The following is a 61,207-nucleotide window of genomic DNA, read 5'->3' as shown; positions in this document are numbered from 1 at the left end:
AACAAAAAAACTTCTCTCCTTTATATCTTCCATTAGCAAAATAGAATCAAGGGCAAATCCATGGCTGCCTTGTCTTCTGGTTACGAAGGGTGAAGCTGCCCTCCTGAGAACGTGAGGACAGGCTCCCGCTGCGCAGGCATAAAGCATCCAAGAGTCTGCACATACATGCCACACACTATAATGAAGCACAGATTCAAGTAACATTTACATACTAGAGTCCACGTGTCACCTACCCAAAAACAGGACCATTTCACAAAACATATACAGGCAGTCAAATCCAAACAAGTGAGGTACTGGGAACACAAATATTTATGCCAAAAGAGTTCTGTATCATACAGCAATAGAAAAGCCGTAATAAAAAACATTTTGCCACTCAAAATCAAATAAAGCTATCTAGAAAAGCCAAGTAAAAGGTTATTTCAGAGACAGAAATACTCAAACAAGGAAAAAAAAATTATAAATGTTAACTACAGCATGTAATATGTCATCCCAAGTCAACCCGTAATTGAAGTACTGGCTTAATACATCACAATGTGACATTTTCCTTAATAAATAGAAGAGTTCTTGAAAATACAAAGGTGCGTATTGGGATAGAGAGCTGTTTTTATTTATATCATCATAGCTTTCAGCTAATTATCCTTCCCGCTTGTCTCTACTGAGGGTTTTTGTCCAAACCAGAGGGCCTTACAAGCCAAAAGGATCATTCTTCGTAAAGAAAACTAAATAGCTGCCCTGTATTTTATACATGTAGGACAACCTGCTTTGTTTCACTAGTTTCTAATAAAACAAAGACAAATGTTTAATTGTGATCAGAATGCTGCAAAAGCGTCAGACTCCAGGAGCTTGCTAAAATCTCAGGCCGTTGCTGTCATCTCAGCAAAGAGGAATGCCTGTCACACAAACCCTCATCGTTCAAAAGCAAAACATGAAAAAGGAGTCGGATTTCTCTTTTCCTTTCTTCTTCCCTTTTCTTTCCCCCTTTAGACTAAGATAGCAGAAATGCATCTGGACGTTCAACTTCCAATAGCTTCCTGCCCATGAACCAACTGACACAAAACAGAATAGCTTGTTAAAGGACAGATTTTTTCCCCTTCAGGGAGCAAAGCATTAACATGTCATTTCCTGACCAGGATATTAAATAGTTTATTTAGAAGAAATGAGTTGAAGAGAGCGATTAAGAGACACAAACTAGACTTTTGTTTTCTTTTAGTGTAGCACCCAGGTTTCATGTCAGTCTGTGTGCACCGAATTTTTTTTTTTTTTTTTGTAAGTGAACCTCATTAATTACCAGCTAGGTGGTTGGCTTGTTTAAAAGAAAAAAAAAAAAAAAATTCTTGGCCAACTGCTCCTTCCCTGAATCCTAACAAGAAGTTAAATGCTAACAGTGCGATGCCAGGGTGTGTGTCTGAGGCAGAGAGTTTTGATTTTGTCAGGATCTGCAACTATTTTGGAACAAAATGAAAAGTGGGGTAGGCGGAAGTGGCCTAAGTGGCAAGGGGTGGTCTCCCAGGCGACATTAGGGAAGACAAGCTCCAGGGGGGGCTCCCATCCATCTGACCCCAACCCCCATCCCACACCTCTTGCCCCCATGCTACATGGTCGGTCAGCTCCTTGAAGGTTTTCCTTCTCTGAACCAAGAAACTGAAAAAAGTATGAATGTCTTTCTTGCTACCCAGCCAGGCGATTTGTGTCCCCTGGAAGAACTCCTTTCCACTGCCCTCGCTCACTCCTGGTACCTGCTAAGTTTCTGGGGGGCATGAGCTCAGTTAAAGAAAGGGTCCAAGTTCTCTTCCATGTTGACATCTGGCACCAGCTGGTCAGACACTTCCTTAGCACCATATCCTGAATTCAAGACGCTAAAATCTGTAGAAAACCAAGGATGGTCCAGAATTTCCTGCGAGGTCAGCCGCTCTGAGGGCTCCCGCCGCAGAATGCTTCGGATGAGGCACTTGGCCTTGGGCGACAGAGTCTCTGGAATGTTGAACTGGCCACGCCGAATCTTGCTGAAGAGGGAGCTGGGTTCAATGTCATGGAAAGGGTACCGCCCCACCAACATGGTGTACAGCATCACCCCCAGGCTCCACACGTCGGCTGCTTTGCCCGAGTAGCTGCCACTGGTGTTCAAGATCTCTGGGCTTACGTAAGCGGGGCAGCCATGCTTGTCAGAGAGGGAATCGTCATCCCCCCGCAGAATGTAGGCATCTTCCAGGCTTTCCAGCTTGACCCGAGTCCTGCAAGAAAGGAGGAGAACATAAGCTCCTGAGGGCGCTCGGAGACCCATTACCACCAGCATCATAACATACCCCACTAGAGTGTTTCCAAAGGCTCCTCATTCACATTCATTCATTCATGCATTCATCTGACCGGCCAAACATCACTAATGAGCACCTCCTAGCTGCCAGCCACTGTTCCAGGGCTGAGGACACCCACATGGGTGAACAAGACTGAAAAGGTCTTTTTGTCCAGCTGAAAATCCACTGGGGAGCTCAAACCTTGGGCAACTTAGCAAACCATAAATCAATTATTATCAGCCCTATGAAAAGGGAACAGGAGACTAAGTAACTTTCTCAAAGTCACATTTGCCTAATGATAGGATACTACAGAATCCAAACTGAGACCTAACCAACCGGGAAACCCACTGCTATTTCTACAGCTTTCGGCAGACTTCTAACATGACAGAACGCAGTCCACAAAGACCTTTCACATTACTCGCAATTGGCCTCACTACAGCCCTTTGTATTAGACATGCAGGATATTAATATCTCATTTTACAGATTAGAATATCGAGACTCAGAGAATTTGAGTAACGTCCCCAAACCTGTTAGCTGGGAAATGGAGAAGGCTTGATCCCACATCTTCCTAAGTTGACACTGCTTCTCCTTCTGCTATACCAGCTGCCTCTCTTTAAGACCAGGCAGGAAGCACGGGAAGTTCAGGCAGGAGTGGACTCTTATCATCTGGTCCTTCTGAGTCTGACACCCTCATATCAAGACCAGCTTCTTTCCCTATCTGGGCACAGTGGCTCTAACTTGTAATCCCGGCACTTTGGGAGGCCAAGGCTGGAGGATCACCTGAGGCCAGGAGTTCAAGATCTGGCCAACATGGTGAAACCTCGTCTCTACTAAAAATACAAAAACCTGCTGGGTGTGGTCGTGCACACCTGTAATCCCAGCTACTTGGGAGGCCGAGGCAGGAGAATCACTTGAATCCAGGAGCCAGAGGTTGCAGTGAGCTGAGATAGCACTATTGCCTTCCAGCCTGGGTGACAGAGTAAGACTCTGTCTTAAAAAAACAAGCAAACAAATAACCATCTTCTTTCCCAGATTTCCTGCTGCCTCTGTCTTCTATCCTGCCCTTCACGCTCTAGGAGCCTGGTCCTTGACCAGGTTCTAACATCTGACTAAGGTCATCCACACCTTCTGCCTGTGCCACACATCTGTGATTCCAATTTCCCATGTGTCTGTGTGTGAGGGGTGTGTGTGAACAGAAGCATGAGCCCAAGACCCTTCTCTAGCTATCCATCCTACCCCCAGACTTCCCCTGCCATTTAAGGTCCATCGTGGATGCTGGCGGGAAAGTAGGATTCTCCAGAGTATGCTCAAGAAAAGAGGTAAAGAAATCCTGCTTTAAACTCCCTGGAACCCGGCATGTATCCCTACACAGTAAGACCTGATGTCATCGTTGTGTATGAAATACAGCGCTCAGGAAATACTTCTGGAAATGAGTGGAATTCTTACCATTAGCTATACCTAATCTACTGTGAGGGCTGGGATGTACAGTGACTTGGTCAAGGCTACAGATGAAAGTCACTGAGAGCTTCCCCAAGCTCCTAGGCCAGCCTCATCTCCTTAGCCCAGGGGTGGGCCTCTTAAGAATTCCTGTTTTCCTGCCCTAATGTTCTTTGAGTGGGAAGTTAGGAATTGCTACCTTCCAGTGCTTGAAACTGAAATCTTCCTCCGACTCTCCTGACTAGGGCACTGCCTCACAGAACTGTAGGTATTTCTTGGGTCTCCTAAACTCAGTTGATCTATCCCATCATCACACCCATGGAGGCTTGCAGAGAGGTGAGCAGGGATAGAGAGGAGTTGGAGTTAGGATTAACACAACGTCTACAAGCGCTGTCTCACTCACGTCTCCTATTTCCCTTCATCTCAAAAGTGTACACACAAAGCTTGTGACTCAAGTCTGTCTCCTGCTCTTTCTCTTCCTCCGTCTGCCTGAAGGTCTTAGCCTTTCAGCATGATCACCACAGCCACCAAGAGTCACAGAAGGGGGGCAAGGTTGAAATTAACCAAAAGATTGCTGCTGGGAGCTCTCTAGCAAAAGGTTCGGTGAAAACCTGGGTTGATTCTAAGACAGCATATTCGGATTACAGGAGTACAAACCTCAAGGAGTGACTACTTCCTGCATTAACTTCCACCAACGAACAAACAGTAGCCATGCTCATGGGAACAGGCACTGGGCTAAGAGCTAGGAAGGCAATTTCCAGGCTAGGCTCCATCTCTCACCTGCTGTGTGGCTATGGCTGAGTCACTCAATCTCTCTGTTTTTCAGCCCTAAACGGAAGCACTGGACAAGGAAATTTTTTTTTTTAATTTATGTGGTAAAATAGACACAACATACAATGTACCATCTTAAATCATTTTTAAGTACACTTCATTGGCATTAAGTACATTTACACTGTTGTGTAAACATCTGGACAAGGCAATCTTAAAGTCTCTGCCAGTTTTACCATTCTGGGATTCTGTAATACCCGTCTCTCCTTTTTTTATGTGCTCACCCACATTCTGTTATTATCTATATGATACATACTTTTCTGCGCCTAATGTTCTACCAAAACAGGAAGAATCTACATGTGCTAATCTGGAATGGAGCTGATTACAAACAAATCTCTTTCGTCCTTTCGCTTTTTCTAATCTAAGGTGGCAGGTGGAGCTGGCCCACAAGACTTGCTAGCTGTCGAGATGGGATGGAGGTGAAAAAGTGAAATCCAAGGGGTAGAGGAAGGGAGGAGGAAGGCGGAGGTCTCAAATCACAGGCAGGGTGAGTCCTCTCCACAGCTTCCTCTACCCTATTCTCACCCAGTGCAGGCCAGATTCCTCACCCCCAGTTTCACTCTTTTAGCAGCAGAACAGCTATGCAAAGAATTACAACTGTGGAAATAATCGAAGAAAAGCAAGCTCTCTGTGTGATGAGGGAAGGTCCAGTGGAACAAGTGTGGATCTTGGAATCAGAGGGTCCAGGTTTTGCCCAGGTTCCTCTGCCCCAAACTTTCAATGTTGACTCAGTTCATCCAGGTAGAGGCCTAGGGCTTGGCCATGACTGCACGGTGACCACCCAGGGACTCTCAACCATCTCTTGGGTCACACTCCCTCTCTCTACATCCCGGTCTGTTTGCCGTTCCTCACCTGCCTGCTTGGCCCCAGTCTTTCTGAAGCCTTTGCCACAATGTGCTCCCTGCCCCATGGATTGTGCTTCACCAACTGTGTGACAGCTCACTTTTGTCTCGTCTCTAATGGAATGAAATTTATTAAACTTCATCCTGTCCATCCTATATTATGAGGCATGTCTCCTCCTTTTTCCACCAAGGGAGAGAGATATTGTACATTGACATTTCATGATTTACTATATGTCATTATGGTGATCATTTCAGGACGATCACCTTCCTTCTTACCTCCAAGAGCGCATGGGCATGTGGCTCATGTCACTTTGCATCAAGAGAACAACACTTGTTTGCTGCTGTACCTTGAGCACCTAGACAAGTACCTGGCACAGAGCAGATATGCAGTCCAACAACGATAGGGACAGTCCTGCTGTTGACCCAGAGGGAGCTTCAGTGCACTCACTAAGAAAGGAACAAGGGCTGATACTCTGCCTACCTCGCCAGGGTTTAGTGGCAGTCAAGTGAGAGCTCGAGAGAGTATGGGCTTCGTAAATGACAGCATCGAGGCGTCTCCCATGGTGATGGGGGTGGGCATATCAGACATCTCTCAGTAAGGGTGGGAGGTAAATATGATTTCAGGGACTTCTCCTGGCTCAGCCTTTGCAGGGTGCAGAGCTCACCACCTCAACTTTTTATGCCAGGCCAAATCTCAGGCCCTTTTCCACTCCTATCCCCTTCCAGGTCACAATTTTAGATTCTGACTTTCTCCTTCACCTCTTCCTGCCTCCAGGGGTTCGCACGTTCAAAGTATCCTAACCCTTCTTTCTGGAAGCCTCAGAAAATGGTTAAGGCCTCACTCTATCCACTGACACTGCCCCTCCCCTGATCCGGAGTTGAGCTTTCTCCTTTCCTACCTCAGATGAGCGCAACAGAATCTATGCCGATACTTGATGAATTTGAGAATAAAATTAAAAGACTATTCCACATGCTGCCAAATACCAGCTGTCCCTACCTGTCCTAACCAACACTTCATGCTCTAATCCTTCAGAGGCTGAAATTTTAGTGGGGAGGGCCTGAGTCTGCTTGTCACATTTGGTTCAGCACATGCTGCAGACAGACAACCACAGAAACCAGCCCAAGTCAGAGAGCAAAGCAGTGTCCTGAGACACAGAGACCTGGGTTCAAGTTCAGGCCTTGAAAATGAAAAAGTACCAAATGTCAGATGTCACCTCTGTACCTAATACATGCAAGGCACTTACACGTATAGACTCTTTAAAGTTTAGACGATCTATTGCCAAGGCAGGTACTATGACTCCTTTGGACAATGAGCCTAATGCTCAGAGTCTGAGCAGGCTCCTATGGTGGGCAAGGTGAGGCAGTGGCTGGGTGCTCACCTTTCTCAGGCCTGACCGCATCTACGCAAGCAGCTAGTAGAGGAAACTGCAACAGGGCTGCTCAGTTCAGTAGGTTCCATCAAGGCAGGTAGCACATGTGTTTCCCCAGTGTCAGGGGAGAGCCAGTCCTTGGGGCAGGAGCTTGCTCTTCCTCTAGGAGAGAATCTACATCCCAGGCGGGAGAGGAGCAAAAGCAAAGAGTAGCCCAGAGAAGGATGGGGAGGAGATGCAGCCTTGCTGGCTTCGGCAGGTCATTCTTCTGACCTTGCTTCCTTCTCAGAACACTGTGAACTTGTTTACATCACTCCTAGGCAAGGGTCGAGGCAACTTAGGGTCGAGGCAACTGGTCTGGATTACGTCTTTAAACAAGGACCTTTCAAAATGCATGCCACGTGGGAGGAATGGAAGGAAGTCCGACGGGTGGGGGTGCATTGCAACTCTGGTCACTGTGGACTTGCTGTGTAACTGCAGGGGAGCTGCTGAAGGTCTTTGGGCCTTGGCTCCCTCGTCTGGGAAACAGGGCTCCCACACCAGAGTCTCAAGACTATGTATGGGGAGTCCCTGGCGGGGCTCTCGCTCACGTCAGAAATGGGAGCAGAAGTGAATGAACAGTCTTGCAATGGCTCACGTCCTCTCACAGTCTGGGGATTATGAATTTTCCAGGCAAAAGAGTCGATTTCCATAAAAACCAACAGACACATCTGTGGACCTAGTAATTCAAATGCCCCACCAGTCATGCAGGCATTGAAAAGACATTTACTGAGCATTTACTCTGCTTGAGTTCCCCAACTAGGCCCTGGGGAAGCAGGCATGACAAGGAACACGCGCCTTCTCAGTATTTGTGAGAATGAACTGTAATAATGCAAGTACAGTATGTACCGAGGAGCCTAGCCTGGCAGAGCTGCAAAGAAATGGTGGCAACAATAATTACTGATCTTATTATGAAGATGAACCTTCGCCTGCACTCTAAACCCAAAAGCCTAGTGGAGAAGACAGGTGAGGAGGCATGAAATGCAAGCCCCGGGCATATGGTGGTGGATGTGAATTCTCGTTCCTTCCTGGATCTTTTGCACTTGTTCCTCCCCCGGGCTGGAATGCTTTTCCCAGCTCTGTGTCCAGCCCAGTCCCCTCACTTTATTCAGCCCTGACTAAGGTCATCAGGATATGATTCCTGGAAGTGGTGGTTCAAGAGATAGTCCGAGAAAAATAAACACTACCCAAAGTGACCAGGGGTGGGGGGTTGGCAATTTTTGTGACTAAAACGCTGTCAGTGACAATGGTTATCTCCAGTAACTTCTCAGGGGAAGAGACATCTCCCAGCCAGCCACCAGCCTAGGGCAGGATTGGTTTGGCCAGAGAAGCTGGATCCCTGCAGACCTTTTGCAGACTGTGCCTGGCATAGGAAGAGAACAGCCTGCTTTGCTCTCAACCTGCTGAATGAACAAGGCTTACACGTGGGCAGCCTGTGTACTCAATGACGGCCCAACCCAGCGCCAGGCCTTGTGTCACCGGATCCCGGTGCCAGGTGAGGAAGCCAAATCCAGCAGGGTGCGGTTCCTCTCCCAGCATCTGTGGAGCAGCAAAGATCGGCACTGAAAACCCTAATTCTCCCCTGCGCCCCCCAGCACAGGCTCCAGAGCTCCCTTGGACCACTAATTTGAAATACCAGTGTGGTCCCTGGTTCTTTCGGCCTCAGTTTCCCTTCTGTAAAATAAGAACAAATAGCTACAGGGCCTGGAAAGGGCTCGTCTAGCTTCAGAATTCCAGATTTTAAAGTTTCCTTTAATTCTTAAGCTATAGTGATTACAACACACCATATAATATCCTAATAAAAAGGATAGTAACAACAATAGAAACTATGTGTGAAGCATCTACAAGATGCTGAGATTATTATAGCCTGGGTCCTTGTTTCTCAGAACAAAGTCAAAGACAAGTATGATATATGCATGCTTCCTAATAAATAAGGAAGTGGAAGCACAGGGAATTAATGCCCCAGGCCATACACAGAGACACAGAAGAAGCTGAGCTCTGAATTGACGTCTGGACTCTAACGCCATTGCCCTTTCCAAAATACATTCTGGCCCTAACACTGATTTACCCAGGATCAAAGAAAGAAAAACTCTTTTGGGGATAGGGATGGAGTTTCACTCTTGTTGCCCAGACTGGAGTACAATGACACAATCTCTACTCAACGCAACCTCTGCCTTCCTGGTTCAAGTGATTCTCCTGCCTCAGCCTCCCGAGTAGCTGGGATTACAGGCATGCACCACCACACCTGGCTAATTTTCTATTTTTAGTAGAGACAGGGTTTCTCCATGTTGGTCAGGCTGGCGAACTCCCTACCTCAGGTAATCCGCCCACCTCAACCTCCCAAAGTGCTGGGATTACTTACAGGTGTGAGATACCACACCTGGCCAGAAAGAAAAACCTTTAAAGGGAGACCCTGAGATGATGGAGACAAATCTGGTGCGGTTTATTCAGCTCTAGATCTGGTGCAAAACCATCCCACACATAGCTAATTGCTATAGCTCATGAGGTAGATACAGGTGGTCAGACCTGCCCATTTAGTAGGTGAAGAAACTGGGGTAACAGAATGCGGATGTGACTTGTCCGAGGCCACCTAGCAAGCAGCAGAGCTGGGATTCAAACCCTGGTTTTTAACTCCCAAGTTTAGTGCTCCATCCACAAGATCAAAAATATTCTCCACAAGCAAATCATGGTGTGCTTTTAAATCTTTAAAAAGCACCCTGGGCTCCTGGCAGGAAGAGGTCAGGACAGGGTGGGTCAGGGTGGGGCTGAGCTGGGAGTTCAGCCAAAGTAGGCCTGGCAGGGACGGGAAGTCCGGTGGCCTAAGGTCAGTGAAATCCAGAGAAGTCACTGAAGGCCGTCCGGTCAGGGGGTCCAGATAGGCTTAAAGATCAAGCGAAAAGGTCAGCTGCTGCCATGTCTGACCTTGCCCTGATTGTTACTGAAAAAGGACTCTTGGAAGTCAGGCCAGTTGCAAAAGCCAGAGTCCCACAAGGGGCGACTGCTACCAAGGGTCTGGGAAGGACTACCTCGTACCATGGGCACCATCATGCCAGCATGGCAGCCACACTGGAACTTCACAGGTCACTAAACGATGCCAAATCAACTGTCATTCATTTAATTCTGGTTCATGTATGCACAGATTTCTCCAGCAGTCACCTCTGAGAGCCACATCTGCACCAGGTCTTGTAGAGTCAGTAAATCACCCCAACTCCTACCTCAAGTGGTGCACAAATCAGCAGGGAGAGCCACAGGTAAGCCACAGGGGAAGCAACTCAGGGCATCACGGTGGAGGGATGTGTTAGAGGGAGGAATATGCCTCTCGTTATCTTACACCACCACGCGATCTGGGAGGTGGGTGTGCCCACATCGATTGGATGCAGGAGACTCAGGCAGCTCAGACAGGTGAAGGAACCTGCGCACCATGGGGATGAGAAACCCAATCTGACGCAAGACTCTGGTGTTTTCTGCAGCGCCATCTGTCCAGCCACGAGGGAAACCCATCCCTGTCTGCACGGGGGGCACATTCCTGCCCCTGACTCCCCATCCATGGTGCCTGGACAAACAGGGGAGTCACTGTACCCGAGCGCCTTCCCACGCCCCCATGCAGACAGCACACTCGAGCACAGCCTGCAGGCCGCCCGGGCTTCGCAGAGGAAGCCCATTTCGTCGCCATAGGAACAGAAAGGGAAACCCAAGAAAGAGGATTCCATGCTGCCAGGAATTCCTCATCGATACTCCATTCTCTTCCCGCATTGAGACATTTAGCCATGGCTCCTGAAGAATGCCTCCTCCCCCAAATCAATGGATTGGCCTGTCTGCAAAGCTTCCGCAGGCTCAGTGCTGGCCAGGGGCACCCAGTGATGGGGTGGCTGCCCTGCCTGTTGGCTTAGGAGTGCTTTAGGGTCCAGAACTTTACAGTCTTTTCCAGGTGTGAGGTGGGAGCTTACAGAGCTCAGGAAGGCCTGTGAGCGCATCTCTGCACCCACTCATAGGGCCAGATGGAGACACACTTGACAGGGAGACCCACACAGGCTCGTGGAGACGTGCACTTAGGCACACAGTGAATGAGGTAGAGTTGGAAAACCTGGGTCCTGCTGTTGGCTGTGCCACTAACACATTTGGGACCTTGAGTACGCACATTCTCCTTTTCATTTTTTGTAAAAATAAACAGGTCGGGTTTAGACCCCCACTTATTGCCCCCACCTTTTCAATCCTACTGCCACAGTCTCAGTTTGAGCCGCTTCTTCCTGGGACACAGGCCCAGCTGCTACTAACCAATCTATCCTTTACATACGCTTCCAGAATCACAAATATGTCCCTGCCCCTGCCCTCCAGAAAAACCTTCCAATGGTTCCTTCTGGGCTTCAGGTCAAGTTGGAGGTTAGGGGTATGTCTTTCAGGCCCTGGACCTCAGTTTTTCCATCAGCCTCGTCTCTGGGGGACCCTCCAGCTGCACAGCCCTCCCTACATGTGGCTCTTTGTGACTCTAGGCTTGACTCATGCCTTCTGGGACCTCCCCTTCTCTACTATGGCACTCGAGCCAACCTCATGCAGGAGCTGATCACCTCCTAGAGGTGACCATTCCCCAGGTGGTACTCCACCGTTGGAATTGTTAAACGCTTACAGCTAAATAACTGTTGAATAACGATTACGTCCATTAGGCGAGGACTCTCTAATACTGATTCCTGTACCACCAACACCTATCACTGTAGGACAGAGTACGTGCTTCATAAACATTTGCAAGATAGAATGGCCCCCACATCTCAGACCCTCCTAGCTCCAACATTCTATCTGGAGTGCAGGGCATCTAGGCAAGACTCTGATTAAGCAGTGCAATGTCTAGAGTCCAGAGAAATTTCAAATAGACTGGACTCTGTTCCGTGATTTAGAGAAACTCCCAAGAGTACTGGGTAAAAAACACATTGAAAATGAGTTTCTATCCACTGCCTTGCACCTTCAATATCACGATGGATTTTTCCTATAATATTCATGCCATGGGGACATAAGGGGCTGTTTGTATATCCATGGCATCCATGGTCACACATTCCTAAGTACTTACGATACTAAGCCCAGTGCTAGGCATGGGGAATAGAAAGAGAAGTGAAGCCCATTGTATGTTCCGGGGGGGTACAAAAAACTAACCCCCCAGACTGGAACAACAGCACATAGGACTGCCCATGGGGCTGGCTCATTGGTGAACCAGTCTGTGACTACTCAGGAAAACTGAATCGTGAGCCGAGTTTTGACCCTGGCTAGTCAGGTCCTCCTGGTGCACACCGGTTGCCTAACTGCATGAGAAAATTCCTTCTCAGGGTTGGGCAGAAGAGAGAGTATTTTACCTGTTGTCTGCTTCCTGGAGACAACCTAGTATTTGAGAGCATAGGCTCTGGAGCCAGGGGGGCTGGGTACCAACCCCAGGTCTGCCACTGGTTGGCCATCAGACTTTGAGGCTCAATTTTCTTATCTGTAAAATGGTGAATATAAGAGTATCTTGCTCATTGGGTTTAAATTGATTGATTTAAATATGGTAGCTAATAAAAATTAAATTTGTGAATTACATGTTATGGGTGAAACATATGGTGGGCCCTAGATATCATTTCATTGAAATGTAGGTCTCATGAGAACAAGATTTCTGTCTCATTGGGCTCTGTACTATTCCCAACACCAAGAATAGTGCCTGGCACATAATAGATGCTCAATAAATATTTGTTGACTAAATAACTGAATCTACAGATTATTGGGTTATGAGGCTCAAAGGCATCACAGGATGCACAATAGCAATAATGACATTTATGTATTCAAGTACCTGCAGTGCACCAGGCACTGTGCTGGGCAATTATCAATACATTGCTTCTTCTCATGATTTCAGAGAAGGCAGGCCAAGACAGGGCTAAATAAAGTAATAAAAAAAAAATCTCACCACTGTGCCTCTGCCTGGTTTGCTTGGGGACCCACACTAGCCCATCAACTAGTTACTAAACACAAGTGGTAAGCAGCCCAGCAAGAAATCCTGCTGAAGAATACCTACTATTTAGTCTACTTATGAGCATGGAACTTGGAGGAAGCTCTCCCCTCTCTAACTGTGATTAGAAAAGCCCTTCATGAATAAAATTACAGCCTGCCATAGACACTGAAAACAATGTCTTAAATAAATGTCACTTTTGCATAAATCATTAAATTATAATGGGAATGATGGGTAAATCTCTCACTTGATGGGAAACTTTGAAAATAGCTCTCTTTGAATGGGTATCTCCATAAGGGATGTATAAGTTTTCTGGGCTCCCACTCATTCCAGGCAATGACCTAGATGCCAATGTTCTACTTACCCTGCTTCTCTCTTTCTGTCATTAGAATTCAATCTGAGCTGTTCCCATTCAAAAAAAGAGACATTTCTTCAACAAATAGCAAAGCCCAACCTGTTCCAGGAGCAGTGAACACGAGACAGCCTATGTCCCCAGAAAGCTCCCAGCAGGGGACAAGCGCAGTCTTCAGATACACGCACCATCAAAATACAGATGAACTATGATGAGGTAAGGGAGTGCTATGGGACAGAGAGCACTGATCCACCCTGGGAAACAGGAGGTTTGCCCGCCTTCCCCAAGGGTTGACAATCTCTTGAGTACATAAAGAGGTTCCTCATAAATAAGGGAATTTCAGAAGCTCCATTTAGCTTCAAAGTAAAAACGTAAGGTATTTTCCCAAACTACAAAGCGCCTATGACTTGAAAAAAATGTACACAGCTTTTAACGAAAGAAAAGCTGAGCCTGGTCTCCAGCACTCGGATACCTGCCCTCTGTACTCTGCTAGATATTGAGACCTCAATGGAGGCGGGAGCAACTTGAAGATCTAAAGGAAGAGCCAGTAAAGATACTAAGAGCTGAGAAAGAGAGCCTTGACCTCGGTTGGTAGGGGAGGGAGAAAGGCCTCCACCTCACAGGGAGGCACAGGTCTGTGAATCTGGGCAGGTGGCACTTACTATACTGAAAGCCCCCGGGGCCGCTGAGTTCCTGCAAAGAGTCGCAGCGTTCACCCTGCAGAAGCAGGTACTGACTGGCTTCCCCAAACAAAGGAAATGAAACCTGTCACGTTGAGAGATAAAGATCTTCTACCCAAAGAAGAACCATGTAAAGAGGCATGTTTCTCAGTTCACATGGGGTACTTCTGTGCAAGAAAATGTCAACCCTGAACTGAGAGTGGAGGCAGAGAGTGGCGGGGGGCGGGGGGGTGGAGGCAGGAAGCCTTGAACCTAGAGAGAAATCCAATGGGCACAGGCAAACAGGGAGTGCTGTGGGAACAAGGCCCCACCCACCTTCCTTGGGCAGCACAAGGGTGCACCTGCTCAAAGGGCTCCTCACATCCTGAGTGAGCCAGGGAACTCGGCCTGTGACCACAAAGCGACACTGAGTGCAGAGGAGGCTTCAGTCAGCAGCTTTGGTCCGCTGATGGCTAACTGTGTGCCAGGCATCAGGCTCACTTGTGTTAACATATTTAATTCCATGAGGTAAGTCTTGTTATTTCCACTTTGCAGATGAGGCAGTCTGGGCACAAAGCTTAGGTAACTTCTCAAGGTCCTTTCCTGATAAGTGCAAGAGCAGGGACTGGAATCCAGACAGCAGCTCTGACTCTACATAGAAGTAACCGGACTTTTCCCAAGCTCAGGCCTTCCCATGAATTAAAATGGAATTTGAGGGGCTTGAAACATGGGCTTCTAAGAATAGTCTGATCAAGCAGGTCATCCTAATGCCACAGTGTGGTGAGGGGGAGGCGGAGGGCACAGGGCACGTACTTTGGGGATGTGGGTACTGCCTTCTATCAGATTCAGAGCCCCAAACTGCAGGGGCTCTACAAGCTGGGGCTCTGAATCTACACACAGTCCATCTGAGATGTCGCCGCAGGAACTGCGGCTGCACAGGGTGTGTCCAGGTGAGCTCAACTGGGGTTGGCGATTAACTTCCTCAAAATGCCTCTGGGCCCTGAGGTTCTCCTTTGCAGCAGTATAAACAAAAAGAACTGAGGCTCTGCCCTGCAGAAACATCCCTGGGAACGAAGCAGCAGCAGTCCAAGGCCTGCAACACCGAAGCTGGTCCAGGCATGGTGGGGTGCAATCCTCCATTCCCTACAAGTATGTGCCTACTTCGGAGCACATACAGTCAATGTGGCCTTGCTGAGCCTCAGGTTGCGGACCAGAGGCACTTGACCTTTGGCACCAATTTAACAATTATAATTAAACCAAACAGAGAGGAGGATGTGGCCTAAATCTGAACCCCTATATCACGAGGGTGCCACTCTTTACAGAATAGGCTACCCAAGAGAGCGGCTTCATTCTTCGTGAACCTGCTGAGTCATGGGAACTGCTCTCCCATAATGGTACATTTCACCAATGACTCTAGGAAAAGCTGTCCCTTAAAGAGCCCGTGCCCTGCCCCATGACTCACAGAATCATCTCATTTAATCCTCACAACTGCCCAATAGGAATGCTATTATTATTTCTGTTTGGAGGAAACCGTAGCATAGAAACCAATGATTTATCCAAGGTCAGGTAGCTAACAAGAGCCAGAAGTTAAACCTAAAACTCAAAGTAAAATGGAAACAGAAGACTCTGAGCTGCTGCCGTTTATACCCAGCAGCACAAGGCACACTGGCATCGGGTCCAAACATTGGGCATCATCTGTGTCTGCCTGCAAAGCTACCAGTGGGGGACAGGACTGAAGGCGCTGGCAGTTCCATTAAGCGTGTTTCCACGGATGGCCATGGATGGCGCACAATCGGAACTTTAGGCAGGAGGAGTCATAGGCAGGTCTTGTTTCACACCTCAGCCAATGTCATGTGTAAAACCTGCACTTCTGATCACTTTCCAGATCACCCGAGTACGAAAAGCCATCACTGAGAGGGAGAAGACTGATACACCAAATGAAATGGTCAGAAGATGAATAAAGCAGCACTTCACAAATTTGCTTCTGTGCTTTTTCCTCATGGGACCAATACCCAAAAAGTTGGAAAACAGACATCGACTCCATGGTGTAGCTTTCCAAACGCCTTTAAAATTTAACCCATTGCTTCCTTACACTTTCGACGTTGCTGAGAGAGAAGGAAGCCTTAGCTCCACTTAAAGGGATGCAATTAGGATGGAAGGTGAGGGTGACCAGCAGCAAACATAGAACCAAGGAGGTCCTGGACCCCTGGCGCTTGGCCCCACGCCCTTCCCGCAGGAAGCGCTGGTGATGTGCTTCACGTAGGCCACTAGGCAGGCCAAATAAGAGAGAATTTGCCAAGAAACAATGCTGCAAGGAGGCAGAGAGGGAGACCTACGTTGTAGGACAAAAAGCAGAAGTTTCGCATTCTGGAATCCAGAGGTTAAAATACAAAACGATCAGAAGAAAAAGGTGGGTAGGCATGATTCCCCTCTTACAAAAAGTTGATAGTTGAGCTTTAAAAAAACAAAAAAGTTCCTATCAATCAGTCAACTACTGATGAGAACACTTAGGATGTCCTTGAAAACAGAAGCGACCTTCTCAGGGCTGCCCAGACAGACACTTGTCATGTTCCTGAAAGGCAAGCCCACTGGGACCTCACACGGCGTGAGCTGGAGGAAGAGCTCTAGAGGAAATGACAGGATTTCTAGGCTAGCTGCACCCTCAGACTGGCTGTGCTAATTTGAGCAAGCAAGGTGACCCTGCCATGGGGCCCAGTAACCTCACTGACCAGATGCAAGAGTTATCATTTTCTCCTAGGGCATAAGCCTTTCTTACAGGGCATAAGCCTCAAGGCTGCCCATGGGGCAACAGGGCTGCACGGCCACAGGGGCTACTACACATGCCACCAGGCCGTAGGGACTATGTAGCCCAGCTCCCTAGAGTCCTCTACATTTTCTTTTTACCTTGGAAAATACTCTTTAAAGTGAAAAAAGGATTTTGCTTTGGCATGTTTACTCCAGGGGATTGTTTTGGTTTCACATTCACATTGGATACGCCTTTCTGGTTCTCTCTGGACAGGGTCAAGCTCTTTCACAAAAGTCAAACATAACTTCCAGATGGAACGTCAGAGACACACACTCCTAGGTTGGAAGCTTCTTCCCTGGGTCCTGGGACATCCAGGATTTTGACTGTGTGACACATCATAAAGGAGAAGCAAAGGCTGGGAGTAAACGCCCTGCCACAGCCCTGGTGAGACCAGACGGTTCTTCCCTGGCTCCTAGATAGCTGTGTACACTGGGGTGTGCTCTCACCTCTGGAGTTCTGCCTCCTGCTGCAAAATAAGAGAGTGCCACACAGACTCTGCAACCTCCAGGTTTTCCTATATTCTATGACTTGGGGACCTCCCCCCTGCTCTACTCATTTGCACAAATATGTATTAACTATGGGGGTGCTATCCCCAAACTCGCTGTTCCTTCTATACTCTTTGGTGCCCAAGAGTTCCTCCCTATGGAAGGGAGGAATCTCAAAGACAACACTTAAAAACACATATCCCTGGCCGGGCGCAGTTGCTCACGCCTGTAATCCCAGTAGGCTTAGGTAGGTAGATCACCTGAGATCAACAGTTCGAGAACATGGTGAAACCCCATCTCTACTAAAAATACAAAAAAAAAAAAAAAAAATTAGCCTAGTGTGGTGGTGCGCACCTGTATTCCCAGCTACTCGGGAGGCTGAAGCAGGAGAATCGCTTAAACCAGTAAGCCAGAGGTTACAGTGGGCTGAGATTGCGCCACTGTGCTCCAGCCTGGGGAACAAGTGCAAGACCTCGTCTCAAAACAAAATAAAACACAGATTCCTACGAGAGAGGTCATTTGCTGTCATCATGCCCTCTGGCAGACAAATGACTTTCTTAAGAGCTGACTTACTAGTGAATGCGGCCTTACTTCTGTTCTTTCCTGTCTGTAACTTTGGGACTTCACCACGCTGCACTTCAGGGCAGTCATCTATACAATGGACATGATGATACTTCCCCAATAGGGAGAGATACTTCCGTTAAACTTTAACCTTACGGTAAGAGGTCAACAAATACTACCGCTTACTTTCATAGGTGCAGTTATGAAATCTCCAATAAAGTTGGAACACAGAAGGGTAAAGAAGATACTTTCATCAGTATTCTGTTGGTGGTCAACATACATTCATCTTCCAAATGAGAATATTCAAAGAAGCACATAAGCCCATGTTATAAATTGAAAAGACCTTAGAGCCAATATAACACACAGGAGGAAACAGAAGGACAAGAAAGATGAGGCTGGTGGAGGAAGGGTGGAGTCAGATGAAGGACCAGACCAAGATCACACAGGGTATGAAAGGCAAACCAGGGTACATCTCCAGGCTCCACCGGCAGAGGCATGTGAGCTGAAGAGGAAAGGTAAGTGCGGCTCCACACTGCAGATCTTCCAACAGCTGCCCCTTCTCCGTTTGTTAATAAAGGTAAAGGTGTCCACAAGCAAAGATCAGGATATGAGCTGGTCGCCATGTTATATGGTGCCTCCTGAACAATTCTGGAACTACGGGTGAGCAATGAATGTAGATGTGTTGCTTCCGTCCCTCTAAAACTCATATTCTTAAAAAGAAAAAAAAGTGCTTGAAGGAGTTCTTATATTCAAAATTGGCTGCGAGAGAAAGCAGGGCCCTAGCAGGGTCTGCTAAATGGAAGGTAATGAGTTAATGGCATAACCTAGGTGCCTGCATCCTGTCCAGCTGTCTCTTCAAATAACCAAGACCTCTGCAGAGCCATGCATTTGCAGCAGCAGTTTCCTCACCTGGAACGTGGTCTTCCCCACATTGCCTGTAATACAGTCATCTCTCGAGTCTTGGCTCCAAAATCACCCCTCCTATAAAACCTTCCTTGATTCTCCAAGTCCTAGGCAGAACTGACGTATCCCCACCACCTCAGTTCTCATCCCACCGAGCACAGACCTCTATTCTGAGCTGGTAACATTTCCTTTATAGGTCATTGGCTATCTAATTCATCTAGATGTTAATAGTACTGAGAATTGTGACTAATACATAATATAAGCTTAGGTAACAGCTACAGAATTAGTGCATGAATAAATGAATTATAAATGACTGAACCTAGGTGCTGGGTGTTCTGCAGGTAGAATTTTCAAAGCCCTGCCTTTACATTGAACATGTGGCCAAGGTTTGCAGCCACCTTTGGAATTCATGACACCTAATCATACGTGTTCATTGGGCCACAGAAGAGCCTGGTCCCTGCCCCTTGAGCACTGGATGACACCTTTAGAAGAGTAGCTATTTGTTTTCCAAGAACACTTGAAAACTGCAATATTCACTTCCTTTTGCCCTCCTAAGATTCCTTCCCCTCACCTGGACCACAGTTAAAAAATGTCCATGCAAGGCTTTTCTAGCAAGCTGTTGTTAGGAGCAGTCCATCACAGTACCCAGGTCTGGATAGGAATTGGGACCTACCTTTCTTCATCCTTAAAGATGAATTTCCGCAGCTTGAGGTCCCGCAGCACCAGCCCCCCGTCATGGCAGTGGGCGACTGCCGAGGCAATCTGGTAGAACAGTCTGGCTGCCTCCTCCTCTCTCAGCTTCTTGCAGGTGCGGACGAAGGAATGCATGTCCCCATAGCTTCGCTCAAAGAACACATAGGCTTTGGTCTCACCCAGGAGAATTTCAGTGATTTGGTTGATGTTACTGTGAGCAGACAGGCAGAAGCATGGTGCCAGGGATTCCTGGTAGCAGCTGATCTCGAACACCTACGACAGGATTAGGAGTAGGACCAGAGTCAGAGGTGTCTCGTGTACAACCAAAACACAGAATCCTGCACCTCCCACAGGCATGGGCTTTTGAGATGACAGAAGATATGCTGAACTTGGACCCAGACCATATTGGCCCTGCCTCCTACTAGCTGTGTGGCACTGAACAAGTCACTTGACCTCTCTGAGCCTCCAAATCTTTATGTATAACCTGGGTAACTGCTACCTGACTCACAGTGTGAGGAGGATTATATGAGAAGATGAAGGTGATAGTGCTTTGTAAATTGTAATACAGTACCCAAATAAATAAGTTTTATTATTTTTCTCTCTAGCCCAATTGCATGTTTATAGAACTAAGGCAAAATTGGAGAGAAAGTGACCTCAAATAACATCAACAACACTGTACTTCAAAAAAAAAAAAAAAAAAAAAAAAAAGAAAAAAGCACATAAACAGGTATTATATAGCATGTGAGCAATTAAGAGATTCAATAGCTAGATGATGCCGAATGGTCTCTAATTCAATACTTTCATTTTACAGGTATAGAAACTGAGGCTCAGAGAATGAGCCAAAACTCAAGCCCCCAGTGGCAGAGGCAGGAATACAATACAATCCTTCTTAATAGGGAAATAGACTTGCTTCTTCCTCCCTTCCCTCCACAGATATCTAACTCAATGAACCAGTTATGCAATGATTTTCTATGAATCAAAATTAGCCTGTGAAATGCCAACTCACTGCGAGGTTGCTTAAAAAGAAAAGGCACCATCAATACCTTTTGAAACAGACCTCACAGAAATTAACACTACAGAGAATTTTTGAGGTTATTAAAAAAAGCGCTTTCATTCATTTCAAGACCTCCACTAAATCAGGAATACAAGTCCCTGAGTTTGGAATGTGTTTTTTCTATCTGCCTGGGATGTGGGTAAGATGAATCTATTCAGTGTGTGCGTGAACCAGGGGCATGCGTGGGTGAGCTTCGCTGGAAAGCATCTAAGGCAGGAACGCCCTGACGATACACTGCATGCTATCAGCTCACAATCATTCAGCTGCCTAAATCGCTTTTTCACCAGCTAGAGCATAGTTTCTTTGATCATCATTTTGCAGTGTGGTGAGAAAAACGCTGGCCTGGAAATCGGCAACCTTGAGGCACTAATCCTGGTCCTGCCACCAATAATCTGGATGAGATGGATAAAGAGCTTAGGGTTACAGGACCTCCCTCCTCTTCACGAAATGAAGATGTTGATTTAGAAGAGTGTTAACCTTTTTGGGGGTTCTGATGTCACATAAAATCTGATAAAAGCTCTGTTCCCTCTTAGCTGATGATGCCCATTCTCAAACGCATGCACAATTCTGGATTCAGTTTAAGGGGATTCACAGGCTTTCTGAAGCCCATCCAAGGCCACAGACTGCTATTTAAGAATCCATGAGTTAAGTTGCTCTAAGCTTCAAAAAATTGAAACAAAATCTGTGAGTCAAACAGGGACGTAAAACCTCAAGAGAGTTGGTGCTAACCCGGCCGAGGAAGCAGAGTTAACAGTAATGTTGTGAATGAACCATAATGAGGCATCTCAGAAAAGCGGCACAGCTGCTGCCACTATAACCTAGAATTTAAGAAAGAATACTGCAACATCTCCAGAGACCACAAATCACACAGTGATACTGTCAAATAATGACCTAAGAGCAGTGACCTCAGAGGCCTGTTCAATTAGGAATCTGAAATGCTTGAATCAACTTTAACATCCCACTGCAGGCGACAGAAACCTAGGGAAGCCTCAAAAATTTCAAGGAGTAATAAGCTTTGCAGTGGCCAACGTAAACACTGCGTTATATAATGAGGATGATGTGCTCTGAAATACCATGTCGCAGCTTCTGCTGCCAGTGCTCACAGAGTTATGATTATATATAGTCTACTTCCTGTTTCCAGGTGCATTTACAAAACATAAAAGGTGACTTTTGCTCAGTACTTTTAGTCTATTATTCTGCTCCACTGCTGAAAACCTGAATGGAGACAGAATTAAAAAAATAATAATAACATATTTGTGGCTCTTCAAATGTAGCCATATCTTTTGTAGAAGAGACCAAATTCCAAGATGGTGGACAGAATATGAAAAATAAAATGAATGCTTCTGTTTTCCCACATGAGAAGAAGCCAAACTTTTATTCGTAGCTATCAGAGGCATTTAGGGGCTTGGACTGATATTTAAACCATCATCTTCAAGTGCAAAATCAAGCCACAAGCCTGGATACCAGCTTCTTTACATGTTTAATTTGGAGCCTTGGTTATGTAATGTGACAGTTCAGATAAGGCAGTAAGATGAGGCCATCATTAATAACATTTTTAAAAAAAAAAAAAAAATAAAAAAAAAAAAAAAAAAAAAAAAAAAAAAAAAAAAATAAAAAAAAAAAAAAAAAAAAAAAGAAAAGAAAAGAAAGAAAGCACCCATTCTGCCAAGATAGTAACTGTCAGTCTGCACAGTAGTTACCAGTATTTCCATGAAAACACACAGTTAAAGGCTCCTTCATTCATTTGTCTAGCAAAAGTAGGCACATGGAGACAATAAGCAGCCTTGAAATGACTCTGGAATGTCTATTCCTCCAAATAGTGTCCTATAGAATTCTCTACGCAGCCCTCTATAATAAATAGCATCTTTACATTTGATCTGTTTTTGCAAAGAATTTTTTTCATTGGTCAACACACAGCTAGGAAACATGAACCTTCTATTCTAAGATGTCATAAGGAACTGATTCAATGTATAGATTTCACTGAGCCCTAAAGTAGGCTAAGAGACCACAGCATATATATCTGCCAGAGCAGTTCATGGAAGCAGCCTTATAAAACTCACTTGGAGCTTCTTAGGATATATACAACTAGGCTTGCATAAGAAGTCACCCACATCATCTTTGGTAAAAAGTCAGGAAAACAGAAGCTGCTGTGTCTTAAAGGGATGACCTCTGTCAAGCAGAACAATGACACTGCACTTAAATCCACTTGCAGCCACACTGTAACTATTGAAGGGCTGATTCAATCTTTGCAATAACTAAACCATCAGATTAAGTCCAATTTTAGGCCAGAGTGCAAGTCTGCAGATGACACTGTAAGGTCAGCCCAAAGTAAAATACGTCTTGAAAAATCTGGAGAAAGAAAGAGCAGAGGCCAGAATCACCTCTGATTTTAAACAAAGAAGTAACCGCCAGATGCCCCTGCAGAATTTGGCTACAGAGTCCCTATACTTAAAAGCATTTCCAGCCTTTGAAAAATATTAAAATGCTGTACTGAAGCTGAGCAAAAGGAATGAAAATATTCACTGCTGGGTGATTGTGCATATTTCACACAAGAGTGGCAGTTCTGTGGAATTCATTCATTTCAAAGGATGACTATCCTATTGTGCAATCTTGCAGGACTTTTGAGAATCCAATCCAGCTACTGAATTTTGGTTAACTGGGCACAGTGGCTCTGGGTCTCAATAACTCAGAGAAGATGCAAAATGCCAAATGCTGAGTACAAGCAAAGGCCATCATTTAAAGAGTCTCCGATTTCCCCCTAAGGTCTGAACTGAACAATCGCAAAACTGTCTAGAGATCTCTACTAAACCCAAATTTTACAATGAAATACTCCAGTCCACTATGAATTAAGGCAAGTCCACAAAGTAGACCGTGGTGAATGGCAAAAGTGTGATGTGTTATTTGTGGCACAACCGTGGCCAGTGCCCATTTCAAAGGCAGAATGGATCCCCTACTCCCCACTCTCCCCTTCCCTCGCCCCCACCACCCCGCAAAACAACAGTGAGCAAATCTAAAATTAAGTGACAATGAATTCTTGGTCTACGTCCAATCCTGGGTAGTAGTATGCTCTATTGTAATTATTTTCTTTCTTGCAACTATTTCCCCCTCATCCACTTGTCTGGGGCCCGGTGGGTGCACACAAAGATACACAGACACACATGTATATTAAACCAGTCACTGTTCCGGGTTAAAGACACAAAAAAGAAACTGAAGTGTCCATCTCGGTGTTAGCACTGCAGATCCCCAGGGCTGCAAACAGGACCCTCTTAACCTTACAGGCAAAGGTGTGTGTTCAGCGGGGAACGGAAGAGGGGGATGAGCAGGCAGCAAAGTCTAGAGATGAGGAGAGAGACCAAGACCAGAGAGAAAGACCCAAAGCTTTCACTATTCACCAGAAAGTGCGCCGGCTTTGATTTCCACCCCAACCCTCCATTCAAGGCTCCAGGCTGAAGAAAGGTCTTTGTAAACTCCTTCCCTGCTCTGGGCCCCTGGGATCAGCAGGAGGGGGCACCTTTGTGTGTCTGTTTTAAAGGGCACCTTCGGAACAAAGGTTTAACACCTGCCCGCTGCTAAGAACAATGGCTGCGAAAGAAACGAAGTCATCACTCCTAAAATTACCGGGGGATTCCCTAATCCTTGTTGGAAGAGGAGGGTACTAGACACGGGAAGAAATCCCCCCGGGCAGCGAGACGCGGCCTCGCGCAAAGAGCTGCTCCTGGAGCCTCCAGAGCACGCGTGTCCGTGGCCCCCGCGCAGTCCCGCCGCCCTCCCCTCCGCGGGCTCTCCCCGAAACGCCCCCGCTGCAGCCCGCCCCATTGTCTGAAACGGTCTAAAAACTTCGCAACTTACGGAACCCGAGCAAATAAATAAGTAAACCCATTTAACATGGCCACGGTAATTAATCCCACGAATCTCCCTCTCCCAGACTCCAGGGCCTGGCGCCCTCCAGCCCCCTCCAGCCCCTTCCAAAGACAAAAAGCAACCCCCCGGCCCTTTACCTTGCACACCAGCTCCTCTCCGCTGTGCAGATGCACGGCACGAAAAACGTGGTCTCCCTCCAGAGGTTCCAACAATAAGTATTTCCCGATGCATGAAACGCAATGCGACAAGTTCGGAGTCTCGGGCGGGCTCGGGGAGCCGAGGTTCGGGCTGAAACTCTGGCTGGGCTCAGCGGACCTTATAGACGACAACTCTTCGAAATCCTGGGTTTTGTTCCGCGATCTCCCATATCTCGCTATTGTGATGGGGGTAGACCTGTGTATGTTCATGAGTGTGAGGACCGCACACGACAAACAAACAAAAAAAACCCGCTGGAGAGATGAGTCCCGGCGAGTGCGGCTGCAGGCGCCTCGGTGCCACTGGTTTTAAAAAGGATCGAGAGGGGAGGGGGTAGAAGAGGGGCTGCGCGGAGAAGAGTTAAAAGCACCCAACTGGGCGCCGCCGCGGGACACCTCGTCTGCTCCGAGCCTGGCTCCCGGGGGTCCAGGGTCGGCAGGCAACTCGGGTCCTTTTGTTACCCCAAAGCAGCCGGGGAGGTGCAGAATCGCCGCACTTTTAGTTTCTCTGTGTGTGTGTCCCCAGCGTGGGTCTGGATGAGTAACCGGGCTGCGAAGGTGCGGAGCTGCAGCGCTCGGGCTCCTGACGCTACCCCCAGGCCGGCTTCCGAATAGCAGACGGGGCGGAGGAGCCCGCGGGAGTTTGTGCAGTCTTCGGGGCGCGCACGGCGGCGGCTCGGTCCCAACGCGTTGGAAACCAAACAAAAAGAGAAAGGAAACAAGCACGGGTCTGCCGGCTGGCGACGCACGGCAGCCAGAATCCGCGCTGCACCCCCTTTTTTGGTGGAAAGGGTGGGGGGCGTGGAAGGGGGGGTGCGGGAGAGGGCAGTTACCTACGTTTTAACTGTAGATGGCGTCTGAGGCTTTTCCAAGATTCCAAGCTCTCCAAAAATTAAACAAACAAACAAAAAAAAGAAAAATAGCGAGGGAGCATTTAACTTGGAGCGGTCAGCGCTGCCAACAAAAGATGCCAAATGCTGGGCGAAGAGTTGCGGCGCGGGCTGCGCGCAGGTAGCGACCGCGACAAAGCCCTGGGCTCGGCCCGCCGCGCGGAGGTCAGCACCGGCTCCTGCCGCGGCCGCTCGCTCGCGCCCGGGGTCTTCCTCCAAGCGCAGCCAGACGTGCAGGCGAGAACGAGGACAGATCGGCGGTCTCCGCTGTCGCCAGCACGAGCTCGCGGGGTCCTGCGGGAGCTGCAAGAGGGGCTGCGTCCCCGACGCTTCCAACGCGCGGCAATCCGCTGCTCCTCTCCGCTGGAGAACTGGATTTCGTCTGGAAGAATTCGCAACCACTCCGTCTTTTTCTACCCCGAGCCCAAATTTGACCGGCGGGGTTTGTTTTGGAGAAAATTGACGGCTCGTCTCCTCCTTCTTTGATTTCTTGCTTGTCCCCCCAGAGAAAAGCGAGGACCGTGTATTTAAAAATTAAAGGGGACGGCCGACGGTGCCTGAGGCCAATCCCCGCGCTCAGCACGCCCGCATCCCCCGGCGAGGCGGTATTAATAGTTACTTACGTGGCCGGGGATCTCGGAGCGAGCGGGGCCGTGTGTGCGCGTGTGCGCGCGCGCGCCTCGCTCGCGCTTGGTCTCCCCATTCAATGTCACCGACACATTTCCACGGAGCCTCCGCCCCCCCGCCGCCCCCCCGCCGCCCCCGCGACTGGCTCGGCCCAGAGCCGGCCCCGCCCCGCCCCCGCCCGGGCCCCCCTCATTGCGCCGGCCGCCCATCAATCAGCCCCGCCGCTGCCAGTCCTCGGGCGGCTCCCCGCGCCGCTGCCATTGCAGCTCCGGGCCGGGGGCGCCAGCACCGGCCTCGCAGCTCCGTGACTCGGCCGGGGAGGTAAACAAAGTGAAATATCCTTCCGCGGCCCGGGGCCCTGGGCGCTGCACTCCAGGTCCGGACTGCGCGCCCCGCTGCCGGCGGCTGGGCCGGGGTTACCGGCGGCGACTCCTGGGCCGTTCCCGCAAAGCTACTCCGGCGGCGCCGGCCCCAGCTCTTCGTAGCTCGTTCATCCTCCTTGTGCTTTTCCCCAGAAAGCCAGGCAGGCTCTGAGCTTCGGACCCCAGGCTCAGAGGTGGCCCAGAACGAGGAGCTGCTCTCTGTTTTGGAAGAATGTGCTTGCATCGGTATTGCTGCCTGGAGTTTCGAGAATTTTTTCGTAGTTATCTCTCCGACATCCTTCTCTCCATTTAAAAGGAAATCCATTGCTTGCTTCTAGTTGGTGACACCGCCTGCCCCCGACCCCCACAACCTGGGCTTGGATTTCTAATATTTTCAGCAGAAGAGGAGCTGAAGGCATGTTTTGACTCAGGTCAAATTTAATCACGAATTCTTCCCTTCCCAGGGCACTGCCCGGAGGGCCTTGGAGCCCAAGCTAGACAAAACCTTGCACCCACACCTCCAGGGAGTGCTCTTGGCTCCCATCCAGGGTGCTGGGCATCCTGGGCCCTCTTTGTTAACCAGGTGAAGGCTACAGTTTTCCGCGCCCCACCCCCGACCCCGTCCCGCTCCCCGAATTATTCTTAACTTCCTTGGGAGATTGCAGTCCGCTGTCTTGGACAGGAACACAGGAGGAAAGGGCGTCGAACTCAGAGGCTTCAAACGCCAGCCATGATCTAAGATATCCCGGTGAACGAGATGCAATCTAGTAGAGGACAAACTTGAAAAAAAAAAAAAAAAAAAATGCCAAGGAACTGAGAGAGGGGACTTGGAGCTACTCCTGGAGCCCTCTGAGCTTTTGCAAGGGTGTAGCGTAATTTTCACTGGAGGAGGGGACTAAATTATTTATATTGCCCACGGTAGGACACTTTCAGTAAAAGAAGGGAGCTATTTATAATTATGTCCACTTGGGACAACAGAGTCCCTCTAATGATCAGGAGTCTTGGGAAGGTGGCCAGAGATGGAGAAGACACTGACTTTAAAGCTGCCACCCAGCAGCACAGAGTTGAGAGGAAGGTTAGAAAGTGGCCCGTGCCTTCTAGCACATCTCACCATCCTACTCCCCAAAAACCTGCCTGGGACTCAATCTCAGATCCCAGAGGAATAGATCTATTTCCCTAGGCGATCACCATGACCACTGACGGAGCAGGGCCCCTAATCCAGTCTTAACCCAGGAAGACACTTGGCCTGTGTCAGGGACAGACTTGAAGCAACCTCTGCTGTTGAGTCAGAAAGAGAGGTGCCTGGCCTTGTCTATGCAGTGGCCAAGAGAGTTTATAATAATTGGGGTTAGGAGACGTGTGTTCTAGCCCTGGCTGGGACTCCGATTTCAAATGGAAATTGAGTGAAGACTTTGTTTTTTCTCCCTAGGTCCCTGTTTCTTCATCTGTAAGATGAGAAGCATAACACCCGCCCTGCTCACCTCACATGGTTGCTTTAGAATTATATTTTCAATTCCAGGAAATATGAAGGCTTACTATAAGCCGGGCCCTGTGCTGAATGTTAGGGATCCAAGTATGAGTAAGATCTGGTTTCTGACACCCAAGAGCGCAGGGTCTAGCCCCGCAGAAAGACTGGGAAACAAATAATTTCATTGTGTAACAATGTGGCAATTAGAATATCAAGGCCTCAAGGGAGAATGGAGGAAGGAATGACTTTTCCTGAACCTCAGGGAGTTTTCCCAGAAAATGTGATTTTTATTACCTTAAACTAATCCAGAGCAAATATTTATTGAAACCTACTATGTGCCAGATACTGGATATGAAGATACAATGATTTAAAAAAAATATATTTCCTGTCTTCATAGACCTTGAAGTAGTCCTATGAGTCATAAAATAAAATGAATAAGAGCTTGTTGTTGGCATTTCAGGCAGAGGGAAGGAATGTGGAAAAGCAAAGGAGTGGGATGTTCTGAAATTTCTAGTAATGGCACCATGTTCCAGCAGTGGCAGCTGGGGCAGTGGCCAGGCATGTGGCTGGCAAAGTGGATTGATTTGGATTTAGATTGGGAAGGGGTTGATAGATACAACTAGCAACAGTGGTCTTCCTAGTAGAGGGGATGGAGAATCAGGAGTGACACTGGGAAGTGGCATGGTTGTTTGCAGGATTTAGAAAGATCCTGCTGAGATCACAGGGAGCAGATACCACTGGGCTTCCAAAGAAAGAGCAGGAATCGCATAAACCTCTAGTGATGCTGTACATGGTTCCTAGTGAATTTATGACTTCTGATGAAATTATACAGTGACCATTCTCCTACCTGTCCTTGAAGGTCAAATTCATGGCTAAGTGCTATGTTTGTTGATTAAATTCATGGAGCTATTGCAGTACAGGATAAATTAGATAATTTATATCAAGTGCCTTAAAATATTTTTTATGTCTGTTAACTCAGTAATTCTTATCAAATTGGAAGATAAAAGAAAAAGCAGGTAGTAGGAAGATCTGGGTGGGGATCTTTATTCATTCACTTTTTAGCCATATGAATTTAGTCAAATTTAGAATATCTTATCTATAAAGTGAAATTATAGTAGAAATTTTGCCTTAACACATACCAATTATGGAAGATGTGTATAAAGCACCTGGCTCGATGTCTTGCCTATAATAAAAATTCAATTAACAGCCATTATTATTATTGTTGTTGTTGGAATGCATCCACAGAAAGCAATCCAAGGTGAAATAATAGTAATAGATAATATGTTTACAGTATCAGCAAAGACCTGTGGGAGTTGTTAAACACACAGCTACAGGAATGACTCTATACAGTATGTGACAGTAATAAAATATGTGGTGGTTATAAAAGGATTATATAATTACAGGAATGACTCTATACAGTATGTGACAATAATAAAATATGTGCTGGTTATAAAAGGATTATATAATTACAAGGGGATATATTTAAACCAATCTACTCTGTAGTGGGACAAATCCAGTTGTCTTGAGTTAGTAGCATGTTGTGCATGTTTTCTAGAACATTCTTTATTCCGGAATATATGTAGCTGCTCCTTCATTCACTTCATTGCTTATTAGTTCATTCATTTAGGAAACACACAGTGGGCGTCTGCTAAATGTGAAGCCCTATACTAAGTGCTGTGTTTGTTGATCAAGTAATAACAAATGGGTTTTTAAGGAGTCATAAGACTACTATGTCACTTTAAGGCCTTTACCGTATGTGACAACATTTCTCCTGTTTTAACTCTGACAGCAAGTAATGTTTAGACTCAAAACTGTGTGACAAGTTTCTAGGATAAGTTGTAGAGAGTTCCACCTCATACTGATGTGCATAAAGACTGTGGTCTGCTCAACTCCAGAACATTCCATTCTCTTTGAGAGCTCTGTGAATGAAACCCTGAAGTTGTGTAAAATGCAGTTGTCTTGGTCTGTTTGGGCTGCTATAATAAAATAATATGTGCTGGTTGTTCATAAACAACAGAAATGTATTTCTCACAGTTCTGGAGGCTGGATAGTCCAATACAAGGCATCGGCCCATTTCTTGTCTGGTAAGGGCCAGAATCCTGGTTCATAGATGGTGTCTCCATGCTGTCCTCATATGGTGGAAGAGGCAGGACATCTTTCTGGGGCCTCTTTTTAAGGACACTGATCATCTTACTGGAGTCTCTACCCTCATGACCTTATCACCTTGCAAAGACCTTACCTCTTAATACCATCACATTGGTGTTTATATTTCAACATGTGAATTTGGGGGGACACAAACATTCTGACCAAGCAGCTATTAGGGCCTTAGACATAAACCCATTGGCCTGAAATTCAAGAACTTCCCAACGACTTCATCTCTCACTCTCGGTTGCATCTGCTCATCACCCCAAGGACTCCAGGCTCCTACTTTTGGGCTTATGACTTAGATCATACCCTCCTCCATATTTGGTGCCTCTATGTTTCCCTGGAATATTTTCCAGGACGTTCCCTTCACCTGGCTGCACTCCCTCAGCTCAAGGTTACATTCCCTACTTCTCTCATTTGGCTTTGTGGATGTCTCAGGTTTTAAATGACATGTTCAAAATCCAGGTGACATGTCTGTGCTTGACCAGTAATAAGGAGGTTTATGGTGTTAATGCCTGAACTCCAATCTAGATACTTCTGATGATGGAATCTACAGATTGCTTAGTGTCAGAGTTAGTAGAGGTTGCCAAGAAAATAAGTACTCCCACTTACTGCTTCATGCAAGATTTAACCAATCAATGCATGGGAAATCCTCAATCAGGATCCATCCTGCTCTGTAATGTTTTAGGAGGTGCCATATCTTAAACTGAATTATTCACCATTGTCTTAGTTCTACTGTTAGTGACACATTACTACTGTTAGTGACACATTACTTTGCATTCAACTTCGTGTTTCCTTACTGCCTTCTTTGGATGTTCTGCTAGCTCTGTAAAGGGGTCTGTCATCCACTTGTGCAGAGAAGAAGGAAGAGGTTCAGGGAAGAGGATGCATGCCTTCACAGCTGCAGCCACTGGTCCACACGACCCACATGATCCTTCGCTTTGCAGATAGTCGTGCTGCTTAGCTGCATTTGGGGTGGTAATGAGGTCACTGGGTTGCTTCAATGATTGGCTCATGTTAACTAGATTAGCTCCTTGTCATAAATTGCTCCATTAGGTTGGGAATATTCCCTGTTACTAACTTTAATAATAGTTTCATTTTAATTATGCCTTTTGAATGCTAGACCAGCCACTTTGCTTCTTTCTAGTTCTTATACAACCCTTCAAATTATTACTCCACTTTATGGATGAAGGCAACAGGACCCAGAGAGACTAATTAATTTATTTCATGGTAGCCCACTACTCAATGGCCCTGGAGGTCATGTGTGTGTGTGTGTGTGTGTGTGTGTGTGCACGCGTGCACATGTATGTGTGTATTGAGAAGAAATGGGGCAGGAGAATAAGTTTATTCTGAAACTATATATATATATATATATATATTACTATATCACATTACTTGTCATTAGGCTTTCTAGAGTTGACTGAACTCTTGGATTGAATGGCCCAGGTGAAATGCTTTCATAATGGTGATTTCCGATCTCAATTGTTTTAACAGCTCATGTTGGAGAAACAGCTACTTATTTGCAAGGTGCTTCTTAGTAGTTCCTATTAAAAAGTCACCTTTTAGATGTTGCCTTTTTGTGCAGATATACGTTCCTGTTTTGCAATGGTTAATGTTGTATTTACATGAAATTCTATGCACAGGGCCCCAATGCATGATCCAAAAATTGTCTTTGATTTAGGGTGCTATTTGGACACAGAACATAACAGAGGAGGAAAAGGGACAAAAGGAGAAAGTCAAGGGAAGACAACAGAGTAGCAGTAAGGAGAAGTGTATCATACAGAGATCGAAGGATTTTCCATGTGAATGATGCTTGCTTACTTTACCATGGCTAGGTGGAGGATGTGCGTTGTCACTGAGAAAAGACTAGTGTTTAAATACAGAAGAAATAACAATGTTCAAACCATTTTTTTCTTTTTTTTTTGATTTTTAAAAATTATTGTTATACTTTTAAGTTCTGGGGTACATGTGCAGAACGTGCAGGTTTGTTACATAGGTATACATGTGCCATGGTGGTTTGTTGCACCCATCAACCCGACTTTCTAGACCCTGGTTTTGTAATTCTTTTTCTCATATAGGAAAATAGCTGTTGAATGCTCACAAGTGAAATGAGACACAAGAGAATTGTGTTGTTGTTCTTAAATTAGAGTAGGGTGGGAAACCCAGCATATGGAAATTTTCTGAGTGTTGCAAATTGTCTACCGTCCTGTTAAGTATTGCTGAACAGCTAATAAAGAAAAGTAAAAACAGGTAAAATGAAACAGCTAGTCCAGGAAGTGCTGCGAATTTACATATTATGTAGAGTGCTAAGTTACTGTAAATGATTCCATTTTAAGGGTGTTCTGGTAAGTCTAGTGCATGTTCCCACACCTAGCACACAGACCTCAAAGGAGCAGACAGACCCGGGTCCAGATTGCCCCTGGTTTCACAAGCTTGAGAGGCCCTGACCATCCTTGCTCTTGGGTGGGATGGAGATAATAATAACTTCCTTATGAAGAAAATAGGCAAAATCAAATTATCACTTAACATTCTCTTCAGCTTTTACAATATAACTTTAGTGTGGGAAAATCAGGCATGTAACAAGTAGACCAATATCTGAACACCGATGTGTTGAGATTCCATCCCATTTGGGCACCAAATCAATCATCAACTTGGCCTTGGATGACCCTGAGAACTCAGATTAAGGTGTATAAGAATTAATATGTGTAACAGCCTTGCCAATTTAACAAGCACCCTTATGCATTTTATCTTATTTAATCCAGACAACAGCACCTTAAAAGAGACTTTGTTATTGGCCTCAGTAGAAACAGCCTGAGACTCGAGGAGTTTACTAGCCCATGAACACAAACCTGGTCATTCTGGTGGGAAATCCTGCGATCTTTGTATGATACAGTTCTCCTTCCTGCCACTCCCTGTTCTCTCACCTGCACTTTCTCCTTTTGCCCCTTTTCCACCACTTTCTATTATCTTCTGTGTCCAAATATCATTCTAAATCAAAGACAATTTTTGGATCATGCATGAGGGCCCTGTGCATGGAATTTCATGTGAATACAACATTTACCATTGCAAAATAGGAAAGCATGTCTGAACAAAAAAGAGACATCTATAAAATAGTGATTTCTGATTTGTGAGTTCTGTAATATAGCAAGTGTAGCATGGAGCCTCAGCTCTACGTAAAATAATCTACTCAGTAGACTATGGATGGAATAAATGATATGGCTCACCCTATCTGCACATTCTGATTACAAATATTTACACCTGCTTTTGTGGCTAATAAAATAAAAAATGTAGGCAAATAACAAATTTCATAACTTTTTTTCATTTAGGCAATTAAAATATATATAAGTATAATTGTTATACTCTGGACAATATGAAATTTGATATTATTCACATTGTATATGAGTCAATAAAAGAGCTTACTAACAAGTGTGGGTTATACAGGATTTTGACTCCAGGAAGTAAACAGCTTTCTAAATGGCACAGCTTCTTCGTGACTCCAAGGTGTGATCTCTGACAGACCCCAGGGAAACCACATCGAGAAAAGAGCTGAATGCAAAAGTCAACTAACCATCATTAAATAGGCCCGGCATTTGCCTGAGCACCTCCTCCGAAGTTCAGTCGCTGTATGGCCTTAGGTAAACTACGCAATATCCTTAAATCTTCCTTTTGGCTTCTTTAAAATGGCAGAGTAATAGTACAGACCTCATAGAATGGTTGTGAGGATTAGATGATACACAGATGAAATGCTCACTTTCTGTCTGGTTGGCAATGAGTGTCGGCTCTTACCACCACCACGACCATTATTAGTACAAACATATTAGTTAAACTTCTCTTTCTCTTCCTTTGATGGTTAATACTAGATGTCAACTGGATTAGATTGAATGACGCCTAGGTAACTGGTGAAGTATTCTGTCTGTGAGGGTGTTGCCAGAGCAGATTAACATTTGAGTTGGTGGACTGGGAGAGGAGGACCCACACTCAATGTAGGTGGTGGGCACCATCCAATTGGCTGCCAGCCCCACGTGGCTAGAACAAAGCAGGCAGAAGAAGTTGGAATAAGCTGGCTTGCTCAGTCTTCCATTCTTTATCTTTCTCTTGTGCTGGATGCTTCCTGCCCCTGGGCATCAGACTCCAGGTTCTTCAACATTTGGACTGTTGGATTTACACCAGTGTCTTGGCAGGGGCTCTCGGGCCTTTGGCCACAGGCTGAAGGCTGCATTGTCGACCTTCCTACTTCTGAGGCTTTTGGACTCAGACTACTGGCTTCCCACCTCCTCAGCTTGCAGATGACCTGTCACGGGACTTCCTTTCTGTTGTGATCATGTGAATCAATTCTTAATAAACCCCCTTTCATATATACATATATCCTATTATTAATAGTTCTGTCCCTCTGGAGAATCCTAATACCTCCCCTCTTCTCATTTCTCTCTCTTGCCTCTTTCCCCTTCTCGCTGATCTTGTGCAAGGCAAGAAAGTTAAAGATCTGTTATGATCTCATGTCTTCTGGCTGCCTTCAGCCTGGTGGGAGAGGCAAAAGCCTCAACATACAGGCATGGCAGATAGAAGGCATGGCAAGGATTCTTAGCCAGAAAATGGGGGTTCATGGGGAGCTGGAAGAGCCTCACTTGCCAGCCCCATGTGCTGCTAACATGTTCCTTTTCTCCAGATTTCTTAAAATCCCTCAGGGAGACACAGGCAAAGCACAGGTAAGACTGGGAAAGCATCCATCGTAGAAGCTCATCTCCCCTCCTGCCAGGGTCCCTTGCTAGGTCATCTCAGAAAAGAAAAACAAAAAGAAAGAAAAACGTTTTACCCTGATGCTATAAGAAAAGCCCTAAATCCCCAAATGAGAGACTCATTCTGCATTGCAGACCAAAGTGTTCCATCCACAGCCTGCCAGCATCTGGAGCACGGGGACTTTTGGAGTTAGGGATATTACAAAAAAATCCTGGTTAGTTTTGCCCTCAGGCCGAAGGAGGCTGCTTTCTTGATTAGTTAGGTATCCAGGATCCCAACTAGGGTATGCAGAGCCAGCCACTTGTCTCGGGCAAATATTGAAAGGAAGCTAAAAAAATCAGGATTCAAGGCAAATATTTTCACACAATATTTTTAACAATTAATATTAAAGCAAAAAGCTATTATGAGAAACATTAAGATTTTAAACAAATAGAGTGAATCAGTATGATGGATTGTCCTTTGCCACAGGCTCCAAATGTCTGGCCTGGCCATGTTAGTGATTTCATCTCTCTCCCTGGGGAGGAGCAAAGAAGGAAGGGAGGAGGTAATACATTTTTTTGCATTTAGTTTATGACAAGCACTTGCAAACACTATCTCATATCTTTCTTGTGGTAATAGTGAAATACAGGCATCATTAACCCCATTTTATAGACAAGGAAAACTGAGGTTCAACAAGAAAGAGTAATTTTTTTTTGGTAGAGACAGAATCGAAATTCAGATGTGTCTGAGCCCATGGCCTGTAGCAAGCTTGTCCAACTCGTGGCCCACAGGCTGCATGCAGCCCAGGGTGGCTTTCAATAAAACCCAGCACAAATCCGTAAACTTTCTTAAAACGTTATGAAATGTTTTTTAAAAAAAGATCATCAGTTATCATTAGTGTTAGTATATTTTATGTGTGGCCCAAGACAATTTTTCCTCTCCCAGTGTGGCCCAGGGAAGCCAAAAGAGTGGATACCCCGGCCTATAGCTTTGTCATGCTACTGTGGGTCTACTTAGTCGACTACACTGCCTGACTTGTCTTGTCAATGACAGCACTACTCTGCTTGGGCAGCCATAACAATGTGCCATAGCCTGGGTGGCTCTAAGAGAAATGTATTTTCTTACAGTTCTGGAGGCTGGAAGTCCAAGGTCAAGGTGTCAGCAGGTTTGGTTTCTCCTGAGGCCTCTGTCTTTGGCTTACAGATGGCTGCCCTCTTGCTAGGTCCTCATAGGGTATTTTTCTCAGTGCCTGAGCATCCCTGGTACTTCCTCTCCTGTTATCAGGACACCAGTCCTATTGGATTAGGAGCTACCCTTATGATCTATTTTAACCTTACTTGCCTCCCTATAGGCTCTTAAATATAGTCCCTGAAAATAAATTCCAAAATGATTCCATTGTGTTCTAAATGTATCTCTGCAAATGTAATCATATTAGGGGTAAGAGCTTTCAGATATGGATTTGTGGTTGGTCCCAGTTCAGTCCATAACAAACAGTTACGCTGCTTTGGGACACTGTTGCTATACACATCTCAGGGCTGTGTATATCACTGCCCTCTGAATTTATAATTGAGTTGAAGTACACAATATTTGCATAAAGTAATTCTACTGAAAAGCCAACAGTAGACACTACAATTATCAAATAAAAAAAACAAAGCCAAGGAATGTTATTTGCCATTTTATCCTTGAGAAGACCCCTTGGCGCAGAGTAGGACATATATAGATATGGAAAATTCAGAGAAGAAAAAGAATCTTGTCAGCCAGGAAAACAAGAAAGGAACACTTTTGAACTGGCCTTGAAATTTGAGTAGACTATCAGCAGGTCAAGATAGAAGCATGTTTCTAAGAGAAGATACTGAGCCAAGCCCTGGAGGCAGGAAGACACAGGTCTGCTGAGATAAGAAACAGCAGTTAGGTCTGTGTGAGGTAAGACAGAAGCTGCAAAGAACACACACAAGGCTGTAGTTAGACCATGAAAACATGTGATTATTGAAGTAAAACCCTAGGACTTCATCACTCCAGTCAGATGCTCCCGTGGCTTCTAGATGAAAGATCTTTATAAGCCAGAAATCACATGGGCTGGTAGAAAGTGCAGTAGACTAGAAGGTAAGGTAGTTCAATTGTATTCTTCTTTTATAGACTTGTATTAGTTATATATTGCTACATAACAAAATTACCTCCCAAAACTTAGTGGCTTAAAACAAATCATTATCTCTGTGGGTCAGGGATCCAGTCATAGCTTAGCTAAGTCCCCAGCCTCAGAATCATTCACAAGGATGTAACCAATATGTAGGCCAGGTCTGTGGTCTCATCTGAATGGTCAACTGGGGATGAATATGCTTCCAAGGTCACTCATGCAGTTACTAGCAGGATTCAGAGTCTTAAAAGTTGTTGAACTGAGGGTTTCATTTTCTCCTTGGATGTTGGCTGGAAACCACTCTCAGTTCCTGACCACATAGACCTCTCCATAGGCGAGCCCACACGTGGTAGCTTGCTTTATCCAGGGCAAGCATGTGAGAAGAACCTGAGACAGAGTATAAGCCAAATAGAAGACACAGCCTCTTACAGGCTAATTTTGGAGTACAGATTATTATGCTTAGCAGGAAGGAGGCAGAAGCAAAAAGCTACTGACATACACTGAGACACTTGATATCTCTCTAATACTAGGAAGATTCTTCCCTCTGACATGGGTGTTCCATGGCTGGGTAGTGGGCTGACTCTGCCTCTCTGCCCCTCACCATCTTAGTTTACTACTTCATAATATCCAAGTATTTTCCTAGACTCTAATAATGGGTAGAAAATTTCCTAATGTGGAGACAAAAAGACTTTGAGACCTGGAGCCTGTGTTATTTCCCTCTATACTCAAAGTGCTTAAGATGGTGATAGGCACATGGTGGTCGTCATCGCTGTTTGTTAGATAAATCAATATGTGGCATTCTTTTAGATGCCTGGCACTAGGAACAGAGCCTGGACTTTTTACTGGGGCAGAGAATCCTGGGATTTACACAGAGGCCTCTGCTTTCCTGTGCCCAACAAAGACCCTCCATCTGTGCCTGTGTACAGGGGGCTGCATTTTGCCATGGAGTCTTGAGATGCTTGTTGGATGTTTCAAAATGATAACTTTTTAAAAGCTCACATTTCACAACTAAAATGATTCCATTGTGTTCTGAAAATGTTCTTAATTGAATGTTCTCTTTGTCAACCCAATAAACTGCTAATTTTGCAATAAGATTCCCCTGGCACCTTTCCTGGAAGGTTCAGTGGGAGAAATTCACTCACATAACCATATAGTAGCAAACTCCTGTCAGCTAAGCTCCGTGGATTGATCACCTTCTGTGTGCCAAGCACTGTGCTAGGTGCTGGACACAGGAAAGTGGGTCACATAGGAACTCACAAAAGAAGGACAGAAGCCTCTTTTATGCTGCACTGTTGTTTTATGGGAGATTTTTTTCTTTCACATTCTTACTTGGACCGGAAATCAACAGACTTCCTTACATATATGGGGTGACCACAAGTGGAGAGATTAATATGCCAGAGTAAAGACAGCCACACATATCTGACACTTCTCCCATTAAAAAGTGGAGTCTATTTCCTTCCACTTGAATATGGACTGACCTGACACTGCTTGGACCCATAGAAAATGGCAGAAGTGACATAAGGCCAGTCCCAGGTTTCACCTTGGAGAGACGTAGAAACATCTATCTTAGTCTCTTAGAGCCTTGAGTTGGCAGGAAATAAGCCCAACCAGCCACCCGGCCAGAGAAAGTACCAGGAAAGGCCCCAAGAATATGTGAAGAAGGACACGGACCTGGTAGAGCCCAGGATTCCAACCATCTGACAAGGCTCCAGGAATGATAAGGAAGCCATCCCAACCCTTCCAGCAGCACCAGCAGCCAATGGAACAACATCACTAAGTGACTCCAGGTGTGCTATCTTCCCCAGTTCCTGCCGCACAAGACCAGGATATAAAGAAGCGGGTTCTTTCACATCGGTAAGTATTGGGTTAGTTTTATACACAGCAATAAATCAAGGGACATTTTACAGCGATGTCCTAGGAGATGGCACAATAGTGGCCCCACAGGGTGGGGTGAGATGCAGCCGTGGCATGAGACTCTCCCAGATATCCTTTTTTTGATTTTCAGAAAGCACTGATGCTGCAGTAGTAATAGCTAACATTTTTTAATTGCTATAAATACGGCCTTATTTCCTGCCCCGTTGGGCCATGCATTATACTCACTAGTAACTAATGCTCGTGCCCCTGGCTGCCGGGAATAAATATTCTTATAACCTCTACAAATCTTGCTGATCCTTCAAGATTCCTGTTGGGCACTAGCACCTTCAGGAACTCTTATGTCGACCTGAGAGTCTCTTTACTGTTCATAACTCTATCTTAGCCAAGTTGTATTTTGTTGAAATTATCTCAGTTATCTCCACAAATTTCTATTTTCCACGTGTAAGACGGTTGGAGATACAGATTGCATCTTCCTCATGGTTGCATATAGGAACAGTTTTAACAGGGTCTGCACATGGTAAATGACCAACCTAGCACTTGCATGTTGTATTACAGTTTATAACGAGTTTTCATTATGATCCCTGTTGAACAGATGAATTGAGGCTCAAAGAGGAAAATGACTTTCTTAAAATACCTGGGTCACAGGGGCTCCTCACTCAGAGGCTTGCTAATTTTCTCCCCCACATACTGAGGATATGATATGGAGAACTTCTTGGTGGGAGGGAGAGAGCCGAAGCCCTGTTCTCCCCATGGATACATATCCTTTGTTTTCAGTGTCTGGGAAATGCCCCAGGATTCCCTGCTGCGTTACCCTGGGAGACTATTGCTCAATCCCAGCAGCTGTTCTGGAGGAAGGAAAAAGCAGACATTCTGAATGTATCATACATACAATGCAATATTGAATTGGAGATTGCTAATGAGCGAGAACTCTTTTATTGTGTAGTCTACTTTCAGTGAGGTCTAGCTCTTAATTTTCAGTGGGCGTAGCAGGAAGTACTCATGTAAAAAATAAAACATATATATTACTAATACTGTTGCTATATAAAACAATATTTGCCCAAGATGGTTAAGATATGATTCAGTCCTTGTTCATCAAGTTGCTAAATATTATTCAGTGAGTGGAGTCACCATATGGCATAACTGAATTTTCTTGGGAGACTGGGTAAAATATTGTGTTGGATATAGAATTTGGAATTGTGCATGTCTCTGGTGGATAGAGTCTGGATCAAGCGGCAGACTGCTAATCCCATTAATCCTTCATGCAAAGACTCCAATGCACGTGGCAAATGGAAATGGCTTAGCCCTGCATGTATCACTCTACCAGGTCTGGTTTCTTCTCAGAAACTGAGGAAGGGTGGGCAGAACCACACATCTAGACACAGATGCAATCTTTAAAGAAAAGTGTGTGTGGGCAAGTACAGTACCAGCTGGGAAAATCTAAATGACTGAAACCTATGAGTCAGAAATCTTAAATTGCCTTAAAATTAATGAAGCTCTGTGGGGATGACTCAGTTCATTCATGTCCTTAGCTTGCAGGCTCAAAAGCTCACAGAAGGAGCCATTGCCTAAAGTTTGGAAGATCAGACTTCACAGAAGGAATGGGTCACATCCTTGGGGGTGGTCTGGGGTGCATGTGCCGGAACATGTGCTGGAGAGCCAGGTGAACTGGTTCTCATCCTTCCCAGGGACTGAGTGACCTCTGGCAAGTGAAACCTTCTCTGAGCCTGAGTTTCCATTCTTGTAAAATAAAAAGCAGAGATTGGACTTGTAACTTTTCATCACTCAGTCTGATTACTCAAAGCCCCAGCAAGAAACAGAATTTGCCCTGGGTGGTTTGGATGAAGAGATTTTAGTTAAGGGACTCCATATGTGTATGCTGGTTAAAAGAACAAACAAGGAAGAGTAAGGCACCCAGAGATGAGTAAAAGCTTCTGCTATTACCATCTCCATGGACAAGACACCCAGAGAAGAGATTTTAGTAAAGGGACTCCACAGATGTGTATGCTGGTTAAGAGAACAAGCGAGAAAGTGTAAGCCACCCAGAGATGAACAAAAGCTTCTGCTATTACCATCTCCATGGACAAGATACCCAGAGAAGAGATTTTAGTAAAGGGACTCCACAGATGTGTATGCTGGTTAAGAGAACAAGCGAGAAAGAGTAAGCCACCCAGAGATGAACAAAAGCTTCTGCTATTACCATCTGCATGAACAAGACACCCAGGGAAAACGGTGGTACTGGAACCCAGTGAGAACCAGATCTCCAGAGGAGAGCCCTCCTCTGCTCCCACCCCAGAAGGAGTCACCTTCCTGGGAGGAGGAAGACCCTGCTAGAAATACAGTCTTAAGAAAGGAGGGAGCTGAGAAGAAGTGACCTGAAGCTTACTGTATTTCCCTGGTGCTCCTCTTTGGATGAATCCAACTGGACACTATTCAGGAAGGGAAGTGAGCTGTCCACAGGAGTTGGCCTCACGTGGCACAGAGCAGAGCAAAGAAGAAGGGTGGAGAGTGGGATTTAGAGTGGGTGAAAACAGAGAAAAATCAGCACGCATTTTATGCTTTTATAAATTTCATTTCTGAGTTAGGGAAAAAAGCAGAACAAATATTTTTTCTGGAATAGCTGAAGAATGACTGTCAACTAACAGAGTTTCTGAGGGTAAGGACAAGATTTTGCTTACTTCTTTAATGCATCAGAATCTAGCACAATGTTGGTCCTATGGTAGATAAGCAGGAAATATTTGTTGAATTGAAGGCTGATCACAAATCTACATTTATAAACATTTACATATGTATGGAGCACGATGCATGGTAGATGTGAAAATCTGTTGGACAAATAATTAATGTGTAAGATTCAAAACAAATTATGTAATCTTTCCAATGAAAACTTCTGTAAACCTCAGACAAATGCTTGGTATTTTAGTTCTAGGAATCATTTTGAATATGATTTATAGTTGCCATTGCACAATGTGTAAAATTCTTGGACTATGAAAATGGGGTCTACAGGGTGAAATAATAAATAAATAAGCAAGGAAGGACTGAAAAGAGAAATTTTCTGCCTATTGTCACTGTTCAGAAGCTTTACAAGCAGGAGTGCTCACCAAAGTAGAATGTTCGGTATATTCAAGCATACGTGAGATCACCTCTGACATGTGGATATACTAACAGAGGGATGCGGTTGACAGGCAGGCAGGCCAGGGATGCACACCTAACTATAGCATCTCTCAGCTTTCTGACTTGAGACAAGTGAACCTCTGTTTCCTTTTAACCCCTGCCTCAGGATCCATGTTAGGACTGAATGAGATAATGTGCGTTGCATTCCTAGTAAAGAACCTGGTGTGTCTTAGATGTTCATCTCTTTGCTCCATCTTTCTAGTGGGGTCATTTCTTGGAGTATGATTTTCCTGGAGTTCATATAAGGTGTAAGACAAAGGGGTCACTGACTTTCTCAGAATTTATATAAGGTGTAAAAATAGTCACTTCTTTTGCTAGAGGGGGAATCGCTGCGTGACAGAAGCACAAGAAATGGTGAAAGTTGCAGGACACATCCAAACTATCATTATGTTTCATATGTAGGAACTGATGTTCACCTGTGTCGTCTTAGCATGTGGAGCAGCACCATGTGTATGTGTCGCTAATTCTTCCCTTTAGTATTCACCTAGCTTATATGGCAGGCAGTGCTGTTTGCATAAGCAGCAGCCATTCTTCTACCTATTAGTGGTCAAAGACAGTTCTCTCCATGGAAGCTGAAATGCCAAGTACTTATGTTTCCAGCCTTCCGTGTGAATAAGCAAGGCAATGTGATACAATCCTGACCAATGGAACCTGGGGAAATTCTATCTGGGAAACATTGGGGTAAGATTCTCCTCTTCAGTAGAAGGGAGAGGTTCGTGGGGAGAAGCTCCATTCCTGCTCTGTATATTATCGTGGAAGGATATGATGCTCAATACTTCCACGGCATCTTGAGACCACAAAGGGAAAGCCGGGAGAACTGAAGAGACATTGCCCAGAGGTGTGGTATAGCTGAACTGCAAAATACCACATTCCTATCTTGAGAATTCTTGTGTTTAGAGATTCATTTACAAGCACTGATTGTTTAGGCCACATGTAGTCAAGTATTCTGTTACACAGAGCTGAAAGCATTCTAGCTGAAAATCTGTTTTCAGATTTCTTCTAGGGAAATAATTGAGTTCTCATGTTTCTGACTCTTCTCTCCAACAGGTCATTAAAAGCCTAGCGTTCAGAAACTTTGTTAGATATTTTGAATTCCTCCATCCATTTACTTATTCATCCATTCAGTCATTCATTGTTTAGTCATTCAATTCAATACGTATTTATCCAGTATGTACAAATTCTTTTTTCCACTAATTGACTTTTGTGAACTTTTAGAACCCTGCTGTAGCATCATGACCTTGAAGTCTTCCTGGTCACCCATTTTCAGCTAAGCAACCTTTCTCTGCCCATACTTAACAGTCACACATAACACATTTTTTGGCACCCCTCATGTTATATTGAAATTATTTACCTGTGTATCTTCCTGACCACAATGTGCTTTTTCTAAATGCAGAGATTAATAGCCTCCCTCCCTCCCTCCTTTCCCTCCTTCCTTCCTTCCTTCCTCCCTCCCTTCCTTCCTTCCTCCCTCCCTCCCTCCCTTCCTTCCTTCCTTCCTTCCTCTGTTCCTTCCTTCCCTCCCCTTCTCTTTTTTCTCCCCCTTCTCCTTCTCCTGATCCTCCTCTTCTTCCTTAAGTTTGTGGTATAGCAAAGTTCTTAGTCATCAATGAGTATCCAAAACTCTTTGTAGACCAGACAGAATTAACTGTGTGTCATGGGAAATACAGAGGAATCACAGAGTTCGTAATTAAGGACAGAGACTGTGCCTTTTAGCTTTGCAATACAGTGCATGACCCAGAGAAAGTGCTTTGTAAGTGTTTGCTAAATTTAAAAAAATTGTAATTCAGGAGATATTGTATTGAAATGACCACTGGACTAAAGAATCATTTTGGAACTGGGTCAGTGCCGTCTTATGTAACATTAGGTTATTGTGGTATGTCATAAATATGTATTAAATAAATAATTTATGAGCATCCAGAATTTCAAATGTAAAATTTTGTATGGTATGAAGTATATCTCTATCCTGATTTTTTCCCCAAATTGGATGCTTAATATCTCTGCCTCATTTTGTGAATATTCCTTCCCTAACATTTTGAAATATCAACTTCATCATATACAAAGTCAGCAATTTTTTTGAAACCTTCAGTTACCTTTCGTTGCGTTGCAGCTTACACAGTGTATGTGACTGTGTATACATTTGTCTTCCTTTGATTCTCAATGTTTTTCAATAATTCTTAGACATTTAACTATACAGATAAACTTTGGGGTCAAATGTTAAGCTCCATAAATATCTCAAAATTCTCTCCTAAAGTTGAGATAATATTTATAGATTATGCAATGCAATATGGCACAGCAAATAAAAGCACTATTTTGCAGTTGAATGCCCAGAATGAAAAGAATGACTTTATGACTTTTTGGCTTATGATTTTTGTCTAGTCAATGAATCAGTTTCTTCATTTGCAAAAATGAGAATAATATGTATGCATAGACTTGCTAACTAGATTAAAACAAGGAAATTCATATAAAATATTGATCTAGTGTCTGGCACAAGGAAAGTATGTAACAGGGATAATTAGATATTTAATCTCCCAGCATTATTCTAGAACTTTTCACAATCATATCAGCCTTGGGTAGAAAAGAGAAGTGAATTTATCCTCACTTTTCCATTCAGTTCTTTCCAGGAGTGAAGCTTGAAAAAGGGAAATGTGGCTCATTTTATTTTTTAGTCTATATAAATATAAGGAGAAGTGTAACATTGATCAGTCCTACTCACAAGTGACTTAGCAAATCCAAGGAAGTGATATATGTAGAGATGTTTTCTACAATGAAAAGGATCACAGCCATATGAAAACTGTAATTACGTTGCTCACAACTGTTGAGATTGTACCTAGAAGGTCAAGTCTTGAGGGTTGCATGAATGAATTGTGACTAGATTTTGATCTTTAAATTGCCCTCTTTAGTTGCAATGTATTTGGGATTACAGAATATTAAACACCTTTGGAATATGTGTGTTTTATAACTAGGAACTATGTCTCAGGATCCAAAGACACACATCACTTACGCATTGCCACATTAAATTGACCTCAGCACCCTCATCTGCTCTATTTTTTAAAAGGCATTAATCTTGAAGCATTAATGGTTAAACCTCCAATAAAGTTACAAAGGATTAATACAAGAATGCAGTGGGGAAGTACTCTTTTGCCATATATGACTCACCATGTGTGGGAAACCCTTTGTAACATGTTTACTTGCTGGGGACTACTCAGATTCACCTTGAACAATGAGAAAATACCGAAATCCCTTGGTATTTGTGTCAGAAAATAATCATAACATTCTCTAAAACTCTTTGTGACCATTTGGCTCTGACATTCTATCACTGCATTCTGTAGCAAAGACCCTGAAACGTGTCACTTTTCCATAGACCCGTGTGACAATTTGAACAGGTCTGACCCAAGCGATGTGTTTTCTGGTTAGCGGGTAGCTAGCACATAGGTAATGATATGGCTTTACAGTTAGATTTTTAAAATTACTTTTGATTTGTCACCACAAAACAGCAACTCGTTTTTAGCCAGCTTTTTGGAATTTTTGCTAGTTAATCTAAGGGAGGTTCCATTAAGTGTGCGTAGTGATTTTTAAGGGCACTTAACTACATGTAAGTAGCACGTAGTAAGCAAATCAGAATCCTACACAATCACAAGTTGTTATTGAAGAGGCTGACTCAGAACTTTCTTAACCCAAATATTGGACTTTTTAAGAGTTGAAGATTAAGGGCAAATTGGGAGGGGAGTGACATTTGTATAAAAAGAATTGACATTACATTTTTTTAGGAATGTTTATTTATTGAATGACAAATTAATTTTATGATATTGGTGGACCTATAAAATAGTTCTGTTCAAATCTATTTTCAAAAGTAACATTCTTTTTAAAATTTGAAAAATTTCAAACAAATCTGGATCTGAGTATATTAAAGGAAATGTTGATACTTCTTTATATCTGAACCATAAAAGTTAGTCTAACCTGAATATTTAGCCTTGGAATGTATTTATCTATTTTGAACAATTTCTTAGACATTTGTGTCTCCAAAACCATGTTATAGTATCTTTCTGAAATTTAAAAAATATTATCTTTTTTTTGATTTTAATAAATTGTCTCTACTCCTCTTCTGAGTTTCATTGTAGAGTTAATACTTTTGAAATTTGAGACATTCAACTGAAATGTTTCTATAGACCTTATTTGTTAATTGTGAAAACATTCTCTACAGCTGCTGAAGTATTAGGTAGGATTAGAACAAATTCTGCTGGTGGAGGATACTCTTAGTAATTTTTTTCATACTGAAAAGTGTACATATTTCACATCAAATGTGTCCCAGTTCCTATCTTTTATTTCATTTGTAGCATTTTCCTCCTTCAATCTTTTATTAGAACTTGTATGTTGTTTACATTTTTCTCATCATTCAGGTCTTCTCTTTCTCTTGCAAGAACAAAGGTAAATGTCCTGTAATTTGCAACCTTTGTTTCAATAATTACAACTTTTTAAGAGCTTCAAAAGCTGTAGGTTTTTTTTGTTGTTTAGTTTTGGGCAGAGTGTGCACTTCAATTGCAGAACACCTTGATTAAAGAAAGATTTCCCAACCAATTTTGAACAAAATATAACCAAATTTAAAGACCTGTTTACAAAACGTTTAATGGCATTACAGGGCTCTTAGATTGACTTATAGAGTAATTCTGAATAAATAAAAAATTTCTAAAATCTGATCAGAAAAGAACAAAGAATGTAGACAAACACACACAAACACTGATTATCAAAATATTCAACATTAGCTTTGTCAAAAATTTTGCAATTTAGTTACTTAAGATGTTTATATATATATGTATATATCTGTGGATTTTAACAAAGACAGATTTTATTTTGATTGGCAGGTTACTTGAACTTGTCTGAATTTTATTGTTAATTTTGTTTACCTCACAAGCAATTCCAAGGACAGTCTGTTCCCTAGATTTCTTAATTTTATATCTACATTACATCATAAAAATACATAATTTGATTTTGATATTGACCTTTCAAATTGAATTTTCAATTTATTTTAACATTCAAATAGCCTTACTTTGATTCCACAAAATGAAAAACAAAATAGATTTATTATTGAAATTATAATCTGACTTTCAATTTTTAGGATTTTTAAATAAAACTTAAATTATTTAACTCTTTCTGAATTTCTTCTGCTAGTAAAACCAACATATTAATAATTATACTTTCACACTTGGTTCGGGTTCAAAAATACTTAATTTTAAAAGTGAGTACAATTAATTTAAGGAATGATTTGATCTCACTGCAAAGTCATGCTCTGTTAGAGTGACGGTAATCTCACCTTCTGCTACATCGTATGTTAAATCATAATTGGCAGGCACTTCCTTAAAATGATTTTGAAATGGATGCTGATGTTTCTTCAGTGCAGTTGGTCTTTCAGTTTCCCTGTGGTTAGTCATATGACAACAACATGCATGGTAGAAGATAAAGCACTGAGGAGTATTTTTTGGCATGTCATGATTCATTTTCTTGAAAAAACAGAAATTTATACTTTCTGTTAATTAACTATACTTTTTTTTAAGCTCTGGATGTGAATATGATTAATAGCATAAGAAATGTTATCAAACAAGATCTTTTAAAAATATCAGTAGATTTGCATTACATAATAAATGGCATCCTTTTTTCCCATACTTTGTATGCATTTAACCTATATATTGCTTGTTTTCTATGCTCTTCATATGACTTGTGGCCTAGGAGCTTTGTGAAACTTTCAAGCTTCACTTTGGCCCTGGCCCAGTGGGTAATATACCAGATGACTGGCAGCAGCAGCTCAAATACTTCTTTCATTGCTACGCAAGACTGGGAAGAGTCAGTTCTCCGTATGTGCTAGTGTTTGAGCACATTTTGTTTTATTTGCAAGTCTCCTACATGCTTTCATTTGAAAGAGAAGTGTTGGTTACAGTTTGTCTAAAAGGGTCAAGAAGAGAGATGTGATTTTGGTCATCTTTCAGACTTAATCATAGGTTGAAGTGGCGTCTCTTGATTGCACTCATTTCAACTTCACTATACAGGTCATAAAGGAAGTTTTAAGTGCCAAGTGAAGGTCTACCAAACCCAACTTAATTCATTTCGATGCATCAAATAATTATTACTTGCCTAAATAAAACAGATTAAGAACAATGTAAAATAGATGAGGCACTAAAACAAGAGGTTTAAACCAGGTCTGTGCTGAGTAAACTGAGATACGTGGTTACAATATGTACAGATTAAATGTTAGTTAATACCACTAAATTGCTGCTTAATCATCCACTGCAAAACTCAGTGGCCTAACCCAATAGTCATTTTTTCTCCTGGCTCTGTCGATCAGCAGAGGGTCTCATTTTCCTGGGTTTACACATGCTATTTCAAGTCCTCTGGGATCAACTCACCATGGCTGGGTTCTGATCTCTGTGTCTCTAATGCTCTCCTGGGATCAGCAGGCCAGCCTGGATGAGTCTTGCTCAAGGCAATAATAAGCAGAAGAGAGCAATCCCAACACTGCAACGGCTTCTCAAATCCATATTTTATGTCACATCAAACGTCTGATTGACCAAAGCAAGGCACATAGCTAATTCCATAATCAAGGGGTAGAGAATTCATCCACTCATATGATGAGTAGGGAGAAAAATGTTAATATTTTTTAACCTGAACTCCCACACAGGGAATTTTCAGGAAGCCCCAGTTAAGAGCTTTACCTTTTCATTTTGTGGACTTTTCTAACGCACTCTCATTTTGTGATGTGCTTTACAACATATGTATAAATATATTTCTCATTTAATCATCAAAGTTCTGTGGAATGGGCAGGTTATTATTTCCAATTTACAAATGAACTGAAACACAGAGAACTTAACCCTGGACCACAGAGCTAATGGATGACAGAAAAAATTCCTCAGGTGTGAATGGCCTCTCAGCCTCTCCTCTTAACTCTTTTGCTAAAATGCTCTACCTAATTATTTGGCATTAAGAAAATGCTTTCCTGACTGTTGCTAGAGGCCCTGCTAGCAGCTTGGAACACATAATCATTCTCATCTGAGCAGAATATAATTATTGGTATATTTTTGAGCTACTGTAATTTCATTCTACTAAAAAATCACAGCATGAATTTGTAATATCAGGAAGAATTTGGGGCTACAGAAAATAAAATGTCTGGAAAAATGCTGCCATATGTACAGGATTCAAGTGGCATCTGCGTGTGCTCATTACACCACATCATTCTGTTTCTGTCCAATTTGTTCCTCAGGTGACTTAAACGACTCATGGGGTTGGAACCATGATGATTTGAAGGCCTTCAGTTTTTGCTTCTGGCTTATGCCCAACAAAGAATTTTATTATTATTCTGCATGTACCATACATGCAGACAGTATTTCTCCCCTCAAGTAACTGAATAACTTCCCTAGACATGTTTTCTTTCCACTGATAGTAGCATGTTTGGCATAATGCACAAGGTTCCCCACCCCATGCTTCTGAAGCCAATGATATTAGGTTAGAATTCTGCTTCAAGAAGGGAGTGGGTTCTAGGACAGAAATTTGGATGGGATTGGCAGTGAAATAGATTGTTGAAGGGCAGAGGAACCCCAAAGGAAGAGGAGCAAGTCAGGGCAACCTAGAATCATACATAATATAAACTACAGAATTTGTAACTTGCTGGTATCCTAGAGTCTTCTCCAAACTTCTCTTTTTACAGTTGAAGAAATAAAAGATGTTGTGAATTCTGAATGATTCCAAGTGAATTGAGGAATGGCAAAATCAAATTTAACCACAATTTCTAGCCCTGTGTAATGGTTAATTTAAATTGTTAACCTGGCTAGGCTATGGATCTCAGTTGTTTTGTCAAATACTAGTTACTAGTCTAGATGTAACTTTGAAACTATTTTGTAAGTATGATTGACATCTACAATCCTCTGACTTTAAGTAAAGTCAAAGCTTCCTTGATAAAGTGGGTGGGCTGCATTCAATCAGTTTAAGGCCTAAAAGCTGAAATTGAGGTTTCTGGAAAAGAAGAAATGCTACCTTTCTCTGCAGCAGAGAAAACTCTCTTGAATGGTCAGCCTGCTGGCCTATGCTACATAATTCGGAGTTGCCAATTCCTTAACTTAAACAATAAATCTCTCTCCCTGTCTTTTTCATTCTATCTCCCTATACATATGAGTGCACACACATACAAACACACACACACACGTTCTATTGGTTTTGTTTCTCTGGAGACCTTTGACACCGATATGAGTATCAAGAGTGAGGTGCTCTGTAGTAAATACCTATAAATGCACAAGTAGCTTCGGAATTGGATAATAAGTAGAGGCTGGAAGAATTTTGAGGCACATTTTAGAAAAAGCCTAGATTTCCTCAGAGAGGCTTTTGATAGAAATATGTTAAATGTGATTCTGGTGAGGGCTCAGACAGAGACACACACAGTGAGATTACTGTGTTATAACAGAGGCAGGGATTGGAGTGGTGTTGCCACAGCCAAGGAACTCCTGGGCCTACCAGAAACAGAAAGAGGTGGGGAGAGATTTTCCTTGAGAAGCTTTAGAGGGAGTGCGACCTTGCCAGCATATTGCCTTTGGACTTCTAGTTTCCAAAACTGTGAGAGAATAAATGTCTTGTTTTAAGCCACACAGTTGTGGTGCTTTATTACAGCAGCTCTAAGATGCTAACACACCTGGAATCTGCTAGGATTCTGGAACAGTGCTAGACCTTAAGGCTACTAAGAAGAGTAAAACATGGTCTATCTTCTCAAAAAATTGATCTTCTACTTACTCTGTTATTTAGAAGTAGTGTAGTAATGGGCTGGTCTAGCAGGCCTGTGCAGTAACAGGGAGCTGGGAGAACACTCTAAATACCAGGCTGCCACCATGGTTTGGGGATCAGATACTAGTTTTTAAATCCAATATTATAAATGAGCAGTTTTAACAATGTGCTACTAACCAAAACTACCAGGTCGATGTTGACTGGAAAGGATAGGCAAGGTTTCCTGGAGGAATTATTGTCTTAAACTCGTTTTGAATTATGGATGGAATTTAAATGGACAGAGTACAGAGAAACCCATTCTAGAAGAGCAAACTACAGGCAAACACATGGAGCCTGGGATGAATAAGCCACTATTAAGCTCTTACTGCGTATGGTGAGCTGTAGGTTTTGTCATAATTAACTCTCAAGTATCCCAGTAAGATGGTTATTATTTTCTCCACTTTAAATATGAGGACATTGAGATTCAAAGACTCACTCAAAGTCGCATGGCTGGTAAAAGGCAGAGCCTCTTTAAAGCAGAGCTTGGAGAGCTCATGCATATTCATGTGTGGTGAGGGGGCCAGTCTTGCAGAACCAAAATGCCTCTAGTCTCTTCTAGCCATTCTGTGTTATACTATACCTTACTGTTACTCTCATCACCCTATACAACACCAGAACTCATTTCTCCTATCTAATTGTAACTTTGTACCTGTTGACCAACCCTTCCCCATTTCCCACTCCATTCCCCAGACTCTGGTACCACTGTTCTCTGCTCTTATCAAACATTTGAGTTTTATTTTTAGATTCTGTAAATGAGTGAAATCATATGGTATTGTCTTTGTATCTGGCTTATTTCACTTAACATGATGTCCTCCAGGTCCATCCATGTTCTTGAAAATGACAAGATTTCATTTTTTTAATGGCTGACTAGTGTTTCATTGTGTGTATGTGCCACATTTTTATCCATTCATTCATTGTTGGATGCTTGGGTTGTTTCCATATCTTGGATATTGTAAATAATACTGCAATAAACATGGGAGTGCAGATATTTCTTTGACATAGTAATTTCATTTTCTTCAAATATATACCCTCTAGTGGAAGTGCTAGATTGTATGGTAGTTCTATTTGTAGTTTTCGAGGTAATCTTCATACTGTTTCCCATACTGGTTGTATCAATTTACAATCCCACCAACAATGTATAAATATTCCTTTTTCTTCATTTTCCTTACTGCAATTTTCTTTTGTCATTTTGAAAATAACCACTCTAATTGGAGTGAGGTTGTATCTCATCATGGTTTTGGTTGGCATTTACCCGATGATTAGTAATATCGAGTATGTTTTCAAGTACCTGTTGGCTATGTGTGTTCACTTTTGAGAAATGTCTATTAAGGTCTTTAGCCCATTTTTAATTAAGTTCTTGATGTTGTTGTTGTTGTTGTTAGATTGTTTAACTTCCTAATATAATTTGGATGCTAATCCTCTGTCAGATGTATAGGTCGCAAGTATTTTTACCATCCCACAGATTGTCTCTTCACTTTACTAATCGTTTGCTTTGCTATACAAAAGCTTTTGAGTTTGATTTAATCCTGTTTCTCTATTTTTGCTTTTGTTGCTTGGTGCTTTTGAGTTCTTATTTTAAAAAACCTTTACCCAGCCCAATGTCATAAAATGTTTCCGCCATGTTTTCTTCTAGCAGTTTTGTGGTTTGGGGTTTTATGTTTAAGTCTTTAATCTATTTTGAGTTGATTTTTTATATGATGAGAGGTAGGGGTCTAGTCTCATTCTATTTCATGTAGTTATCTAATTTCCCCAGTACCATTTATTAAAGAGGCTTTTCCCCAATGTGTGTTGTTAGCATCTTTGTCAAAAATCTGTTGGCTGTAGGCTCTCTATTCTGCTCCATTACTCCATGTGTCCATTTTTATGCCACTACCATGCTGTTTTGGTTACTAGAGCCTTGTAACACATTTCGAAGTCAGTTAATGATACCTTCAGCTTTGTTACTTTTTCTCAGCATTGCCTTGGCTCTTTTGGGTCTTTCATGATTCCAAATGAATTTTAGGATTGAAAGAGCTGTTTATTTCTCTTACATTTGCATCAGCTGCTTTTTGGGTAGGTTAAACTAATGTGGTAGATTGTCTAAAGATACAGTGAGAAAATCAATTATAGGCTACTTATGCAGCATTGTAATAGTTTAATGACTATTTCAAAATATCTGTAATTATTACTGAGGCAAATAGGAGCATTTTAACCACCTATTTTTATCTATTGTCCTGGCACTGGCAGAATGCTATTAGTCCCAATCTGCTGTGTGGCTTTTCCCTGCAATGGAATCACTGGTTCTCTAGCACTAAGCTGAATTATGTGGCCCAGCTTTATGTTGCTGTTGTTGCTTTAAGATAAATTTGCCCTGTTTAATGGCTATTACATAATATCCAATTAGTAGTTCATTCAGGACATACCTGTGCTTGAAGCTGAGAGAGTCCAGATAAAAACCTGGAATCTGTAGTCCAAATATCTTGATGGACATTATTCTGCATTCTTTTGCTTCATAATGTTGGGGGAAGAACCCTGTGCTTGCAGCTGGAAAATTGCAAAAATGTAGCTGACATTTACTGAGCTTAGCTACGTGCCATGCATTGTACTGAAGGATTTAATGTAGGACCTTGATTTGCCATCAATAAAACCCTCTGAAATAAGTACTACTATCCACATTTTATGGAAAGGAAGCTACGTCTCAGATTACATAGCTTGCTGCAGTGACTTAATAGAGCATGATATGGAAATAGGTATTTGCATTCAGGCCCATATCTAAATTCAAAGTCCATTCTGTCAACCACTTTTCTTCACTGACCTTCTGAGTACATGGTAAGTGCTCAATAAGCAAATGGATTATTGAATAAAAGATGTTGTGTTTGACACACATTCCCTCATGACTTTTGAGTGAGCTTTTCCCCCTGGCTTTATATTCCTGCCTTTAAAATTCCAATGTTAGATTAGAAACCTCTAAATCTCCTTCCTTCTGTGCCTGTGTTTCTAAGATTTAAAGTCTTGGTTATCTGAGAAATTTCAAGGGTCTAGAAAACCCCAAATTAATTCTCACCTTGGAGACCTCATACGAAACAAAAAACATGGTTCATTGTCATGGACAGTCTCTGCTTTGTTTAAGCTAATACTTTCATCTAAATTATGTACTTAGTTTCATCTCTCTTACCTAAGGATTTGAGAATTTAAAAATTAGAAAGAAACCAAAAAAACAGGGTAAGGCAAAAAACTTAAATGAAATAACAGTAAAGTCAGTTATATAGACAAAAGAAGACTAAACACAGTTGGAAAGGGTTTGCTATCTCTCTAGCTATGAGCTTCTCAATGATCAGTGTTTCTAACAGACAGAAGAATGGCTCTGTGGAAGCTTCCTCATTTCATAGACATGGAGGCAATTTACCGGAGAGCAATGACTGGAGCTAGGCATTGAGCCTGGGCTTGATGCTACCTGGTAGGCACATAGCTGCCTTGGAGTCAGAACCATCTCCCAGCCAGACAGAGACCTGGTTGGGCTGGAATAAACCAGAAAAGACCTAGGGTTTAAGGAAGCTTGGGCAGACTCTTACCTGTGGTTTCAGCATATGAAGCCGTGAGGCAGAGACCCGCAGATGCGCCTTTGGCCATGTTAGAGGCAGAGGTGATGGCAGTGTCTCTGCAGAAGAGGGCGTGGTGGGTAGTGAAGGTAAAAGCTGAGATTGTTAATCTGAAATCAAGTTGTTGATCCACAGAAGCTGACTAAAGATTGGAGCCAAAGGGGGTTATGGAATCTGGAAAGAATGCAGAATAAAAGCGGGGTGGGGGTGGGCATAGGCAGACTAGAATTGGCAAGCTAGACATCTCCAGAGTCAGAATTTGCCCGGTAGCTATGGATAAAAGTTTAAATATCTCCACAGGTAGCTACTCTATGTTCATCTTAGCTTATATAAAGTGCTGATTGACTGAGCCTAAGACAAATACATGATTGATTATTCTCCTACCTGCTTCTTTTCACCTGTAACATGTGGTTTCAATAATGTTACCATACCCCCCCCCCCGTTTCCTCTCCAGCCCTCTTTTTCCCTTTAAATAATGGAGGCTTCAAAATCATCTTTGGAGAAAGGCACAGACCTGTCTCCTGGCCACGTCCTTAACATTGGCAAAATAAACTTCTGAACTGATTGAGATGTACCTCAGATACTCTGGTGAACAGGGCCATGCTGAGTATTTTTAAGGAGCTGAGGCAGAGTGAACAGTAGACAGGACTGGTGATGCATCTACTCCTAATGGGTCCAGTAGCCTTTCCAGGGCTCAAGGCAAGAAAGAAGGTCCTGTTCAGGGTGCCTCCAAGCCAGTTCTCCTTCTGTGTTGGCTTCACCATGTCCAAATGGCTTCACCAGAAGTCTTGGCAAAAAAGGTTTAGAACTTAAAATGGAGATTAAAACTCCCCCAGAGACTGGGGCATCAATAAATAGGAAGCAAACAACCTTTGCTTTCAGGATATGGCCTCTTTGGGAGGATGTTCAAACTCACTGGTAGAAGCACCACAACCTGCCTCTCTGCATGGCCATAGGCACATCTGTTAACTCTGCTACCTTTCCTTATAAATGCCAGCATTCAGGCTCCTGCTTGATGCGAAGACAGGCCAAAGTCACAGACTCAATCAAATTGCAGTGGGATGAAGCTGGCTCCTCTGCACCACGATGTGTAAACTTGCCCTCTTTTGTCCAAATACAAAACCACTGCATTCTCCTCAGAGCCGTATTTCCATTCCAGGCCCTCGGAGAGCAGTAACTCATTTAAAGTTGAGTCAGGGTTGGCCGGAGCCCTGCATAGAACAGCTCGTAAATCTGCATAATCTTTCTTTCTCTTTTACTTGTACTCTTTGTCATTGGCAATATTTTGCAAACTAGAAAGCACTAGTAAACATCAATTAATATTATTTACTCATTCAGTCAACAAACGTTTCACATATAAGGCTGAGTACCTTATATATGCCAGGTGCTGGATAATAGAGATATGAGTAAGACCTAGCCGCAGTTCTCAAGGCTCTAGAGGGTTGGGGAGAGAGACCATAGAAGTTCATCATCACAGACAAAGCCATGTGAAAGCAGACCAAGAGAGCTGAAGGAAGCCCTGACACTGGACCCTGCCTGGGGGGGTCAGTTCTGGATGGAGGATTTTAAGGAGGGGGATCAGAGAAGGAGGTTCATGAACGAAGTGTTGAAAACAGTGTCCCAGGTGATTAGGGAGAAGGAACAGCAGGAGCAAAAGCCCCGATGCAGGAGAAAGCCTGTTATGGGTGAGGGAGTATTAAGGAGGTCAACGTATCTCAGTTTATTGAAGCACAGAAGAAAAAAAATTGGGATGATTACTAGCTGAGGACAGCAACAGGCCATGATGGGTTACAAAGGGAGGTAAACTGTTTGAAATAGACAGTGGAGAGATATTCAATTGTTTTCAACAGGGAGGTTCTCTTTATTTATTTATTTTTACTCTGTTACTTTATTCTTGTTTGTTATTATTTCAGAAAGAACCCTGGCCATACCAGAGGGTCATCCCCTTAATGAGAATGTGACTGACCTATAGAATTAATAAAAAAAAAAATACAGCTGGATGGAAACTGCCCGCCTCCCTGTAGTGACTCAGCGCTCCATGGTGTGAAGCCTTGGTGATTTGGGATTCCAGGCAGGAAAGAGGCCGTGAGGCAGCACAGAGCATGGAGGGAGGTCGGGGGATGGAGGCAGGCAGCTAGGAGGCTTTTGTAAGGGTCTGATCTCCTGACTGTTAGGTAGGTACCATATGCTCAGGGTAAGTATATTGGTTTTCACCTGTTACCTGGGACTCCATTCACTCGTTCCCTGCCCATGGGAGCACCCACTGGATGGTGCATGGTGGACACTCACAAGGAAGGCAGCACCAGCCTTGCTGTAGGGCTACGTGGTCTAACGCAGCCATCCTCATGGGCTACACTTGAAGGTCATTCAGAGAGCTCTTAAAGCAGTGATGACTGAGCCCCACTCTAGACCTATTAAAGTAGAAGCCCCCTAGGAGCCATCTGTCCTTCCTCCATGAAGTGCCACGTGAGAGAGGAGGGTATGCTCAAGGCCCTTTGGAACAGGGAGATGAGGAGAAGAGGAAGGGGCTCTGCTGCAGGAGGTGGCGTGTGAGGGGCATGGGGTGAGACTGTGGTAACTGATACTTTAGTCACTGCCTGACCCAAGGGCTGTAGTGGAAAGGTGCTGCTAGTCTGGCTCTAACTCCTGGACCTGTCCTGGTTCCTTAGGACATGTTTTTGTTTAACATCTCCATTTTTGAACACCTTCAAACATAAACTACTGCAAACTGGAAGGCTTAAGCAACAGACATTATCATCTCACAGTTCTAGAGGCCAGAAGTTCAAGATCAAGGTGTTTATAGGACTGATTCCTTCTGGAGGTATAAAGAAGACCCTGTTCCCAGCCTCTCCTCAGCCACATTTGGTGTTCCTTGGCTTGTAGACTACTCACCCCGATCTGATCTCCACGTCCATCTTCACACAGCATTCTCACTGTGCGCCTGTCTCTATGGCCAAATTTCTCCTTTATGTAAGGACATCAGTTATGTTGAATTAGGGCCCACCCTAATGACCTCATTTTAATTTGATTACCTCTGTAAAGATTCTATCTCCAAATAAGGTCACATTTCGAGGAACTGTGGGTGAGAACTTCAATATATGAATTCTGGGAGGGGGTGGGGGAATCAAAATAAAAAAACAATGTTATTTATACCCATTTTTTACCATTAAGTGACAGAGTCTGCATAATATTATCTTATTAATCCTCCTCCAAACATTGTGCAATGTAGAGTATTCATCTTATTTTAGAAATGAAGAAACAGAGCTGCAACGCAATGCAGTAGCTGGCCTGGGATCACAAACAGGAAGCCGATGCTGGGGCCTTTTCTAAGGCAGGTTTGCCTATGTGTCATCCACTACATTCTCATAGGATGGAGCAAGTCTGACTGAGCCCCACAAGCCCTTTCACGTTTCTGAGATCTGTATTTTTCTGTATGGGAAAGAATGATGGTTGATTTGGCATTGCCATTGTCAAGAAAATGCGACTCTGCAGGACTCATGGAAAGGTATGCACGTATTGAATTAGTAACAGGATCCTGAAGTGCCAGCTGTCTTTCTTTATTCATAGCTTTTCATAGCTGGAGGTACAGTGCAGGAGGAGGAGGAGGTAAGAGGAGGACAGGAGATTGTGTAATTCTTACAGGAAGAAAGCCAAAAGAAAAGGAAAAATGCAAGCCGTGTCGGCACACAGGCGACTATACGGAAATAAGATGAATGTTCAGCTGTGTCCTGAAATGGTCATGGAGCACAGGGCTGGAGGAACTGTTGCCTTTTGCAGTTTTGCTGGAGGCATAATCTAGACTTCATAAATTATCAGCCGCATTGCTCTGCTCAGCTCAGCTTTGTTCAGAAAACATGTACTGAGAAGCTGTTTTAAGCTTCACATTCGCACAGACCATGCTTTGCAGGAGCTCAGATACCATAAGGGCTGCAGACCCACAAAGGGATCACCATGGTGCTATGTGCAGAAAAATGAATAGGCAGCTAAGGCAAAGCTGAGGGGAGGCAACCAAGCAAGTCTGGGCCAGGGTAGGAATCAAGGAGGACTTCTCGAAGGAGGTGATGGCTGAATCTTCAGAGATGAGCAGGGAGTAGCAGGGTCGAGGTGAGAAAGGCAATGGTACTAATAAAGGCATTCATGTGTGGAACAGCATGTATGGTGACCTGTGTGCATGGGTATTTTAATTTGGGCTAAATGTGCCTCTTATGATGAGATGGATAATGCCAAGCTCTATTTGCAGGCTGAAGGCGGCACACCTGCCTAGCCTCTTTCGCAAGCGTCTCATGGGGATTGGAATATAATATGATTCCTTCACCATTATAATTGTTCCTTGGCACAGTAAGCTTTCAGTTGCCAAAAAAATACTTAGCAGAATATGAATCAGGAAAATCAAAGCACTTTAAGAAAAGGATTAATTATTAAGAGCATATCTATTAAAGCTTACACTCAGAAAAGAGCTACAAATTGGTTCTGAATACAGCAGTGTGGAGATTCTGGCCATACTTCTATGGGTCTTCTGCCATAACATCTTGCAAAGTGTTAGCTGACCCAGGTAATTCAAGATAAAGTTCATATAACCCCTGCTGACTATTAAAATTCTTCCATTACTTTCTTTTGAGAACACCCAAAGATTAGCCAAACATTAGGGAACAGTTCCTGCTGTGCCAAAGCTTTTTGTACTGTGTCTTCCTGCTGATCAAGTGATGCTTCGTTTGTAAAAGTAACAAGGGGCAGAAATCCAGAAAAAGAGGTTTTGTTCATATAAATAACCTCCCTTCCACTGTGTTATGCTAACAGATGTATCATATGAAACTATTATATCACAGAGATACATATTTCCTTAGAATAAAAACCTGTTTTCTTTGTAATGTTAATCCTAATGTGGTTTTTAAAAGAAAATTAAATATTGATGAACTTGTAGATAACAATGTGTCTTAATTCATTGTAGTCCTTTTAAAGAAACTGATGATTATTCTTTTAGTATTACATTTTATGCCTGTAAACACTCTGACTTTTATTCAAACAAATTTTTTTACCTTTAAATTATCCACGTGAACTGGAACCCATTTTTAAAAGGAGGTATTTTAAAAGTGGAATCCTTCTTTGTACTGTTTTTAGAGTTTCATAATGCATGGATTTCTATTGTTTAAAATTATGCTTGTATGTCTTTCAAGAAAAACAGGAGCCACTTTAAGTATTTAGAACAGGTGGAATTTAAACTAAGGTGTTAGCTACAGTGGTGATAGAAGATCACAGAAACCAGACAGAGTAGGACAAAGCAACCTAGAGATTAGCAAAAAAAAAAAAAGAAAAAAAAAGAAAAAAAAAAAGAAAAGAAGGCAAGACCAGCCCAAAATGAATAGCGGAGGGAAAAGGCTGTGCTTTCCAGGTCAAGGGGCTAGGGTTGGAAAAGCTGAAGGGAAATGGAAAAGGAAAACAACCCAGACGTTTCCTTCCTTGCCCTTTCCTACCTCTCCTCCGAGACACTATGGCCAACTTTCGCCTGGAGCCTGCTGGGAAGGGAGTCTGGGTACTACAGGGTGCCTCGTCAACCCAGTAAAGTGCAGACTAGAGCAGAGGAAGGCCAGGATCTGCACAGCTCTTTCGCTTTTTATGGACTTTACTTATATCCTGAGGAGGAAGGGGTGAAACTGTATAACCCCATCTCTGATAAAGATTGGTGAGAGCAGACAGAGGAGGAGAGAGAGAAGTGTTCCAGGCAGAGAAACAGAGACATGAGCCTGAGCTGGAGCACCGACTTCCTTCCTTCCCTCCCTCCCTTCTTCTCTTCCCACCTTCATTTCTTCTTCCCTTCTTCCCTTCCTTCCTCCCTTCCTAACTTTTCCTCTACACCCTAGAGTCTATGTGATATGTTTCTGTTATTGTGATTTTCTTCTGACTCTTCTGGCTTTCCTCCATGCTTTCCTTAAGTTACTCCCAGGTCCTGCCCCGTGCCTAATGGGTCCCTCCCTGAGAAGTATATTGGCTGGGGGAAAGCTCTGAGGGAACAGAGCATGTATTTGACACGGAGGGATCAGCTTCTCCCATCTTCTTGTCCTTTGACTTTTGCATATGTGACCCTTCCCAACTCATCAACCGCTAGCCTGGAACTCCTGAGGGTGGAGTCTCCTCCGTGCCTTGCAGAGTGCTGGGTGCAGCAGGTGCTCAATGCTGAGGAGTCAGGATTGGAAACCAGGCTCCAGTATGAGACACTGGTGAAGGTCTTAATTCCTAAATTCTATTTTCTCATCAGAATAGTGGAATTGGGTTTTCAAATATCAACTCTGTACAGTTTTTATGGGAAGAACCCATTGTTATTGCAATCTATCAGGCATGTGCTTGGAGCAATGTAAGTTTTCAGGATTCCTTCTGGGTAAATGCCTGGATTACTGGATTACCACAGTAGCCTCTTAAGGGCCTCCCTGCTCTGACTCTCAGCTCCCACTGTGTCTCTCAACACAGCAGCTAGAGTGACCGTTTCACACCCCAAGTTGGGTTTCCATGCCGTATCTTGCTCTCAGCCTCACCATGGCACTTGCTCCATCCAGCACGAACACTGAACTCATACCGGTGGTCTTCAAAGCTCTGCGTGGCCCAGCTTGTCCTATTTTGACTCTTCCTTTGTGTCTCATTTGCTCTTCCCCACTGAGGCACAACCTTGCCTTAGGGCCTTCCCATTGACTTTCTAGAGACTCTGCCCTGCTGCCCATATGATGAGCCCCTCACGACCTGCAAGCCCTGAGGCCTCCTTGGACACCTCCATTAAAATTGCAGCTTACCCCCCATACCTTGCCCAATACCCTGGCATCTCTAATCCTGCTTCCTTCATTGGTAAAACATAGCCTTCCCTATCTGCCCTAGCACGTGGCATCTTCTCCCATCCTAGATCATTCTCACAGGGCTAGGTATGATTGGTTTCAGCTGTGAGAGACCAGAGTGATGGTTCTGCTCTTCCTAGCAGGTGTCAGGGACCTCTTGGCGTTTCTGCGTCTTCCTCACCACCGTGAAGGGCTGGTCTCCATGAGCTTCAACTTCTCTTTGGAGTTTAAATTCCATTGTGCTGCCTGTGCACACATTTTGAGAAGGCATTTGCTCTGCAAGTGGAGAGGGCCTG

At 43.7% G+C, this 61,207-nt stretch overlaps 2 protein-coding genes across 2 annotated transcripts; both read right to left on the bottom strand.

Annotated features, from left to right (window-relative positions):
• Nucleotides 1–1,210: 1,210 nt before the first annotated feature.
• TRIB2 (tribbles pseudokinase 2) lies at nucleotides 1,211–25,971 on the bottom strand. The gene is made up of 3 exons (XM_017525977.2): nucleotides 24,281–25,971; nucleotides 19,209–19,501; nucleotides 1,211–2,231 (listed from the first exon to the last, which is right to left on the bottom strand). The coding sequence occupies exons 1-3, from the start codon at nucleotides 24,548–24,550 to the stop codon at nucleotides 1,763–1,765; spliced, it is 1,032 nt and encodes a 343-aa protein (XP_017381466.1). The 5' UTR covers nucleotides 24,551–25,971; the 3' UTR covers nucleotides 1,211–1,762.
• LOC108302387 lies at nucleotides 24,554–27,579 on the bottom strand. The gene has a single exon (XM_017525987.2). The coding sequence runs from the start codon at nucleotides 26,539–26,541 to the stop codon at nucleotides 26,044–26,046; it is 498 nt and encodes a 165-aa protein (XP_017381476.1). The 5' UTR covers nucleotides 26,542–27,579; the 3' UTR covers nucleotides 24,554–26,043.
• Between the last annotated feature and the right edge of the window lie 33,628 nt (nucleotides 27,580–61,207).

The sequence above is a fragment of the Cebus imitator genome, unplaced genomic scaffold, assembly GCF_001604975.1.
Source record: "Cebus imitator isolate Cc_AM_T3 unplaced genomic scaffold, Cebus_imitator-1.0 Scaffold1, whole genome shotgun sequence".
In the NCBI taxonomy this organism is placed as follows: domain Eukaryota; kingdom Metazoa; phylum Chordata; class Mammalia; order Primates; family Cebidae; genus Cebus; species Cebus imitator.
Note: the sequence above shows the minus strand (reverse complement) of the source record. Positions and strands in the feature narration are given on the sequence as shown.

Bases quoted from the DNA above. Each gene is read 5' to 3' on its own strand.
- LOC108302387 (XM_017525987.2), bottom strand. From the start codon at position 26,541: ATGGATTTCCTTTTAAATGGAGAGAAGGATGTCGGAGAGATAACTACG.
- TRIB2 (XM_017525977.2), bottom strand. From the start codon at position 24,550: ATGAACATACACAGGTCTACCCCCATCACAATAGCGAGATATGGGAGA. The intron at 19,502-24,280 runs GTAAAGGGCCGG...ATCCTGTCGTAG, and splicing joins GAGAGGAGCTGGTGTGCAAG to GTGTTCGAGATCAGCTGCTA. The intron at 2,232-19,208 runs GTAGGTCCCAAT...CCTTTCTTGCAG, and splicing joins ATCTTTAAGGATGAAGAAAG to GACTCGGGTCAAGCTGGAAA.